Source organism: Balaenoptera physalus (assembly GCF_965194825.1).
Source record: "Balaenoptera physalus genome assembly, chromosome: 1".
Classification (NCBI taxonomy): domain Eukaryota; kingdom Metazoa; phylum Chordata; class Mammalia; order Artiodactyla; family Balaenopteridae; genus Balaenoptera; species Balaenoptera physalus.
This window is the reverse complement of record NC_138882.1, coordinates 23,296,763-23,354,789: the sequence shown is the minus strand read 5'-3', so window position 1 is coordinate 23,354,789 and position 58,027 is coordinate 23,296,763. Positions and strand designations below refer to the sequence as shown.

At 37.5% G+C, this 58,027-nt stretch overlaps 1 protein-coding gene across 3 annotated transcripts; it reads left to right on the top strand.

Moving 5' to 3' along the window:
* Positions 1-12,060: 12,060 nt before the first annotated feature.
* WDR26 (WD repeat domain 26) lies at positions 12,061-50,277 on the top strand. Of its 3 annotated transcripts, none has more exons than XM_082426732.1 (14): positions 12,061-13,161; positions 15,014-15,113; positions 15,214-15,270; positions 20,917-21,053; positions 23,408-23,505; positions 25,240-25,396; positions 30,617-30,755; positions 36,257-36,397; positions 40,132-40,251; positions 42,127-42,272; positions 42,585-42,663; positions 42,938-43,067; positions 46,685-46,870; positions 49,559-50,277. In XM_082426732.1, exons 1-14 carry the CDS (start codon positions 12,740-12,742, stop codon positions 49,582-49,584), a joined length of 1,938 nt encoding a protein of 645 aa, XP_082282858.1. In that variant the 5' UTR covers positions 12,061-12,739; the 3' UTR covers positions 49,585-50,277. The 3 variants fall into 3 exon arrangements, with proteins under 3 accessions (XP_082282858.1, XP_082282857.1, XP_082282859.1); XM_082426731.1 differs by having other exon boundaries at positions 15,214-15,318; XM_082426733.1 differs by lacking the exons at positions 42,938-43,067; positions 49,559-50,277 and having other exon boundaries at positions 15,214-15,318; positions 46,685-46,864.
* Positions 50,278-58,027: the final 7,750 nt, after the last annotated feature.

Below are 58,027 nucleotides of genomic sequence, written 5' to 3'. Positions count from 1 at the left end.
AGCTGTAAGAAAAGAATAAAATAATGCCATTTGCACCAACATGGATGGACCTAGAGGTTATCATACTAAGTGAAGTAAGTCAGACAAATACCATATGATATCACTTATATGTGCAATCTAAGAAAAATCATATAAATGAACTTATTTACAAAACAGAAATAGACTCAGACATAGAAAACAAACTTATGATTATCAAAGGGGAAAGGGTGTAGGAGAGGGATAAATTAGGAGTTTGGGATTAGCAGATACAAACTACTATATATAAAAGAGATAAGCAACAAGGTCCTACTGTATAGCACAAGGAAACATATTCAATATACTGTAATAAACCATAGTGGAAAAGAATCTGAAAAAGAATATATATGTGTATACACACACACACACACACACACACACACACACACACACACATATGTATGTATAACTGAATCACTTTGCTGTATACCAGAAACTAACACAACATTGTAAATCAACTATACTTCAATTCTAAAAAAATGGGCAGACAAACTGAATAGACCTTTTTCCAAAGAAGACATACAGATGGCCAACAGACATATGAAAAGATGTTCGACATCACTAATCATCAGGGAAATGCAAATCAAAACCACAATGAGTTATCACCTTATACCTGTCAGAATGGCTACAATCAAAAAGACAACAAATAACAGGTGCTGGCAAGGATGTGGAGAAAAAGGAACGCTTGTGCACTCTTGGTGGGAATGTAAATTGGTGCAGCCACTATGGAAGATGGTATGGAAGTTCCTCAAAAAACTAAAAATAGAACTACCATGTGATCCAGCAATTCCACTTCTGGGTATATATCCAAAGAGAACAAAAACACTAATTTGAAAAGACACATTCACCACAATATTCATAGCAGCATTATTCACAATAGCCAAGGTATGGCAGCAACCTAAGTGTCCATCAACAGATGAATAGATAAAGAAGATGTGATATTGAGATAGATAGATAGATAGATAGATAGATAGATAGATAGATAGATAGATAGATAGATATACACAATGGAATACTACTCAGCCATAAAAAAGAAGGAAATTTTGCCATTTGCAACAACATGGATAGACCTGGAGGGTATCATGCTTAGTGAAATAAGTCAGACAGAGAAAGACAAATATTGTATGTTATCACTTACACATGGAATCTAAAAAATAAAACAAACTAGTGAATATAACAGAAAAGAAACAGACTCATATATAAAGAATAAACTGCTGGTTACCAGTGTGGAGAGGGAAAAGGGGGAGGGGCAAGACAGGGTTAATGAATTAAGAGGTACAAACTACTGTGTATAAAATAAATAAGCTACAAAGGAATATAGCACAGTGAATATAGCCAACGTTTTATAACTATAAAAGGAGTGTAATCTATAAAAGTTTTGTATCACTGTGTTGTATACCTGAAACTAATATAATATTGTAAATCAACTATACCTCAAATTTTTAAAAGATATATGCACCCCTATGTTCATTGCAGCATTACTTACAATAGGCAAAATATGGAAACAACCTAAGTGTCCATCAATGGATGAATGAATCAAAAAGATGTAATACATGTATACAACGGAATACTACCCAGCCACAAAAAAGAATGAGGTGTTGCCATTTGTGACAACATGGATAAACCCTGAGGGTTTTATGCTAAGTAAAATAAGTCAGAAGGAAAAAGACAAATACTGTATTATTTCACTCATATGGAGAATATTTAAAAAACAAAACCAAAAAACCCACAAATGGAGAAATAAAACACATCAAAAACAAACTCATAGATACAGAGAACAGATAGGTGGTCACCAAAGGGGAAGTGGGCTAGGGGGTGCATGAAAGGAGTGAAGAGGGTCAATTGTATGGTGACAGACGGTAACTGGACTTTTGGGGTGAATCACTTTGTAATGTATACAGATGTTGAATTGTACTGTTGTACACCTGAAACTTATATAATTTTTTTAAATCCAATACATAGGAACCCAGCAATTCCACTCCTGGGTATATATCAAAAAAAACCCAAAAAACACTAACTTGAGAAGATACATGCACTCCAATGTTCATAGAAGCATCATCAAGTAATGTGGATGGACTTGGAGGGCATTATGGTAAGTGACATAAGTCAGACAGAGGAAGACAAATACTATATGATATCACTTATATGTGGAATCTAAAAAATACAACAAACTAGTGAATAAAACAAAAAAGAAGCAGACTGATAGATATAGAGAACAAACTAGTGGCTACCAGTGGGGAGAGGGGAGGGGGAGGGGCAAGGTAGGGGTAGGGAATTTTTAAAAGGGGTTACTATGGTATATGAAAGCATGTGTGTGAAACTCTTGAAAATTGTAAAGCACTATAGAATTTAAAGAATCTTTCATTCAATTTAAAAAATCCAATACATAAGAATAAATCTAGTAAAAGATGTACAAGATCTACCCAGAAAATCAAAAAACATTACTAGGAAAAATTAAAGACCTATATAAATGGAGAAATATGCCATAGTCCTAGACACAAAGATTCAATATTACAAAGATATTTGTTCTCCCCAAATCAATCTACAGATTTTACTTACTTCCAGTCAAAATCTCAGAAATTTTTTTGTGTAAACTGACAAGATGATTCTATTTTTCTACGAAATGCAAAGGGCCAAGAATAGCCAAGACAATCTTGAAGAAGAAAAACAGTTGATAGATTCACACTACCAGATGGCAAAACTTATTATAAAATTATAGCAATTAAGTCAGCATGGTATTAGCACAAACTTTTGTCAATTAAAGCATAAAGATACACAAATAGACCAACAAAACAAAGAGAGTTGAGAAACAGACCCACACATGTACAGTCCTCTAGTTTAGGATAATGATAGCACTTCAGGACAGAGGAGAAAGGAATCTTTTCAACATGGTGCTAGATCAGGAATTCCTTGGCAGTCCTGTGATTAGGACTCCGCACTCTCACTGCGGAGGACCAGAGTTTGATCTCTGGTCGGGGAAGTAAGATCCCGCATGCCCCGCGGCATGGCCAAATAAATAAACAATAATCAAAAAAACGGTGCTAGATCATCTGGGTAGCCACATGGGAAAACAAATTAACGGGGGCTTCCCTGGTGGCACAGTGGTTAAGAATCTGCCTGCCAATGCAGGGGACACAGATCCGAGCCCTGGTCCGGGAAGATCCCACATGCCGCGGAGCAACTAAGCCCACACGCCACAACTACTGAAGCCTGCGTGCCTAGAGCCCATGCTCCGCAACAAGAGAAGCCACTACAATGAGAAGCCCCCGTACTGCAACAAAGTGTAGCCCCCACTCACCGCAACTAGAGGAAGCCCGTGTGCAGCAACGGAGACCCAATGCAGCCAAAAATAAATAAATAAATGAAATTAAAACAAACAAACAAACAAATTAACGTTGACCCCTATCTCACACCCGTCACAAACTTAAATTCTAGAAGGAGTGTAGACATAATTTGGAAAAGCAAAACATTGAAACTTCCAGAGGATAACTTAGGAGAATATCGTCATGCCCTTGAGGCCAGGGGATGACTTCTAAAGCAGGACACGAAAAGCACAAATCATAAAGGGAACAATTGATGAATTGGATTTCATTAAGAACTTCTGCTCATTAAGACACCATTAAGAGAGTGAGGGCAAACCACACAGTGGGAGAAGAAATATGCAGTATATACATTCAACAAAGGACTCGTATTCAGAGTATATAAAGAATTCCACAAATCAATAAGAAAAATGAAACACAATTTTAAAAGGGAGAGAGAGGAGCAAAAGATTTTTAAAAGGCACTTCATTGAAGAGAATGTACACATGGCTCCAAAAAAATATTTTAAAAGGACTTAGCGCCATCAGTCATCAGAGAAATGCAAATTAAAACTACAGTAGGGTACTACTGGGGTTCTGGTAAAGTTCTATTCCATAGGTGGTGGTTTCATAGGAAAAACTTCACTGAGTTGTACATAAGGATTTGTGCACGCCTCTCTGTATATTATACTTCAATTAAAATGTTTCCTTAAAAAAAGTGAGATTTTAGAAATATGTCAACCAAATGCAACGCGTGGATCCTGTTTGGACCTTGCTTCACACAAGCCAACCATTAAAAAAGAATATGTGAGACAGCTGGGGGAATGTGAAGACTAACTGCATATTTGATGATAATTAAGGGATTACTAAGTTTTTTAGGTATGATGACGGCATTGTGGCAATGTTTTCAAAAAGAGTTCTTATCTTTTAGCACTACATACTGAAGTATAAATACATATATTATAAATAAAATAATAGCTTGGATTTACTTCAAAATAATCAGAAGAGGGAGGATGGATGAAATGGGAATCTCTGTACTATTCTAGCTTTGTGTATGTTTAAAATCTTGCATAATAAAACCTTTTTTTTTTTTAAAGCTATGGCATAGCCAAGGTTTTATGCTTTGGGGCTATTTATGACTCCTCTCTTCTACCCCTCTGCAACCTAACCAAGTAATACTATGTAGTGACGATGGAAACCAGAAACATTGAACCCTTAGGCTACAGGGACCTCAGAAGTCATCTAGGCCATTTCCTCGTTGCCAAGCAGAGTATCTGAAACAGAGGAGAGCCCACACCACGTCTGCTGCACAGACTGGCATAGGAGACATAGTGTGACTACTCTCAGAGAAGCAGTTAAAAAAGAAACTTTACTAGGGACCTGGATATGGCAGAGCAATCATTTACCCACATTCTTTGGGGCACATGCCAATGTAAGGTCTCTAAGCAGATTGGCTGCCCTCGCTACAAGAGTAAACTCTCAACAGAAGCTCTGGTAGCCTCCCCAAGCTGGCCCTTCCTGTCCTACCACTGGATGCTATGCATATGCTGTCTGACCTCATCTCAGTTAAGATATCTATCTTCCTTTGCCAGCTGACCTGGCTGGAGCTGTTAAAGGAGTAAAGCAATGAAGTATGAATTCCTGTATAAATCAAGGCTGGTTCTTTCTTATTCCAGGATCCTAGACTAGTACAGGTTTACACGGTTTAGAAACCCTCACTAGATAGATACAAGTAGTTGCAAAAACAAGCTGGCTGAGGCCTACTGACTTAATGTGTCTCCCAAGAAGCCCTCCCGGTTTGGAGCTTTCCCGCTTGGAAAGGAAATTAAACTCATTCATTCCTTCTGGCCCTCATTCACTATTTTAAGATGAAGTCGTTTAAATGGATAAACAAATCTCCAGGTTACACCTAGTTTTAGTGTGCTATCCCTTCTAGGCAAAACGCTGCATTTCAACAAGGACTTATTGGAGAAATGAACTCTATCCTTGATAAGGAGCTTTCAGGCACTCTCAGTGGTAGCTTCTGGAGGGAGGAAAACCTTTTACTGGCCCTCACGTACTCACTTATCTACCACTAATTAGGCCGATGAGACGACTAGGGCTTCAAAGGTGAGGGACCAAGTTTTCATGTACACAAAAAGGGCAAAGTTGAAAAATCAATTTATAGGACTTGTTTATTTCTTCTTTTGGCCCCTTTAAACAAAGGAGACTTTTCAGACTGATACCAAGTTTTCTGTACCTCAGTTTACCAACTGTAAAATGGGGGTAATAATAGTACATACCTCATAAGGTTGATGAGAAGGCTAAAATAGTACAATGTATGTAAAGCACTTAAAACAAAGGCTGGTTAGTGTTAACTCTTCGTATTTTTTGATTATTACGGAAGCCCTGCCGTGGACACGTGCCATCACAGGAAAGGAAGGATAAGAATGGAAAGAGTGGACACTAGGAAACAAAAGGAAAAGAGCGGTGTTGTTGAAACTCTGTGGCTAAACCTTATAAACACACCTATTTCTAGCTATTTTTATAACATATGTCAGTAATTCAGGGATAGAGAAAAAGATACTCCGAGATAAAGGGTCAGAGGTATAGCAAGAAAGTGGACATCCTTGTATTTCAGATATGTATATAGAAAGGGTACTCTTATGTGAAGATACAAACCCCATTAGTATTAAAAGGGACCAGCAAGTCCCAAAACCCTGTTGGTCTTGATTTAGCCAAGGACCGCTCCACAAGCCACAAAAAGAAGCCAAGAGCTACTGTTTTGCTCTTTTGTTGTCAATGACTGGCATTCACGAGTTCATTAAGCTTTTTTTTTTTTTTCCTTATTTATTTTTTGGCTGCCTTGGGTCTTCGTTGCTGCGCGCGGGCTTTCTCTAGTTGCGACGAGCGGGGGCTACTCTTCGCCGCGGTGCGCGGGCTTCTCATTGCAGTGGCTTTTCTCCTTGCAGAGCCCGGGCTCTAGGCGCGCGGGCTTCAGTAGTTCCGAGGCATGTGGGATCTTCCCGGTCCAGGAGTCGAAGATGCGTGCCTTGGCAGGCACATTCTTAACCACTGTGCCACCAGGGAAGTCCCTCTTTTCTTTTCAACTTTATGAATAATCACCTACTACAGTCTTTAACATTTTTAATTTTTAAAAGTCTAGTCATTAGACCATTACTTCTATATGGGCTGTGTATACCTAATCAGAACACATATTTTCTCATAATAATTAGCATTTGTTTGTTAACAATCATAATTGTGTTTTCCCATTGATTATTATTTACTATTATCATAGTGCCAGAGGGATGAACCGCATATAGGAAGCTGAGAAGGAAGACCGCCCAAAGGGCCTGCTATCCTCTGTCCACGGACTCTAGGGGCTATTAATTATTTATCTACTTCTCAAAGTTAATAAATAGGAATGTCTTTTTGCCCTTTATTCCCCAGATGAATTTAACCAAATGAGAGATGGGGGTGTGTGTGTGTGTGCAGAATCTGCAGTCAGAGAATATAGGAGGTGCAGGTAATGGGAAAGAAGGAGATGTTTAAAAAGCAAATATATTTAATGTCATCAACTATACACAACACTGCTTCGTCTGGCATTTTTTATTATGATTAATTTTCATGAATATTTTGATTGGTTTTGAGTGTACTTTTAAGAACATGAGTGCTTTAAAAACATGATACTTATTAATACCAAAAAAAGCAAAATCCAAATAACCCTTATTGACACTTTAAAAATACTTACATATAGTTAGAAAATGCAAACACTGCAGAAAAGTATCAAATGGAAAAATAGGAACCTCCCTCCTCAACCACCCCAGTCCTTCCACCCAAAGGTAAACCACTGTTTTATGCTCTTCTATGCTACCAGAAAAAAATGTATGTGTATATATTCATTTATTTACCCAAATGAATTACATTATGCACACTTCCGTTATAGGCATTTTTTACTTTATATATCTTGATACTGTTTCCATATCAGCACATTGTGATGACCACATTCTTTTTGCTCCTACAAACAGTGCTTCAGTGAATATCTCTGAACACACAGTAAACATCTTTGCACACCCATCTTAGTGTTACATGCGTTTTGTTACAGTCAGGGCAGCAAGAACAAGCTACTCCAAGCAGTCTATCCCAGCTGTGTGGTGGGAGAAGAACAATCTAGTTTGCTTGGAGAAAAGGACGGTATTCAGCTTAGAGGACAGTGAATACTTCCACCTATTCACTTCTGAATGTAAGGCTCCTGTCTCTGCACTTAGATCCACCCAGTGTGCCACCCCTTCTCCACTCACAGGAGGATACTAGATTCTTGTGGCATGAGTGGAATGTTTGTAGAAGGGGGAAAATAAGCAAGCGCTGGAGAGACATGTATGGAACAGTGGGTAAAACTGCCAGGTAACTGTGCCCTTCGCTCTACTACATAGGTATTGGAAACTCCCCGTTCATGGAAGACCAATATAAAGACAATATTCAGATTTGTCTGGCTAGAGGTACACAGGAACACAGCTGAGTGGCAGAGTTGGGGTTAATAAGTGACTAGGGTCCACAGCTCAGATATATGAGTAATTACAAAATCTTCTTATATCTTTGAACTTCATTGCCTCAAATCCTTTTTGAAATGATGGAGGATTTAAGTTATATTTTGAAACCTTTCAAGATAGTCTTTTCCCAACGATCTGTTATATTTGATATCTCATTTGACTCACAGATCAATTCTCTGAGGCAGGTAGGCCGGTGCCATTATCCCCACTTCATTCATGAAATGAGTGCAGGGCAGCAAAGTTAAATGACTTGCCCAATGTCAATCAGCTGACTAAGTGTTCTGACTTCAAGAATAGTGCTCTTTCCTGAATTCTCCCAAGTTCACCCAAATCCAACAAGTCCAGCTTCCCAATTTTAGAACCCCAAACAAAGAAAAGCTAGGAATGAAGCTAGAAATGTAAACACAAATGTCCCTCTCCAGGGATACCTGAGATTCTGAAAACTACCTCTTCAAATAGAAATTTAATAAATTGAATAATATTGATGTTGCTAAGTACCAGGTTGAGACACCGAACTTAAAACTTGACAGAAGAACAACAGTCTCTTCTAGTTTTTTTACAAAGTCTTTTGTGAAAATTTGGTTTCACATTTTATTATAAACACCTATACTATCTCAGCTTTTTTTTATCTAGTAGCTTCTAATTTTTACAGCAAAGACACTGCCGTGGACAGAACTTGTGATTTGTCATTTAGATATCTAACACCAATTTCCTGAGTTGCCTTTTTGTCAGTCAGGAATGTCCTAGATGAGTGTTTTGGAAACTTTTTTGAGAATGGTCTACAGAAGAGATATATTTTACTTTGTAAAGCATAGATATATATCTGTCATTGAAACAGAACTTCCACAAAATAATAATGACCTTTCCTATGGGTGACTGACTTGGATGTTTTCTACTCTTATTCACTTTTCCATTTCATTTTATTAAATTGTAATCATGACCAATACACTGATTTCATGAATCACCCACAATCTAAAAGCACTGGCTTAGACGAACAATACACAGATCCTACCTCAAAGAATTTATACTCTAGTTGGGAGATGCATATGTACATAACTCACAGATATCTTGTAGTTGGAAAGTCTTTAGACATCAATTAGTTCAACTATCTACTCTGTAATATCCCTGAAAGCCTTTGCTTGAATATCTCTAGGACAATAAGTTGCCTCTTATTTGGAACCTAGCACAGGCTTGGTCATATAAAGACTTGTTAAAAGAGCACAGAAACAAGATAAATGAATCAAATACCTGAATATACATTCAATTTTTTTTTTCCCTAAAAGACAGCTTGGACCTTTATTCATAAATGCATCTCAGTTTTTTCCAGGATGAGGGTGAAAAGGGGAAGGCAAATCAGGGGGACAGCAATCTAGAAAGGCTCCTCTCTGATGACTTGAAGAAGGGGTTTTAGCAAGTTAAAAAACATTGCAAGCAGACTTCAATATTGAAAGGCTAAATAAATGATACTCAGAAGGAGGGCAAGGAGGCTGGAAGTCAGGAAAGGCTCCCCCGAGAAGGTGAGAAAGGAGCCAAGTCTTGGATCAGAAGGATGGAGAGAAGGTAGGAGGTATGGTCAGACTCAGAGGAAATGAGCCCAGCACATTTGGGGGACAGCAGTGAAGGGTTCAGAAAGGGGGTAGTAAAAGACAAAGTCAAAGAGAAAGATTGAGGTCAATCTACAGAGAGCAAGATAAACTCTGGATTGTATTCTCTAGGTAATACGGTGTTACTGAACGTTTCTGAGTGTATGTAGAGTGGTATTTCAGAATTATTCATCTGCAATGGACTTGAAACCTGGCTCTAAAAAAATCCAGAGTTCAGACAACAGAGTCTCCAGCTGTATTTTAGTTTAGAGAAAAATGTGTGCACACGTGGACTTCATAAATTCAGAATTCTAGTAACAGCAGTCTCGGTCTCATAAAACATAGACAAGCTGGGGTATATACATTGAGTATAGACACCAGTTGAGACCAGTTTCTTTTGCCTTTCATCCTTTACTTTTGTTCATGAAGTGTAAGCCGTGTCTGTGGCTACCACTAAGTCATTGTTTCCTTTATGAAAGCTACAGGCTTTATTCAGAAGCTTGTCCTCAGTACTGCTATGGGCCTCATAAATTATTACAAATGACTCTGCAAAATTTAATTTTGTATAAACAATAACAACGCTTTTAATAAGAAGGCTAAAGTTAACATACAAACAGGGATCTCTGAAGTGTTAACTACCTAGTAATTCAGGCTCCGCTGGATACGGTGGCAGTGCCCTATGAAACTTAGCTAGAACTCAGGTCTCTCTCAGGTGAATAATAAAATTGAATGTGAATCACCTTAAAATTACACCACCACCTGGAAGCATATTTAAGAGATGAGACTAAAAGCTAAATCTCTGTCAGATCTTGCAATGGTCTTCCTCTCCCGTCCTCTAGCCTGCGGATCAATAAAGCTCAGGATTCTTTAATAATTTCTCATAAGCATTATTTTTTAAATTATTTTTCTAAATTTGAAAAGTAACCAAAGACCTCAAAGTTACTTTGAGCTATAAAATTTGAAATTTCAGAGCTATAAGATGCATTAGGGACTTCCCTGGCGGTCCAGTGGTTGGGACTTCGCCTTCCAATGCAGTGGGTACGGGTTCGATCCCTGGTCGGGGAGCTAAGATCCCACATGCCTCGAGGCCAAAAAAACCCACAAAACATAAAACAGAAGCAATATCGTAACAAATTCAGTAAAGACTTTGAAAATGGTCCACATCAAAAAAAAAATCTTTAAAAAAGTGGTTGAGAATCTGCCTGCCAATGCAGGGGACACGGGTTCGAGCCCTGGTCTGGGAAGATCCCACATGCCGCGGAGCAACTGGGCCCGTGAGCCACAACTACTGAGCCTGCGCGTCTGGAGCCTGTGCTCCGCAACAAGGGAGGCCGCGATAGTGAGAGGCCCGCGCACCGCAATGAAGAGTGGCCCCCGCTCGCCGCAACTAGAGAAAGCCCTCGCACAGAAACGAAGACCCAACACAAGTAAAAATAAATAAATAAATAAATTTATAACATTAAAAAAAAAAAGAATGGAATAATACATACAGCGATATTTAAAAAAAAAAAAAGATGCATTAATTGAGTCCATGTTTTTGCACAGGAAAACTTCTTCAGAGAAAGATTGTTTAAATTTCTGAGAAAATGTCTGTACATATCCGTGTATATGCTATCAACCACACACCGGTAAATAATTGTTTGGGGTAATGGAGACTATTCACCAATGATCAAGATTCAGCCCAGCTCTTCCTTGCCGCATTTCTACAGCCACATAAACGAGTAAATTACAGCGACGCCGAAGCCTCACAGTTCACCTAAACATTTCAAGCCTGGATCTCAAGTTGAGTATGAATTCTCCTTAAGGTGCATGTTTTGGAGGCAACTGCTCGGTCTGTATTACTGCTGCCTAAACTGGGCAGTGACTCAAGAGGCAGCTGGAAGGAGGTGCTGGGCAATAGCTAAAAAAGAGTGAAAGCCCCTCAGCAAAGTCCGGCCTCGCTACACCCACAGTCTTTTTCTGACTCCTTGTCCCCATCAGATATTGCTCTTATCCATTATCCCACCTTCCCGGGGTGAAGCACAGAGTCTCCTAGGCTCATCATCTCAAACCTCCTGGGATGGCCCGGGCACGACAACTGTGTGTGGCACTTGGCTGTGGAAATTCGAGTTTTTCACACTCAAACGAAGAGCTGGTCAGTCCTGGTTACCATTAAGTGAGTCGACAAGGACTGCCACAGCCCTGTGCCTGGGAGTTCTCGTGACAAAACCTCGCCACCTGCTCGACCCCATCCTCGGCCGGGGATGGAAATCTGCAGTCCCTCCGCACGCCTGGCGTTTCTAGGTCACCCTGGGGTCCACATGCACACGCGCACGCGATCGCCGCCCTCCTGTGCACGCCCGGCTTCGGAGGGACGGAACAAACTTACTTCTCGCCGACGCAGCCCAGCCAGGGCGCTGGGGGCGAGACCTAGCCGGCCAGGCCCGAACTCCGGGGTGGATCGGGTCGGGTCGGGTCGGGGTCGGGGTCGGCCCCCGCCGGCCCGCCGGCCTCCCTCCCCTCGCGCCCAGCCGGCCCCCGGCGCACGTGCCGGGTGACAGGCCCCCTATAGGTTCCATACCTGCCACCGGAAGTGAGTGAGGAGGGCAGTATAGGCATTTCCTGTGACGCGAGCGCCTGGACTCCATTAGGCAGCAGCTGGGGGAAGAATCAACACACCAGGGAGCAGAGCGGAGCGGACCCGAGGACAGAGGCGGCAGCTGCCTCCGCTGCCGCCCGCCGCCGCCGCCGCCACCGCCGGGGCTCAGCCCAGCGGCGGGCCCCACGCCCCCGCAGCCGCCCCGCGGCGCCCCCCGGCCCGACCCCCGGGCCGCGCACCCCGAGCTGCCTCCGGGAGGGGGGGGGGAAAGGGCCCGGATCCTCCTTCTCCCCCTCCTCCTCTCCCTCCTCCTCCCCCTCTTCTCACCCCTTACCCTGACCCCCTCCCCGCCTCCCCGGCCCCCCCTCACCCCGACCCTCTCCCCGGCCCCCGCCTCCCCTCCCCCGCCTCGCCCCACCGGCTTCCCACCACGGCCTCTCTCGGCGAGGAAACTCTGGCCTCCGCTTCCTCCTCCTCCGACTCGGACACCGGCGGAGCCTCCCCGCCCCCGCGGAAGAAACCCCGAGCCTCGGCGGCGGAGGGAGCAGGAGAGCCCGGGGCTTCGGCAGGCAGAGCAGGCCTCTCCCCTCCGTCCTCGTCGTCCTCGTCCTCGTCGTCGTCGTCCTCCTCCTCCTCCTCCGTGGTGGTAGTGGTGGGACTCCCCCCGGCTGCCCCTTCCGCCGCCGCTGCCGTCCCCCACCGAAGTAGCGGCCACAGCCTGGTCAGCGGCAGCATCATGCAGGCCAACGGGGCAGGAGGAGGAGGAGGAGGCGGCGGCGGCGGCGGTGGAGGAGGAGGGGGCGGCGGGGGCCAGGGACAGACCCAGGAACTCGCCTGCCTGTCGGCCCAGAACGGGGAGTCGTCCCCTTCGTCGTCGTCGTCCGCGGGGGACCTGGCCCACGCCAATGGGCTCCTGCCTTCCGCCCCCTCCGCCGCCAGCAACAATAGCAACAGCCTGAATGTCAATAACGGGGTCTCCGGCGGGGCCGCCGCCGCAGCCTCCGCCACCGTTGCAGCTGCCTCCGCCACCACCGCCGCCTCCTCTTCCTTGGCCACCCCAGAACTGGGCAGCAGCCTCAAGAAGAAGAAGCGGCTCTCCCAGTCAGATGAGGATGTCATTAGGCTAATAGGACAGCACTTGAATGGCTTAGGGCTCAAGTAAGTATCCCTTCCAGGCAGCTGGTGTGGACGGACCGAGGGACGGAAGCTGGCGGGAGGGGAGGGCGGGGGGTGGCTGGAAAGAGCTCAGGCAAAGAGAGAATTACTGCTGGGCCCAGGACACAGGAGGACGCAGCTCAGACAGGCTGACCGGGGAGGAGGAGCCGACCTGCAGCGAAATAAGGGGAAATCAATCAGTCTGACAAATTGTGTGGTTGGGGGTTGGGCAGGGGGCGTAGAAACCAAAAGAGTCACCCCTCCCCATACACCTTCAGAGCGTAATTGTCTGTCAATAAAGACAGATGCGGGAGTGTGTCTCTGTGTGTGTTGGGGGAGGGGTGGATTAGAGCTGGTGGAAATAATGAACCTTGGAGGATTTGTTTTTCAAGGGTACCTCAGAGGCATCTTTGTGGGACACCTCCCCCCCCCCCGCCCCCAGCCATGACAGACAACCCAGGCAAACTACCAATCAGGAAAGACAATCACTTACAAGTGTTTATGGGAACTGAGGGGCTGGGATAATTTGGAAGGAGGCTGCTGAATAAACCTGATGGGAATAATGGAGTAAGTTACCATGTTGATGTCATTTAAAGGCCCTTGTGTGTGTACAAGAGGCCTGCCACTAACTTGTCTGAAATCCCACTGTAATACCAAGAAGGCGACTGCCTCTGAAAAAGGGACATCTGATCTGGTGAATCATTTATTTTCAAATACAATTTAGATGACCTTGTGTACCTAAAGTAGGGTGAAGGTAGACGACCTTGGCCCCAAACCCCCGTTTAGTATACACACAAAGGAAAACCAAGGGGGGTGGAAAGTAGGGTTGGTGGGAGTGCCGTGGAGCTTGATGGAGGATGAAGCAGAACCAGAGAGGAGAAGACTAGAGAACAACATGCAACAGTCAGTGTCCAGCTTCAAAGCATAGATTAAAATAAGCTCTTAGTATTTTTTGGATTTATAGATTTGTTCTGGGGAGAGGGAGAAAGAGCACTTTTTAAAAGTGACATAAGTATTTTGATTCTCAGGCAGATTATTGCACTGTTTTTGCTGAAAAATAAATGGAGCTGAATAAGAAAGCATTGAAACATACACAAATATGTAAGACTGATAAAGATTCTTAGATATCAAAATATCTGATGGAAGAAACCACATGTGGTGAATCGTTTAAGCTCTGAAAGAAATATATCGAAGGAAGATTTCACTTTGTTCCCTAAGGAAAAGCATTTCCTAAATGCTAACAGAACATATTACTGAGACAAGAAGCAAGCTGACAGCAGCAGGAGGAAATAACTCGTGACTGTTTGGAACCTACACCATAGTAAATTTGCTATTTTTAGTATAGAGAGAAAGCGAATGATTTTTTGATGCTGGATTTATTTCAATTTTAAAGATTGACCTATTAGAATTTCTTTGCAAACATAATATCTGAATGTAAGGCTCTTCCCTAATACAGGTCATCTCCATCACCTTGTATGTAACTAACAGTTTTTATCTTTCCAAATGTAGTAACGTGGTTAGTTTGTAGATCATGGTTTTTCACTTTTTTTAACCGGTTGGTTAGAACACATTTTTAGAAATTTTATACTTCATTAAAGGCATTAAATGCAAAAGGAGGAAGAATTTATTTTGATTCTGGTTTCAAGAACGTTTTTGACTTGACTAGATGTAAACCTAGGTGGCAGTTTAAAAATCAAGTTTGTTTAGCCAAGCACATCAAAGCTATCTATTTCTTTTTCCTTCATCATGAGGTTAGCTTAAGAACTTTTGCAACTGTTGTCATAGACAGTAGTTTATTTGGAAGAGTAAACCCTAAAGTTGGTCAGGTCTTTTTTACACTGTATCTCTCCTGCAGCCAGACTGTTGATCTCCTCATGCAAGAGTCAGGATGTCGTTTAGAACATCCTTCTGCTACCAAATTCCGAAATCATGTCATGGAAGGAGACTGGGATAAGGTAAAGTAGGGCATATAGAGCTGTGTAACTGCTGCTGAAATTGTATATTTGATGTGCATTTTGTGACATTTCTGTTTTTCTCTTATACCAATTTTTGCAGGCAGAAAATGACCTGAATGAACTAAAGCCTTTAGTGCATTCTCCTCATGCTATTGTGGTAAGAGGCGCACTTGAAATCTCTCAAACGTTGTTGGGAATAATTGTGGTAAATACACTTTTGTTCTTAGTTTCACATTTATGCTTATTTTAGTAGGTTATTGATAACTCTAGGCTTCTGCCTCTTATAAAAGATAAGGCCTTAACTTTCAAATAATTAAATTTGTAAACTAAGATGAGTGTTGATGTTTTAAAGTTTGAGTTTTATATTTTTAAAATCATGTTTAGTAAATGTGTCCTTTGAACCTTTGAGTTTATAAATTAAGCTTTTGCTAAATTATGTTGAAAGATCTTTATGCTTTTGGTACTATTAATAGGAGTTTAATATTTATAGAATCAGGAATAAAGTATACTTTTATTATTTAAAATACTGAATGTGCTGGTAAAGAAAACATGTTTGGGCGTATATATATCCATATAGCCTTAAGTAGCTGACACATTAATTATCTTTTTTTAAAACAAATCTTTGGGAATTGTAGTTAATTCAAACCAGCTCCATTGGTGTGCTCACCGTTTTCCATTCTTGCATTCCAGTTGTGTGAATTGACAGTGTCCAAGTTTGTGTAATAGATATCACTCTGGTGGAGGTTTAGTATGCAAATTTGACCATTGGGCTCTGCTTACTGGCCTTATTTCCTGACAAGATCAGTTTAGTTGTTTAATCTGTTAGCCTCTTTCATAAATCTTAATGAATCTTTTTACTAATAGGCTTTAATTCTTCAGTAGATGTTGGTGAGGGAGAGGAGGGGATGAGTTTTTCCTAAGTCCTTGTGATTGGAAACCATGAAGAATCAGCTGCTGGCTGCTGGCTTTTTAACTTCTAGCTGATTCATTTGTTGTCAAAAGCAGTTTCCTGTCTGGTGGGGGAGGCAAAGAAGGCAAATAGGAAGTGAAGTAGGGAAATCAGCTGTTTGTTAAATATTAGTAAATGCCTGTTACATTTTGATTTTTTTTTTAATTGGGTCAAACATTAATCTTTCTGCCTTTGTCTATAGACCTAATAGACTCTCCTGTTTCTGTTTTGGGGTTTTTTTAAAAAAAATCTTAATTACAAGAGTTTTTAAATTCTTAATATAATTGTTTACAAAAATATCCTAGAGAATGGACTTCAGGTGAATTAAAGGAGCAACCAATATGAACAAATATGGATTCAGTTAAATTGACGCTCTAGTGTTTTGTGGGTTTTTTTTTTCCGTAAATACTTAAAATACTAAAATTTATAACTTACTATCAGGCATCTGATTCAATAGTAACTCATGGAATAATCAATTCCATGGTAAATTTTTAAAATGAAAACACAGAAGTTAAACATCTATATTCAAAAGGATTGCAAATTTTCTAGTAATTAAATTTTCCCCAATCCATATGTTTCGGGTTTTTTAAAAAAAAAAACAATACCTAAGTAAATTTTTATTGGGCAGTTTTTCGTAAATTGTTAGCCCTGACAGAATGGAAGGTGACCCTAATATAAAGACAATTACAAAGCCAAAATAAGAATTGGGTTTCCTTTCCCACTGGACAAGTTAACACTGCTTATATGGTGACAGTAGAGAAGTTGCCCGTGGACTATTTTAAAGTAAGTGTGTGATTTCTTGGAGGATCATTATCCTTTTTTAAGCTTCATCCAAATTATATCTGTAATTTAGCAGTAAAAATTATTAATTAGGCACACTTTTTTTCTTATTTGTTTATAGTAACTTGAGACTTCTGTATTGGATTTAGATTATAACTATCTCATTAGAAATCGTCATTAGAAGCAACATGTAAACTGAATAGAGGTAGTTGTAGATAATAAGGAGGAATCCTTTCTTTTTACAGCCTGTTCAGTATGTAAAACATTCTAGGATCTTATAAGAGATGAAGATTAAATCTCTGGCTGAGCCTCACACCATCAAACTGTTTAGGTATTTATACACAGAAAGGGGTTCCAACTTTATCTCACTTTAAACATTAATGAATCAATTGCTTTTAAAGATTCAGGTCAGCATTTTTTCACCTAATTGTGTTTAGATTTACTCCTCTCCCCCACTCCATCTCCAGAAGATAATCTAATGTAAGCGTAAATTTGTAATAATACCTTAGAAGAAAACTATTTGGCTTTTGTTTACCATAATTATTTTAATTGTATGCCCAGACACATTTGATAACTTAGTCTAGACTAAAATTGTTATTTTCTTTTTTAAACCTGAATGTTTCTATTGACCCAATCCACTCCCCCCCTTCAACCCCCATATTTTTAAATGGTTTCTAGTCAAAATGATACTAGGAATAGCAGAATTTTTTCTGGAGTTTCTGGAAGCTGAGCTTATGAATCAACATATTTTAGTTTGGGTTCAGATATTCTTAGCCATGTCTGGGGAATTTGGGTGGGTATTGGAGATCAATAACAAAACTTTTATATGTCTAAAAATGTTTGATTCTTATTTTAATAGAATAGAAACATGCTTAACAAAAGTGTTCAAATATTAACTTGATCTACAAAAATTTACTAGTATATTTTAAATAGGGAGGAGTTTTGAAAGCCATGGTTTAAATATAACTCATTTCCCCTTTCCTCTGAGTCATGATTTAATTGATATAACTTGGTTATAACCTTATCTCAGAGTTAGTCAGAACCACTGCTAAGTTAGCTAGGAGCTAACTGCCCTTGATAACCAGACTTCCTGTGTATCATAACTTTCTGAGTTTCAGAGCTTTACATTGAGTTCAGTATAATTATATGGGAGGAAACAGTAAATCCAAATACTGGGTAGGGTGATGGGGGACAACAGCTGGATTTACCACGTGCACTGTCTTTCAAACTACCCTACCTAGTCACTTACCAGTTTCAAGTTTTTATCAGATGGTAAAAGAGAAAAAATTAGTGCTAGGCCCAAAGATGCTGAAGAATTATCAGAGATCAGGAATAATCTCTTACAGAGGTCTAGTTAGGAGTTGGGGAAAGATACCAAGGAGAGTTTATTATCTCAACCTGTTTTCTTTTTTTCTTCATTTAAGAAGCTCATGATCTTTTAAAAAAAACCATAGTAAAGCCCTGTCCCCACCTCAGCAAACTTCAGTTTTGCCTGATTCTTTAAATTTTTTCAGTACATAATTAACATCTTTTGTGACAGATGTTCATTTTCTTGAAACTGTATTTACATTTTTGTGCTTTAAATTTGGGGAAGTAAAATATAGCTTTACTTTCTCCATCTTTATCATATGTGTCAAATACTTGAATTGAACTGATTTTTAGGAGAATAAACAGTTTCTCAACCAAATCTCTAGCTATTCTTGGCCAGTAGCTTATTAGTTGCCATGCACACTACCAGGAATTGGTATCTGTTTGAGGGTATTCTTTGTCTTAATCTGGATAAAATGACTCATAGGGAAATGTTCTTGCGCTGCTTTTATAGCATTCCCTGTATATACAGAAATATGTGTGTATATTGGCTTCTCTCAAAGTTTTACTCTGCCTTCCTCTTCTCTCCTGCCCTGCCTCTGCTCCATAGAAAGAGAGTAACATGTTCTAGTAGGATCTTGATGGGAAAGTAAGGGGGAAATAGGAAATAGCAACTGGGGCACTGTCCCTACACACATTGGAATGGGGAAGGGGGCGTGCATAGGACTTAATGATTGATACCCCCAAAGTTAAGACTTGCCCTGAATTAAAACAGACAGAATTTTCCCCCAGATTCCCAATTATTAAGAAAATTCAGTGAAGAAATTAAATACACGTGCTTCCAATGGCATTTAAACAAAAAAATTCTGCAACTAAATGATACTCAAGTTTGATTCAAAAATCCTAGGTAAAGTGAAACTCTTAACATTATATTGATAAATGGAAGTATATGAACTTTTCATTTCATAAAGAGTTGGAAGTTTTTTCAGAAGATAATATGGTGTGAGAATATCCATAATAACTTTGAATGTTTGATTTTTAGATTTTGTTCTATTTAGTCTTTTGTTTTTGGTTTTTGTCACCTGATGGACTTTAAAGTATTTTTTTATTTGACATCTAGAGGTTAACGTTAGGTTACACGTGCAGTTAACGTGTTTTCAGGGCATCTCGGTAACCTATTTCCAAAACATTCATTAGTAAATCTAACTTTACGTGTAAAATTTGGTAAGTGTAATTTTTCTAGAGTTATAGGAGCTTACCTCATAGTTTGAAATTTTTTCTATTCTTTAGCTATCGATTTAAGATTAGATTATTACCAAACATAAGCAATGTATCTTGTAAAAGATGTATTTAAATGTATGCCTAACTTACATGGGAGGGTTTGTTTGGTTTACTTTCTCTAGAAACCATTTTTATAAGCTTGTAGGTTATGCCTGCCTTCCCAATACTCCCTAAAAGAAAATCTTACAGAGCAATTCGTTATACTCTTAATTTTGTGAATAAACAATAATTTCTCCACACCATTTTTGACAGCGGTTTATTTTTAATGTCTTTTAAAGTAAGCACCTTAATGAAGAAGAAAAGGCTGTCATTTGGGGTTTTCTTTTAAATGGATTTGAAATCTTTACCTCTATGTTCCTTGGAATCTCTAAGTATGATTAACATTTCCTGTCTACTAAATTTTCTACCTGCATCAGTTGACTTGCTCAAGCGCTACAAGTAGCAGATTTGATAAATGAGTCCCTCCAAGCAGTGGTCTTTAATTAGGTTTAAGGTTTAAAAGAAATTGCAGGCTTAATATTCGTAAAAGCTCTTTTGTCTAGCAAAAAGCTGCTAAAACCGTGATGATCACTTTCAAGTCAAAAGTAAAGTAACAGAGTAAAGGAACATTAAAAGTATTAAAGCTAAACACATTTCAGAAAAAAACTAAATGTGAAAGGTCTTCACAATAAGCTGGAAATGGTTTGTCCTTTTGGGGGAAAAGAGTTGATAATAATTGTGCTTCATAGTGAAATGCATCAGTGATCAGATAGTTACCAATACACAAAGACCTCTGAATTCAGCCTTCGATTGTTCAACCTTCTGTGGCATCCCTTTATTGCCACCTAGAGACAGTGAGTCCATCAAGCTCATGCTTGTCCACTTCAGTCATAGGAAACTCAGTACTTTGCACACCAGCCTCTAATCCAGTTGCTGGACAGCTCTTCTTACCTTTGATAAGCCAAAATATGACACTTTGTAACTCTGACCCAGTGGCTCCAGTTCTGCTTTCTGGTCTACTTAGTCCTTCTTTCACATTGTGGCTTTTAAGTAATTCCTCCATTAACTGGTTTTTCTGCTGTCTTTTTAAAACTTGTTGCATGAAACCCCCCAACAGCCATTATAGAAGTCAGACTTTTTAAAAAGCAAATTTAGAATACTTGGAATAGTTCTAACTTTTCACACAAGAAGTAAAATTCTAGGTGAATGTTTTGAGGGTAGAATTAATTTTCTCCCATGTTGATGCCTTGGTCACTAATGATCTTTTCTAATTTGAGATTATTTGTTCAAAGCAGACTTTTATGAATATGTGAAATGGAGCAATAGGGTCACATTTAATCTGCTGTGACCCTATTAAATCAAAATATTTTGAGTCTTTTTAAAGCTTTATAAAAATTACTTTTAAAGGGCATAGTAGAATGGTTTCTACTGTTCTGTTTAGGCACAAACATTTTCTGAAACTTCCATCAACTTTTTTCCCCTGACTGCTGCTTTCTGTCATGTCAGAGGATGAAGTTCTTGCTGCTGCAGCAGAAGTACCTGGAGTACCTGGAGGATGGCAAGGTCCTGGAGGCACTTCAAGTCCTGCGCTGTGAATTGACGCCCCTGAAATACAACACAGAGCGCATTCATGTTCTTAGTGGGTAAGAAAGCTCAGTGCTCTGGTCCAGGTTGAGGAAGGAGCTATTTTTATCAAGGTTACCATTCCAAAGTTGCATTTCTTTTAATATTTTCCCAAGATGTGAGTATTGCTAAATTCTTGGGTAATATTTGTCTGGGTAATTTCACTTATGTGTGTACAAACTATTTTTGTCATCCTAGGAAGCTTTCCATATTGGAATAGAGAGATGCTTAAGTGGGTGAAGGGAGAAGAAATATGTATTAACAGTGAAATGCCATTTCATGATCTTCTATAAAAGCCCTGTAGCATAATCTTCTATTAAAAAAACAATAAGCAATAAAGTTTCTAGTGTTGATGCATACAGACCTTTTTTTTAAACATATACTTGTCATGTACCAGGTCCTTGCTAAGCATTTCATAGACACAATCTCATTTTATCCTCGTGTCGATCCCTTAAATGTTAGAGTGCCCAAACCCTTGGTTTTGGACCTCCCTCTCTTCTCTGTTTACACATGCTTCCTAGGTGATCTCATTCTATACTATGCCTTCACATACCACCTACATGCCAGTGGCTCTTAAACTTACCCTCTCATCTGAACTCCCAGTGTATATACCTGATAGCCTACTTGACAGTCTCCATTTGGATGTCTAAACAGTATCTCAAAGTTACGTGTTGAGAACAAAAATGCTGAATTCCCATTATCCCTCCCCCCACTCAACCCGCACAGACCTGCTCCTCCTCTCGTTTTCCTCATCTTAGTAAATGGGGAGACCTTCTACCCACGTCTTCCAACAAAACACGTAAGCCTCATCCTTGTATTTTTATCTTTTAACTGTGACAAGTATTGTTCACGTAAGGAAATGGCCCAGAGATGACAAGGTGTCGAATTGACGTGGTTTCTTCCTCTTAGTCCAGTGTCCTTTGAGTTATACCACATGACTTCCCATAAACAGACACGCGTTTGAAACCTTAGGGTGTAATGTGTATTTTCAAAAGGGAGCAGAGCAACCATGGGTAACTTTTGCAAAATTCTAAAAGTAAACAATTTTTCGTAAAATTGATAATAACTCCTCAAAAGTTATTTTAGAAGCCAAATTTTTGCGTTGTCCAACTTCTTTTATAGGGTTTTGTGAGTGTAATTACTTATACTATTAAAAAGTAAGTTCTCATCAGCTAAGGCACTATTTATTTAGTAAATAGCAAGAGAACAAGTAGTTCTGCTGTTGGGTAAGAGGCTATTAAATTATTTAGATGCTAAATGTAATATGCAAAATGCAATATGCAATTAAGAAAAGGAGGTGGTGATACTAAAGTTAACTGAGAGGTTTCTGATACTTACATGATCATTTATCAATCTCCACCTATATACCAAGTAGTAGACCAAGTACTTCATATACTCCATCTTATTTAATCCTCACTACCCTACTTAATACCCTTTTTACAAATGAGAAGAACAGATTGTCTGAGACCAGAGTACCAGGCGAAATAGCAGGAGAGTTACTTGCCAGGTCTAATCTCCAGGTTTGAATAATTCTTTCACTTCTTTTACTTTTAAAGCCTGTTCTTCTGAGAAGAGCCAGAACCAGGTCAGGGTCACACTTCCAGCAGGGGGCCCTCATGTATTCTCCAGAATCCATGAATTTAGCATTTATGCCTCCTTCGGCACATAGAGTGAGTAATAAAACAGTTCCCAAATGTTCTGCTTTGGGATCTCAGTACCTTTCACAAGATGACACAAGGATGATTATCCAATTATACCATTTCTTGAGTGGCATTTATGAAAAACTTTTGAAGGTATGTTGTTTTTGTTTAGTTAACTGAGTATGAATATCTTTGAAGGGTTTTTTTTTTTGAGTTTCATTTTGTTTATTGAGGAGCAGTTAGGTTAGCATACTGGTTAAGAGCAAGTTCTGCAGCTGCAATGCCTGGGTTCATTTTCTGCTTTGCTGCTTAACCCTAAGCCAGTTACTTAAGCTTTCTGTGTCTTGGTTTCCTCATTTATAAAAATAGAATAATAGTGTTTACTTCATACAGGATTGTTATGAACATAAAATGAACTAATATATGTTGAGCGCTTAGTTAAGAACAGAGCCTGGCACCCAATAAGAGCTACATATGTATAATGAATCATAACAGTAAATATAAAGATGCATTCTATTAATAGATAGCATAACGATAATATTATCTACTATTCTATTATTGTTATATTCAGGTGCCAGGTTGTATTAATGAATTGGGTCCACTGTAGAAATTTCTTCTTGATTTATATTTCTTAGTAAGAACTAGATATCCAAAGTATAATCAGTATTTTTCAATTATGTCTTATCCAGAGAAGAGGGTTTGATATTTGGTGCTTTCTCTTGTCATATTTTTAGGTATCTGATGTGTAGCCATGCAGAAGACCTACGTGCAAAAGCGGAATGGGAAGGCAAAGGAACAGCTTCACGATCCAAACTGTTGGACAAACTTCAGAGTAAGAGTCTTAATTTTTGATGTTTCTGTATTTTCTCTTAGAAATGATATTACAAATCAGTTAGGAAGACTTGTGTCTAGACATACTCTTATCAAGTGGTTATGTAAGAGGAGTGAGGGGGAATCCATTAAGAGGCCCTTTATTTATTTATTTTTTTGATAAGTCTTTATTTTTTTTTTAAACATCTTTATTGGAGTATAATTGCTTTACATTGTTATGTTAGTTTCTGCTTTATAACAAAGTGAATCAGCTATACGTATACTTATATCCCCATATCCCCTCTCTCTTGCGTCTCCCTCCCACCCTCCCTATCCCACCCCTCTAGGTGGTCACAAAGCACCGAGCTGATCTCCCTGTGCTATGCGGCTGCTTCCCACTAGCTGTCTAGTTTACATTTGGTAGTGTATATATGTCAGTGTAAGAGGCCCTTTGAACCAGAGACTTCAAATTCCGCCATGGAGTCTAAGAAGCTTAACTTCAGGAGTCAGTGACAGGATGCTGGTCCCAGAGCAAGTCTCCTTTCATTGCTTTTATGCAGTGATGCTCCACTTAAGATTCTGTTTGGGGGAGAAGTGCTGTGGTTAGAGAAAAAAACATGTAAACCACAGCTTTAAGCCACAAGTGTTTTAGATAGAGGGAGACCTCGTTTTATTGCTCTTCACTTTATTGCGCTTCGCAGATAACTGCAGTTTTTACAAATTAAAGGTTTGTGGCAACCCTGAGTTGTCAAATGATGGTTAGCATTTTTTAGCAATAAAGTATTTTTTAATTAAGGCTTGTACATTTTTTTAGACATAATGCTGTTGCACACTTAACACACTACAATGTAGTGTAAACACAGCTTTTATATGCACTGGGAAACCAAAAAACTTTTTGTGACTCGCTTTGTTGTGATGTTCCCTTTATTGCGGTGGTCTAGAACTGAACCCACAGTACCTCCGAGGTATGCCTGTTTTTTGTTGATTTCAACAGTAAGGCACAGATTTCTTTAGGTAAAATGTTTTACCCTCCCTCCAAATATTTTATATAACTTCCAAATTAGAGTAGGGGTTTCATTTTTGCCACATCTTTATAATAAAAGACCCTCTTTCCCTCTCTGGTTAGACCATATTCTGTGTTTTCATGTTGAGGTGGGAGTGGAGATCCTAAGAATCGGAAGACCATGTGGTTGTGGAGGTGTAAGCCTTGAAGGATTGGAATAGATTGGTATCTATAATCAAAACTGCAGTTATATTCCCTGAATTTTCACAGTATCCTTGGCATTAGAAGCAATTTGGTGGGACCTGGAACTTGACTTGTTCCAACATTTTGGCCCACTCTTTGTTAAGTGGGTATTTTTCCTACACTTGCAGTGATGCTTCGTCTCCCTGTGGGACACAGTTATCTCTAGGTTTTCTTTTTGTCATCACTGCCCTTGTATTTTTTGCTGAGTAGTAGTTGTTGTTGTTGTTGTTGTTGTTGTTGGGTTTTGTTGTTCTAGGAAATCCACATGCAAATTAAAGCCCTCCTGCCCAAGTGTATTCCATTCTAGTGGCAGCCTAGCTGTAGGTGCTGACAGATACTCGTGAAGCTTACATGTTATATCACCCAGAACTGCTCTATTTAAAGGACACGATATTATTACAGTAAGGGCAAGTACAGCAGAAGATGAGTCAGATGTCCTAAATAAAAGTAAACTTTTGTTTATTTAATTTTAATTTTTATTTCTCTTTTTAAAAATATCTTCTATTAAAGCCTATTTACCACCATCAGTGATGCTTCCTCCACGGCGTTTACAGACTCTCCTGCGGCAGGCGGTGGAACTACAAAGGGATCGGTGCCTATATCACAATACGAAACTTGATAATAATCTAGATTCTGTGTCTCTGCTTATAGATCACGTTTGTAGTAGGTAAGAGAAAAACTTCTTACATTCTAAAGTAGGCTAACCTTTTATGGTCTCACTTATGAACTTTATTAAAATGGTTTTTTAGAGTTTTATCCTGTCACCATAAAACAATTCATGTTTGCTTTAGCATTCACAAGTACAGCTAGAACTCTAGAAGTTGACAATTAAGAGAAATTTGTATATGTTTATATAGGAAACCAGTCCTTGAGAACTGAAGCTGGAAAGCCTGTTTTGCCTTTATTTGCCTGTGGGTTTGGTTGGACATTTTCTGTATCTGGCCATTTTTTTAAGGGTTTGTAAGTGATATTGTATAAGAATGCCAGTGATTGAAGTGTTTACTGTCCTTGGATGCCAGAGATCACTTAGTGATTTTTTTTCTTTTCCTGGACATTATGGCTGTTTTAACTATGGCCCAAATTATTTTCTGCTTGTAAAGGTCATGGAAATACTTTTTTCATAATGAAAGTTCTGCTTTTTAGTTGAAAGTGACCTTTCAACTAGAAATGTTTAGAGCAACAGGTATTAACTTTCTGGCTTGGGTTTTGTTATCATACCTACCCATCTACATAATTTAACTTTGAAGAATTTGGGCTTCACTTTCGATGTTAGGAGTGTTTTGCGTAAAAAAGTCCCTACTATTTGAACAATGATCTCCAAATTTCAGCAGAGCTTTAATTTTTAAGATACTGAAAAACAAATTGTGAAATCTTTCAAACTCCAGGAAGAAAATTATTTGGGTCTGGTGAACCAGACATAACAGCTGCAGTGCACATGCTCAGTTTCTTTTGTCAAATATCCTCAGAGAACTACTCTAAATAACTGAACTACTGAAAATAACATGCATAGGAAGAACAAAAGTGTATAAGTATGAGAGCTTTGGAAAAACAAGGAATTTCTGAATAACCATAAAACTCATATATGTGTGCATATATGCACTACGATTTAAGATCATCTTTTACTTGGGCATAAACTACTTTCAAATGTAGTTGAATTCTCACTTCACCCTCCCCCATTGCAATTTAAAAAATAGTAATAATTGAACTATTGGCCATAAATTACTTAAGTCTTAGTTATCTTAAAGTGTTGGATAATTACTTTGGTGCACTTAAAGAAAGTGATTAGAGATCTTTTTTCCTTTATCCCTTGTTATTCTTTAACATTGTTCTTTGATTTGCTTATGAGAATTTTTAAGTCTTTTCATTTAAGTTGAATAGAGGTAGGAGGAGATAATAGATTAAAAGGCTATCTGGTTTCATATTTGACAGCTCCTTTAGGGAATTTGAGATTAATGTTAAAATTAAGGCGATTGTGAACCCGAATTTTTTTTGGTTCATGAATTTATTGCTGGTGGAATACATTGAAAGGTATATATGGTAGACTTCATGGTTCAAGAGGTGTCAGTAAGTTGAGAGCTTGCCTTCCTGTTTGGAAACTGCAATGTTATGAGCACATGACCTACATTTTTCTTAAGTGCTTTAATTTCTATACCAGTACCTGTGAAAGTAAATGATGGACAGTATTTAGTCTGACTTTTTCCAACCCTCAGATCAGGGATCAAACTCCTATAAACCTGCATAGAAAGCACTCTGAAGTTTTACATAGGAATGAAAGAGTTCTTGCTCCTCAGAAATAACCATTGATGATTGGAAGGTCTTCCCTATAGTCTTCTAAAAACAAAACAAAACTTTGATTCTGTGCTCTTCCTGGTTATTACTGCCCACGCCCCCCTGCCGCCTCCGTAGAGCTAACTTCTTAAAATAGTTGCCTTCCTTACTAATTCTTCACCCTTCAGATTTCTGTAGTATTAGGGTTTATGCAGCCAACACAGCACCAGAACTGTTCCTGATGTTGGTAAAGAACAACATCTTTATTAAATCCAATGGCTACTTTCCAACCTACATCTTAGCATTTCTATAGCATTTGACTGCTCTGCCTTGAAGCTTTTCCTTTGACTTCCAAAACGTTCCAGACTCGGTTTTACTCCTGGCTACTCCTCAGGCTCCTCCTCTTTCCCTGTCCCTTTAATAAGTTTGTGTTCCAGAACTGTGTTTCTTTTCTCACCCTACTCTTCCTGTTTAGGTTATGCTTACATGATCCTAATGACCCCTAGGTCTGGGCTAGAGCTACAGAACTATCTCCTAAGCCTTAGACCTTAATACAACAATGCGGATATTACTCAAGCACCGTAAGTGCAACATCTCAAACAAGAATTTCCCTCTCCTCTCACCTATCCCTGCAAAGTCTGTTTTTCCTATTGAATTCTCTCTCTCAGTGAAAGGCTTCCATCTACCCAGTTTCTCCAAGGAGTCAGCCTTGACTTTTCACTCTGGGGAGACACTAAGTGGGGAGATAGTGCCTGACATCTAAGTCAGTATATATATAGTCTTTAGAGTGAGTTGTGCCCTTTATTGATGAACTGGGAAAATAGAACCTAAATTTTATGTAATTGCTGGTGTTCCTGACTCATCTGAAAGTCTTAAAATTAAAGTTGATATTTTTTATTGTTTGTTTTACGCCCTTTTAGAAACTACATTTTAGCACTGAAACTAGAAAACTGTATTTTCGGAATTAAATCTTAGCATTTAAATCTAAATACCAGCCTTCTTTAATCTCTGGGGAATAAAGAATTGATTATGAAAATGTGAACTGTAACTTTTTTTTTATCTTGATCAGCACTGAAGAAATTTCATTAGATTGTATATTATTTATATTTTTCACAATTCATGCATACATATTTTTGGTGAAATTTGATCAGTAAGGAACAGGAATTTTCTTGTTAAATAATTCTGTGGGGTTTTTTCCACCAGCAAACAGTGGAAGAATGTTTCCACAGATAGCTGCTTATAAGTATTATTTTTTAGTAAAGGATCATAAAATATTTATAGTGTTAAGATTTATAAAATGTTACAGTTTAGCTTGATTAAAATGCTACTTTTTTTTCAGTTTGATTTGGGAAGGTACTGATAGTTTTAACAAATCTTAAAATTTTAAATTTACTTGAAAACAAAGACATGTAAACTCTATCACTTTATATACTCTAAAATTAGCCTTTTAATAAACTAGGGGTTGTTAATTAGTCTTTTTAAAAGATTATTTAAGTAATAATAAAATAATGACAATTTAAATACCGCCTTGACATTCAGATACAACTGACGGTCAGTAATCTGGCTGCCGTGCACCCTGTAATTCTGATTATGAATCATTCCTTCCTTAAGGACATTTTGCTGCTCTGATTTTAGATATATCTTCATTCATGATCAACTTTAGCCATTTGAATTATTGTGTATTTTATGCCTAGATATAAAGTGTTTCTCACTGAATAAATATTGACTATTACCCATAGGAGGGGGAAAAATCATTTTTGATTTAGAAGTACTTATTTGATTGAAATTTTATCCAGCAGTGTCTTGAAAAATATGATACGAAAAATGATATTTGGAAAGAAAACTGACCCTGGAGTCAGCCATAGGTTTAAATCCTAGTTCAGTTATTTATCAGTTTGATATCTGTTAAGTTACTTGCTCTCCTTGAGCCTCCTGAAAATGGGGCTATTACTTACCTTGCAAGGGAGTTTTGAGAATTAACACTACTGTATGTAAAGGATGTAGCGCAGTCCTTGGCATCTAGTAGGTGCTTAATAAATGTAAACTGGAATTGACTATGTTTCAGTTCAGATATAGGCTAATATTTTAATATTAAAGCAATTTATAGTTAGAAAGTCTAAAAGTTTAAAGCAGTCTCCAAGTAGCCAACTGCTAAGGTACATTACCGTGTGTGCCAGATAAAGAACGTTAACTTAATCTGCTTTTAAATACATATTGCCGATCAGGCTGGTGAATTGACAGAATATGTTTTTAAATTATAGATTGGTTGGGGGAAAAAAATAGAGAAGACCATTTTTTAAAACAGACTTAAAAGTTTACCCATTAATGTTTAAGTAACTTTTTTACAATACAGATCTGTACTGTCCCAACAGTAGCCATTAATTACATGTAGCCATTTAAATGTAAAGTAAAAGTCATTCAAATTAAAATTAAATGAAAAAAATCTAAGTTCCTCAAGTGTGCTAGCCACCTTTCAAGTGCTCAGTAGCCACATACAGGTAGGGTTATCAGATTGGACAGTACAGTTATATAACATTGGTATTATCACAGAAAGCTCTATTGGACAGTCCTGATGTAAAGGATAGAATGGTTTTTAAAAGTGAGTGCTTAATGAGAATAGTCATTCTTAGGATAACATTGTCGTCTTTCACTTAGGAAAGTTAACATAGAATTCTTTACCCTTAATGTATAAAAACTGCAACTTACAAAGTACTGGCTAAGCGTCAGACTCAGTCTAAACGCTTTACATTCATTATCTCATCCTTGTAAAAGGAATTCTATAACACAAGTACCCTTGTCTGTCTTTATTTTATGGCTGGAAAAATTGAGATTTAGAGAGATTAAATAAGTTTCCCAGAATCACAGCTGGTAAGTGGCCAGGATTTGAACCTAAGGCTCTCAGACTCTACTGCTCCCATTCTTAAGGCGTTACTCTTGACCACTACAGCCTCTACCATGTATTGCACTTCTCCTGTGCTGTCCCCAAAATAATACTAGTAATCACTTTTGAATAGCTGTTACATTCCAGCAATTTCAGATGTGTTTCTCATCCTTACAGGAACCCTAAAAACCTCGTTAGGTATATATTCATCTCATTTTATAGATGAGAGAACTGAGACTCAGAGGAGTTAAATGACTTGGCAAAGATACTAAAGCCTGTGACCCAAAATTGTCTGGCTACAGTGCCTGTGCTGTTTGTTATGCCAAGTTGCTTTTATATAAATGAAAATGTACATTATTTCTTCTAGAACAACCTGATGCCAGCCCACTTATACAGACAAACATGAAGCCCTGATTGTTAATTTGTATTTATATGAATTGACTTAATCAGACCAAAACTTCTCTTTAATCTTGAGGGCGGGGGGAAAGGATAAATTGTAAATTGAAGCAGACTTTAGGTTACGGATTTCCCCTAAGATTGCCTTGACTAATGTTATAATATTTTCTTTTTCAATATAACCAATATAAATGTGATTCTTAGGATTTACAAGTGCATTCATATCTTATTTTGAAAGTTTTTGGTCTTCAAAGAAGTTTCATCAGTTGTTTAACCTTTTTCATTATTATTACTCTTAATCTATTTTAAAAGAATAATTATTTGTGGACTTATTTGTTTTAGGAGGCAATTCCCATGTTATACTCAGCAGATACTTACGGAGCATTGTAATGAAGTGTGGTTCTGTAAATTCTCTAACGATGGCACTAAACTAGCAACAGGATCAAAAGATACGACAGTTATCATATGGCAAGTTGATCCGGTATGTACTCCAGTATGAGTGTTTAGATTGCAAAAAGTAGTTTTTAATCTAATTGATTGAGTACATATTTTCAAAGTATGTGTATATAAATAGCATTCTTTTCCAAGAGCATTTTTTGTCATCTTTGTCATGTCTTATCTCTTTCTATGTTGTTTAGGTAATATATACAGATTAATATTATCAAAATTGTTGAGCGTTATGTGCTAGGATTGTACTTAGTCTGTGTGTGCATTATCTAGTTTTATCCTCTGAATAACGCTGTGAGATTCTAATACCTCCTGTTTTCAGATGAGGAAACCAAGATAAAAAATGCCCAGGCCCTCACAGCTTATAAATGGCAGAGTTAGACTTAAATCCAGGAATACTTTTACTCCAGACCTACTGCTCTTAATGTCTCTGCCAGTTTGTTATCTTTGTTAATACTTGATTTACAGATTAATACAATGTCCATTCTGTCACAGGTTAGAAAAGACTCGTTACCATTTTGCCTTCTGAAACCCTTCATTATCTTCTGTAATTCGTGGAACCTCTGTTAAACATCCCCCCCTATCTCTTTCCACCCCCCCCCACCTCCGATGATGCATATGAAAAGTATTGTATTCTGGATTTTAAATTCTAAGTTCTCTCTAAAATTAGATTTGTCTTTGTTTATAACCAGGTGACCTACAGATTTGTAGAAATAAGTATTTCCATTTCTTTCAGCCAATTAAACATCGAGCAATCAAGGAAGCACATGACTTCAAATAGTTTAGGGAGATGTATTTGGTATAGGGGTCATTCACCTAAAATCAGAAATTATAAATAATCTTATTTTAAAATTTAGAATTAGAATATGATATTAGCCTACAATAAAGTTTTGAACTCCTATGTTGAAAAAATAGAGAAAGGGGGCCAGAGAAGGAAATATTTTAAAAAGAAGAGAATCAAATTTGAGAGCATACATCAATTCTTGTGTACCTGCAATATGCTATGAATGAAGAAAGGCAAATAAGATCTACTCTTTGCCTTAAATCAGGCATTCTTTCCCTTTTATTGTACCATGTACTCCTCTGGCAGTCTAAACCCTGCGGACCCCTTCCTCAGAATAATGTTTTTAAATGCATAAACCAAAACACATAGGAAGCCCAAGTATATATTATATATTAATTACAAAGGAAACCCAATTATATTGAAATATAGTTATCAAAATAGTACAAAAACAGATACAGTATAGTAATAATGCTGCTTTTTTATTAACATATTAAGTAACAAATTCTAGCAGCAGATCTGATAGCTACAAGAATTTTGAAGTAGTGACAAGCATAAATAATATTTTGAGATATCTGCAACAACTATAATATGATGTGAAGATATTTGAGATTTCCATTATTAACAGTCACCTAATACGATCTAATATAATACTTGATACTAACTTGCTTGTTAACTGCCTGCATTCAAGATTGAAGGAAATACTGAACTTCAGTCTGTGGTTAGTGAAAATAAAGGTGTGTATTTTCAAGTACAAGGACTGCTGCTTCTATCCCTGGATGACTCCTTTAGATCTCAGGTTAAGAACCTCTGTGAAAGGAATGCACAGTTTAGAAAGGGAAATTAAATACATTGAAATAAGAATCATACAATATATGTAAAGTATTGTGAAAGCACAGAGTAGCTTCACAGGTTAGGAGTACCTCATTTGAGGCTTGCTGTGCATAGCACAGGTGGAGACAGGAAAAGGAAGAGAGGGACCTTCCCTTCCTTTCTCCCCACCCCCAAGTAAGAGAATAGGATGACTAAGGCAAAGCATGGGAAAAATGACTAGAAAAATAGGTTGGGATCCAATCATAGCCTTTGAATACTATTATGAGGAGTATTTTCGTTCAGTAGTTATTTGCAAGATGTCTGAAAAGAAAGCAACAATATCAAAACTTTTTTTATTATGTTTTTTCTTCTAGCAGCAGTGTGTTAAGAGTCCCTTTTGTTTAGCAAGTATTTATTGAGCACCTGCTGTGTGCCAGGCCTTTTGATAGAGAGAAGTCACACTGGGCTCCTGATAATACAGTGTACTGGAACTGGGAAGCAAGGGAAAGTTAAGACAAGTTAAGTCTTGGGTGAAGGAGAAGTAAATAATTTTTTAGGCAAAACCAGTTACACCTGGTCCTTGGGTGAAAGATAATGTGGCTGGACATTTGGGCAAAGAGATTTTGTAGACTAGGAGATGAGGTTAATGAAGTAAGTAGCAACCAGATCGAGGAGGATCTTGTATACTGAGGAGTTCAGACTTCTATGCCAATGTTTCCCAAAGTGTTTCTGTGAGAATACTGCTTATGCAAGATGTTAATAGGTGTTAATGTGTAAAGGGCTTTTATGGCCAGATTAGCTTGGGAAATGCAGAGTTAATGCTTACATTCATAGACTTTGGTATCATGATATTTTATTATGTCAAATACTATTTGAAAAACTTGTTAAGAAAATTGGTGCTCTTTTGGAATATGTGTTTTGTGTGTGTACTTCTAATGGATAGAAAAAAGAATGTATAGAGAACCTTAAGATTTCAACTGATGTGATTCCAATGCCTAGTTTCCTTTAACAGGTTTTCTTACCTTTGCCCCCAAAAAGGAATTTTACCCATTCCCCTGCCCAAAATCCAAGCAAAGTTAAGTGGGTTCCATGAACACGGTATTACCACTTGGAATATCTTACTATAGAGATATTGTACTTTGGAAGATACAATATTAATATTCTCATTTGTTTTCAAATTCTTCTTTTACAGCAGCGGTCCCCAGCCTTTTTGGCACCAGGGACCGGTTTCGTGGAAGACAGTTTTTCCACGGGGTGGGGGTGGTGGGGGGAGGATGGTTCAGGCGGTAATGCGAGCAATGGGGAGCGGCAGGTGAAGCTTCGCTGGCTCGCCCGCCGCTCGCCTCCTGCTGTGCGGCCCGGTTCCTAACAGGCTGCTGACCAGTGTCGGTCCGGGGGTTGGGGACCCCTGTTTTACAGGGTTGTATTTTTTAATTAATGTGCATGAAACAAGTTAGTTTTTGGGTTTTTTTTTTTTATTGGAGTGTAATCGCTTTACCATGTTGTGTTAGTTTCTCCTGTACAGCGAAGTGAATCAGCTATATGTATACATATATCCCCTTCCTCTTGGACCTCCCTCCCATCCCCTGCCCCATCCCACCCATCTAGGTCATCACGGAGCAACAAGCTGAGCTCCCTGTGCTATACTGCATGTTCCCGCTAGCTATCTGTTCTACACATGGTAGTGTATTTATGTCAAACATAATCTCCCATTGCATCCCACCCTCTCCTTCCCCACTGTGTCCACACGTCCATTCTCTACGTCTGCGTCTCTATTCCTGCCCTGGAAATAGGTTCGTCTGTACTATTTTTCTAGATTTCACATATATGTGTTAATATACAATATTCGTTTTTCTGACTTACTTCACTTTGTATGACAGACTCTAGGTCCAGCCACATTTCTACAAATGACCCAATTTCATTCCTTTTTATGGCTGAGTAATATTCCATTGTATTATATGTACCACATCTTTATCCATTCATCTGTCGATGGACATTTAGTTTTTGAGTTAAATACTTCTGTAGTAGTAGTAGTTTGTCATTAGTTTAGAAGCAAATCTTTGTGTAGAACTAAAGCACCACTATGAATGAAAGTTTGTTCCTAGAAGATCTTGAACTAGTCCAAAAGACTTGACTTGCTTATTAAATTATGCAAGCCACTTTGACCTAATGATACTGTGATCTAATACTCCATACCTATTGTCATCTTCCCGAAGAAGAATCAGAAGTAATTACATTGTGAACTGTTGAATTTTGTCAAACAAATTGCCAGTCTTGTTTTAGCAAGCTAGTTCCAGACCCATTTCTAACTGCCTGTGGGTCATCACCATTGGAATTTCCCCCAGGCTCAAAACAGGTCTCCGTAAGTCTTCAGTCTAGCCAGATTCCTGCTTCCTCTGTTCACTGCCCGTATCCATCCTTAGCCCCTCACACAGAAACTTAGAGGTTGTCTTTGAACATTTCTTGTCTCATCCTGTCATGTCAGTTTTACGCCCCATGTATGTTTTGATGTGACCTCCTTCAGTCCTGACCATGCTAGTTTAGGGCCTCATTTTTGCCTTAACTGTGTGGCTGCTGTGCTGGCCATTAGCGGTGTCCTTATCCTGTGTCTCTTCGCTCTGAGTCATCTTCCACACTGTTGTATGAGTTCTGCTCCTAAAACCAAGTATAGTATATATTCCCAAGCTGAAAAATCGTAAGTGGCTCTTCACTCACAGGATAAAATTTAACCCTTTAGCCTAAAATAATGATGTCAGGTTTTCCAGTCTTGTCACTGGCCACTTCAATGTTTGCACTATATATAGTTCATCCTGTAAAGCTTCAGAGTCGGGCACCTCAGGTTCAAATCCCTGGTGGTACCTGGTAATCAACAAAGGCAAGTTTGTAACCTTTCAGAACCTTCAGTTCCTTCCCTGAAATATGGGGGAGGAGAATTAATACTTAACCTTTTAGATGTATGAGGTTTGAATGAGATAGTGTTTGTGGATAGTGCTATTACTGATCAGCACTAAATAAGTGATAGCTCTGCTGGTGGGAATGTAAAACGGTTCAGACACTTGGAAAACAGTTTGGCAGCTCCTCAAAATGTTTAGCACAGAGTTGGCATATGACCCAGCAATTCTACTCCTACATATAGACCCAAGAGAAATAAAGACAGGTCTGCACAGAAACTCCTACATAGTTGTAGCAACATTATTCATAATCGCCAAAAAGTGGAAACAATCCAAATGTTGCAAAATACGGTGTAATCGTAAAATGGAATATTACTCAGCAGCTAAAAGGCATACAATACTGTTATATTGCACAACATGGATGAACCCTGAAAACATCATGCTAAGTGAAAGAAACCAATTACAAAAGACTTAGATGTTGTATGATTTCATTTATATGGAATGTCCAGAACAGGCAAATCCATAGAGTAAGTCGGGATGCCGGTGCTGGAGGGAGGGAGAATGGGGAATAACTGCTAATGAGTATGGGGGTTCTTTTTGGGGTGATGAAAATGTTCTCAAGTTAGATAGTAGTGATGGTTGCACAATCTGTGAATATACTAAAAGCCACTGAATCATATACTTTAAAAAGGGTGAATTTTATGGTAAGTTATATCTCACTAAAACTGTCTTAAAAAGGAGGGGGTTAGTTTCAAGGTCAGTTTCCTTGAAAGCCTCATAAGGACAAAGTCTGTGTCATCTTTATTTCCATCTAGCACACAATGCCCTTGTGTGTAGTAGACGCTTAACAGATACTGCAGCATGAACGAGTCTTTATGAAGCAAGCTGTTAGAGCTTCAGTTGGGGGGGAAATTGGTGAAATCTGTGGAAATGTCCACAGATTAAATTATATTATCAAAGTGCATCTTTGCAGCTGTTTAAGTTCTTGTGCCCAAAAACCAGGGACTTTAGGAATTGGAGTTAACTAAGTTGTCTTGTTTTCCCTCCTAGGATACACACCTGCTAAAACTGCTTAAAACTTTAGAAGGACATGCTTACGGTGTTTCTTATATTGCATGGAGTCCAGATGACAACTATCTTGTTGCTTGTGGCCCAGATGACTGCTCTGAGCTTTGGCTTTGGAATGTACAAGTAAGCAAATTTCATCCTTGGTTTAGTCTTCAAAGTATAGTCACACTGCATGTATTCATTATAACTTTATTCGTGATCTGTAGACCAGCATCATTCAACCTAAATTACCATGATGTATCTCTTGTAAAAGATAATTCATCAAATGGAACCCAGGTGTCCAGATTTATACTAAATTTAAATATTATGTTGAGCATAGTAGCATTTTTGAAAGAATGATCAGTAGGTATTTTTAGGGATGTAGTACTTTGTAATGTATAATTTGTACTATTTCTGTAGTACTTTATACCTCAAAAAGACTTTACAGTTGTTTTACAGTTGCACAGTTGTACACGAAACTTATCTTTCAAGTGTGAAAACATCGACATTATACCAAATTTTCCATTCTGATGGCAATTGCACCATCTCCTTGCCTATATTTAATGTTCCAATCTCGTTTAGTAAATTTAAATTATGTTTTCAGTACTTATTATTAAGGGTTTTATTACGGATTCTAAATGAAAACTTGAACACTTTATCTAGGGTCCCATTTTAGAAAAATTCAGCACTAAGTTCACTCCATTATCTACAGACTCTTATTTTGGAAACCTTGTAGTTATCATTTAAAATTATTTTTTAAACTTCTATAAGGTGACTGGTTAGGTGATTTTGCGGGGGGAGGGTTGTTTTGGGTTTTTTTTGTTTTGTTTTTTTAATAACAGACATTTCTGGGTTTTTTTTTTTCTTTTTTTTTTTGCCGCGCTGTGCGGCATGCGGGATCTTAGTTCCCTGACTAGGGATCGAACCCCTGCCCCCTGCAGTGGAAGCACTGAATCTTAACCACTGGACCACCAGGGAAGTCCTGTTCTTTGGTTTTTTAACCTCTAGGCAAGGGAATAGTTCAGGCTGTGGGTTTGGGTGTAAAAGTGTAAGTTGATGGGGTATGGTTTTGAGTTTGAGGACCTATAAGTAAGTTGATTTTTATCAAGAGAGTGAAGATAGAGCTCCATAGAAATGACTCAAACAATAAGATGGTATAGAGGACAGATGAATACTAAGATGTACCTGAAGATGATGTGCCATAAATCTAATTCTACAGTAAGATTTCTATTTCAACCCAGCTTTTTATTAAGAAAATTTCCAAACACTGAGAAAGGTTGCGAGATGAGCACAGTGATGACAGGGATGGCCTGTGTGCCGGCCACCCTGGATTCAACAGGTGTTGCTGACATCTTGTTACATACTGTGTGTACACACATACATGCGTGCATACAGACGTACGTACTTATATCTATATATCCATACCCAAAACATCTGGAAGTAAATTAAGATGATATTTTACTCCTTAATACTTAAGCACGTATCGCCTAAAACATAACATTCTCCTACGTAATCAAATGCCATTATCTTATCTAAGAACATTAACTTTAATTCTCTAATGTCTAATATTCATTTCATAATTTAAAAATCCTCAGTTGTTCCCAAAATGTCTTTATGCCATTTTTATCAAACCGGTGTTGAATCAGTGTTGTATTTCTGATTGGGCTTGGGGGGTGGCAAAGCACAGAATAGATTGGATGGCTTCTCAATTAAACAGGCTTGAAGTGAATCTGACCTAAAAGACAATTTTTTTTCCATTAAAGTTTTTTTTCCCCCCTCAAAGGGAGGAGAGGTACATAGTCATAATCCTATAATAGAGACTCAATTTATAGTGCCTGTGTAGTCTTCCTTTGAGTCAATTTTGAATTTCTGGACAGTTAAAACTATGTTCTAGCTTAACTGTTTTACTGTGCATTACGTTACATAGACTTGTTCTAAAAGAGTGGTCCTTTTAAGTCAGTTTTCAGATTGCTCCTTTGTGTTCTTAGGTAGATTCCTAATTACAGGTTTCCCCTGCTACCTGAAAGTAGAGTATTCCTGTGGAATGTTTTCATAAGCTGAAATGGCGTAAAGCAGCGGTCCCCAACCTTTTTGGCACCAGGGGACCGGTTTCATGGAAGACAGTTTTTCCACGGACTGGGGCGGGTAGGGGAAGGGGATGGTTCAGGCGGTAATGCGAGCCACGGGGAGCAGCAGACAAAGCTTCCCTCGCTCTCCCGCCGCTCCCCTCCTGCTGTGCGGCCCCGTTCCTAACAGGCCAGGGACCGGTACTTGTGCGCAGCCCAGGGTTGGGGACCCCTGGCGTAAAGTGGAGAAGCAGTTACCTTAGGACACATCTTACTAATGGATGCACAAAGTAAATCAAGATAAAGCACAGATGCTTACATAGTTCAAAGCCATGGCAGCTTGATGCTGAGATGCTGAGAGTAGTTCCTGGGAAGGAGCTTAGCGATGCCACTCTCACTCTTCAGGGTGTGTGCTGCCTCTGTGACAACTCATTGCAAAACACTGAACACTATTTTCGCTTTTCACGGACTTTTTTTGTAAAAGCAAAAATCCTCTTCAGATGTCTTTTGGTTAGCAAAAACAGGTAAAAATGTAGGTCTTCATAAAAGCCACTTGGCGGAAAGTGAACTTTCGAAAAGCAGGGGATACCTGTAATGGCCTCATACACTCACGGTCCTGAGCATAACAGAAAAAGACCATTTCTGCCTTCAGAACTTAGTGTATTAACACATTTGTGAATAGAAAATGCTGAGGATTTAGCTGTTGCACGTGTATTTGTGTTTCTAAACTTTTATTTTTTTACCTGTTTATATCGAGCAACCCCAAAAAATAGTGACTTGAGAGCAGTTAACAATATGGGGGAAGGATTTAAGATGGCCAATTTTTTTTTTTCTTTTTCAGTGTAAGGAAGACATTCTGATTTTTGTGCCCTCTTTGCTTTTATTACTTGGCCCCATTTCCTGATCATGCACCTTTTTTTTTTTACTTTTGATTACCCATTTATCACAGGAAAATTATGCCCATGTACTTTTTATTATACCAAGGGCAGCTATTATCTCTCAGATCCTGTTTCTAATCCATGAACAAAACGGAATCAAGACTAAATTAAATGGTATGTGTCTACCTTCTAAGTTGGATAACTTAGAAAAAATAACAGGAGGATATCTGAGGGTTGTAACCAACTAAATAGTCTTGCTTAGTTGGGAATGCTTTAAAATGACTGTGCTAAAACAGTACAAAAGTTCTTCATTCTTTTCTGTTACTTTTAACTGAAATAAAGTCGTATATCAGAAAAATAATTTTTGTTTTTCTCTTCCCATTTTCCCTACTACATTTTGAGCATCTTGAATATGAAGTTTAACATAATTTAGTTTGCCTACACTCTTGGCCTAGTTTAAGGGCATAGTTTTTCTGCCTATTAATCATGTTCTTAAGGAGTTCCTAATTGCATGAACTGCAATTTTAGAATAAAATTTATAAAGAACTGTGAACTAAGGAGAAGTGGAAACTCAGAAGGAATAGGTATGTAGTACTGGGCATTTCATTATCTTACTTGGGAAAAATTACATGTTTTAATTTATGAATGTAATTGATTTAAGACAAGAGTTCTGTTGGAGTTTATCTCATATCTCTTCTTTGGATCACATACGCCAGGCATTGTTTGACTCCTGAGTTTTCCTTCAAGTCCTTAATTTCTCTTCTGAGTGCTATAGTCTCTTTCTATGAGGGCAATTTAAACAGTTTATTTCTCTAATCAGAAGTATTAAACTAACCAGATATCCCAGTTACTATCTTTTTTTTTTTTTTTTCTTTGTACATTTCCTTTAGAAGAGTATCTTGAAGATCTCATCCACAGTTTTATTTCCTTGTAGACGGGAGAGCTAAGGACAAAAATGAGCCAGTCTCATGAAGACAGTTTAACAAGTGTGGCTTGGAATCCAGATGGGAAACGCTTTGTGACTGGAGGTCAGCGTGGGCAGTTCTATCAGTGTGTGAGTATTTAGTGCCCTCTTTCAAATGTTTGCTTATTTAAAAGCGGACTTTGTTTTGTAAAAATAAAGAATTCATTTGACTTGATATCTTTTATAAAATATACTATATGAAGACCTACTTTGCCATCTTTCTAGAAAAGCACTGTCCAATAGAACTTTCTGTGGATTTCTTTTTTTTTTTTTAACCATTTCAAGTGCTTTACGAAATATAGGCTTTGAGTTTAGTAAAACATTAAAAAAATTGTCCTACTAAACATTTTGTTCTTATAAATAAGTTTCTAATGTATAGGGACAAAAAGGTTTAGTATTTAATTTCTTTGGGGTTTTTTAGCCCTTTGGATTTTTTTGTATCCAAAAAAAAAATGCTGAATTTCATGAGGAGACTGTCTTTAAATATTTGAGGAATAAAAGTGATGATGAGTGTTACCAGGAAACTTTGTGGGCTTTATTTGAGGTATCTTCTAATCATTACCTGCCCTGTTAATCTTGGAGTGTTGGGATAATAAAAAATTAATAGGTAAAAAGTCTTATGACAAGGTAAACTGTGATACAAATCCCGTGTCATTACTCTGTATCTAGATTCCACATCTCATATCACTACCTAGCATGGTTCTAGTAGGCCCTTCTAGATTTTTAAAACTAAAATAAGATAATAAATCCCATCAAATCATTCAGTGTAGGTCATTTATCATAAAGACTTTTATGTAGCCACTATAGATTATCAGTTTCACTAAGCTGGCTGCTAGACTCGTGGAATCTAGTGTCATGTTATCTCAGCATGGTTGTAAGCCATTTCTTTCTTTTTTTGTTTGTTTTTTTTCCAGGTGTCCCAACACTGTTTATTGATATACCCATGATTTTCCAATTCTTTTAAAAAGTTATTTCAAGTGGTCAATACCATTGTAATATACTAATTTAAGCATTTTATTTCTGGACTTTCTCTCCATGGGCTAATACTGTACTGCATTGATTGATTGATCTAATTGACATATAACATTATATTAGTTTCAAGTATACAACATAATGATTCAGTATTTGTATGTATTACACAATGATTACCATAATAAGTTTAGCTAACATCCATCACCATACATAGTTACAAAAAATTTTTTTTGTTATGATGAGGATTTTTAATATTTACTTTTAGCAGCTTTCACATATGCAATACAGTATTATTAACTATAGTCACCATGCTGTACATTTTAGCATTTAAGCCATTAGTTCTTAATTCCCTGTGTTCAAGACGCGTATATGTTTCTGCTGACTTTGCCATCCCATACAGTGTTTAAACCTTCAGGATACAGGACTTTGGTAGTTCCCTAATCTGTAAAATGGGAATGGGAATGCCTCTCAGAACTTTGAATGTTCAATAAGATAATGATCCTAAGAGCTTTGCTCAGCACGTTACAAATTTGGTGACTTTTTAAAAAATGTCATAACAGATTTCTAAGTCCTATAAAGTTATAATTAATGTTTTAGTAATCGTTTTCCATATCACAACTTGTGAATATTATAGGACAAGTCCCAGTATAGTGAATTTTAAAGGAATGTTTGAATTCTTTTCCAAAAGTTGTGAGACCTTAAAACTTAAGGATTCTTTCTTTCTTTGTATTTATTGTAGTTATCTATGCATGGTAGGTTATTGAAGGGAAGGTAGATTTACTAAGATTCTCCCCTTCCCCCTTAGGTATTGTTGTAATGAAATTTGACCTATATTCAAATTCTGATGATTAAAAACACTTATGGAACAATTAGGTTGAGATCAGTCTCAGGAAAAGACAAACATTACAAAAAGATATGCTAAGAGATTCTTTTAGTTTTGTTTGCTTTCTGAGTGCTGTTCAGTAATGGAGTTAATAGTAATTTTCTCCTCAGGATTTAGATGGTAATCTCCTTGACTCCTGGGAAGGGGTGAGAGTGCAATGCCTTTGGTGCTTGAGTGACGGGAAGACTGTTTTGGCATCAGATACACACCAGCGAATTCGGGGATATAACTTCGAGGACCTTACAGATAGGAACATGTAACTATATTTTGTATCCATTAAACAACAGTTATCTGATTTATATTAAAATAAAAGTGTAGTGGAACTTGCTTCTTCAGAAGAAGAGTTTTTATTATGTTTTTGGTTTTGGTTTGATTGGTAATTTGGGTGGATAGTCAGGTGGTACTTAGTAATTATTAACTCAGATTCTTTTTCTTTATTGAAATATTGTATATAATAGTGATTACAGACAAAATTTGTGATATTTAAGCTAGAACATTTTGTATTTTGATAATTTGAATGTCTTGATTCTTAGTATGTTTCTTTTGACAAATTATTTTTTGGTTACAGAGTACAAGAAGATCATCCCATTATGTCTTTTACTATTTCAAAGAATGGCCGATTAGCTTTGTTAAATGTAGCAACTCAGGTGAGTTTATTAACATAATTCTCAGAAAAATTTAGCTTAGTTAAAGTTTATTGTGATTTTTAGTATATATAAACAAGTATTTCTGTGAATTCTTAAATTTTACTGCATGAGTTTGATCCTTAAGTTTGTAGAGTCAACTAGAAATTTTTCAGTTGGCATTTCGCATAAATAGAAAATGAAAATGTTCATCAGGCAAAGGGATAGTCACAGGTAACTTTTTAAAATTCTTTTGAGTTGGGTTAGAATAAATACCTAAATTCTCTTTTGCTTACAGGGAGTTCATTTATGGGACTTGCAAGACAGAGTTTTAGTAAGAAAGTATCAAGGTGTTACACAAGGGTTTTATACAATTCATTCATGTTTTGGAGGCCATAATGAAGACTTCATCGCTAGTGGCAGTGAAGGTAAATTGTGTCTCTGTTGGTTCACATATATTGATGGACTGAAAGTTCTATAATTCTCTCAACTTGTGAACATAGTCATGTCTCCAAACAAATTCAAGATGTTAAATCAAAAATTGTATGAGCTGTTTATCCAGTGCACTGTTAATTTCCTTTTCTTGGAATGATTTGAGTCCTCCTGTTGTCACAAATTAATAGTGCCTATTTTGGCTGTGTGGAGGTGTGTTTGGTGCATGTGTCAAATCAAGATTTAGTTAAATCTTTATTCTCTCTTATGTTGACTTTTTTTTAATAGATTTATTTTATTTATTTGTTTATTTTTTGGCGTTGGGTCTTCGTTGCTGCGCACGGGCTTTCTCTAGTTGCAGCTAGTGGGGGCTCCTCTTCATTGCAGTGCATGGGCTTCTCGTTGTGTTGGCTTCTCTTGTTGTGGAGCACAGGCTCTAGGCGTGTGGGCTCAGTAGTTGCGGCGCACGGGCTTAGTTGCTCCGTGGCATGTGGGATCTTCCTGGACCAGGGCTCGAACCCGTGTCCCCTGCATTGACAGGCGGATTCTTAACCACTGCGCCACCAGGGAAGCCCCGACTTTTTTTTCATGAGACTGATGGTTTTCACATGTTAGTAGTATCTTAAAGATCAAGGTTAATTATGTTTTACCTGATCTTGGACAAAATTGACTATAGTTAGATCTTCAGTGTTTCTTTAGTGACCAAAGAAAATAATTTAGGGTTCTTATGGTCTCAGAGAAGCTGAAATTATAGAATTGTGTCTACTACCTTTTTGAATAAACTTATTCTCTGGTCTGATAACATCGGTATTGCAGGCAGGCATGTGCCTAAACTAGTCAGTCTGATTTAAAATAGAAATTGTTTAAAATATGCAAGCACAAATAAGTGAGGCAGTATTAAAAGTTGGTATACGTTTTAAGGTGATAGAAACATAAATAATGGCAAATTATTGAAAATTTTCATTCAACACATTTTCTTGAGTAGCCACTATACTGTTCTAGTACTATAGAAGCAAATTATTTAAGTCATTTTTTTAAAAAACTGAATCTAGTTTTCCAAGGTAGACCAAGGAACTGGATTATGTTGGTAAACACCTGGTAATGTTCAATTACTGTGTAAGATGTTTCTATTATCCCTTTCTTGACAAAAAACTGATCTCAGTAGCTAAGAGGGTCACAAAGTGACACATGAGTTTTTCCTTTGTGTATAAGGTGTATTTAAGGATTAAGACAAAGAGACATATAGGGATTTAGATTTTAACATGAAGCATATGGATTTATCTTTTCTTTCTTTTCCCCACAAAAATCAGTCAGATAAGATTGAGAAGAGTGGTTTGCTGGGTAACGATTGGGAGTTCACTTCTTTCCCCGTCAGAAAATCTTTTTTATCTGTTAGTTTAATCATGTTATTTTTTTCTAGGTTCTCCATTGGCTTCTAATTTGATACGACCTTAAACATATTAAGCCTTCTGCCTGCTTTTTAGCTCTTCCTACCCAAAGATCTCTTTCCCCTTGCTCTATTTAATCCTGCTCCTGGTGGGTTTTTTGCCTCTTAATTATGCCTCACAATCCCCTATAGCTCTTTCTAAAAACACTATGTAACCTAGAAGTGCTTTAAAAATATGTGTTGCTACCATTATCCCTAGTGATGCCAATCTTTTTTTTTTTAAGCCCAAACTAACTTTAGAATTAAGCCTGATGAATAATGTAATTAAGCCACACATTATATTCTGCTTAGGGATAAAATGAAACATAACTATGATGGAAAGAGATTAGCATTCTCATGATTCAGGTGGTTTAGAATGGTTCTAAAAGTGTTTTCAACACCAACTGGATATAGCAACTATATTATCTCCCAAGATGACCACAGTAATCCATTTGTCATTTATTGTCAAATATATTCCAAGAACCTTCCAAATCCCCAAATATATGAATGTCAGTATAAAATAGAGCAATTAGGAAACCTTTCCCCCTAAAAGTTATGCCATTACTCCAGCCTTTTCATTGTGCTGGAAATATATAGAAAAACTTATTTTTTACCTCTGCATAGGCACTGGATTCCCTAAACTGGTACAGTAAGCAGAGCTTGATCATAAAGCCTGTCATTCTGACCTTGACTACTTCACATCTTAATTTTTGCTGATTGTTCAGCAAATATCCTCCTCGGGTATGTGTTCACAAATCCAAATGTAGGCAGATTTCAGTTGCATTCACACTTTTCAAGCCTGTAATCTTTCTTTGTGGACTTGCTCTGTCCAAGGGGAAACATAGCTAGTCTGGGCTTTTTTTTTTTTTTCCTTTTGCTAATTTTATTTTATTGCAAGAAAATTATTTTCAGAAATGATTGAACAATAAGTACCCTCTAGGAAAGATAAATTCAGTACTTCAGTGAGTGCCTTTTAGCTTTTGCTTCACATACTCAAAAAAATGTTCAGAAACAGTTCCAACTTTTTATCTTTATAAGTTGAAACCAGGGCATGTTTTTTTTTTACCACAAGTTTATTACCTTTTCACCACTCTGAAGTTTCCTCAGTTGGCAGCACATCCACTGAAAGGTCCCACATTGATCACATAGTTGATTGACAGATCTTCAGATAGGACGCTTTTCTAATTTACCCTGGGATTCTACCTTCTGCTGAAAAGCCATCACTTCTATTTCGTTAACTCTTTGTGGTAATACATGGTGTTTACTACGTGCTAGACTCTGTTCAGAACACTTCTTCATGTACAGACTTACTTTATCCTCATAACATGATGAGGTAAGTACAGATCCCCATTTACAGAGGAGTTGCAAAGAGTGGGTAATGTGCCCAAAGTTACACGGCTGGTCAGTGATGCAGAGAGCGTGTGGACTGGGTAGTCTGACTCTACAGCCCGTACTCTGAACTTCTACTCTGTACTAGTCCGTTGTTTTGTTTTGCTTTGTTTGTTTTTGAAGATTAGTTTATCACAAAGTTGTCAGGGTTTTTGTTTTTTATGGTCACTTCATGAGATTACAAATAGACTACTACAAAGTCATATTATTATGCTGTCTAGCCTCACAAGTAAACTCTTGAGCAGGGCCTCCTGGATTTCAACCCCAGTTTCACCATTTACCGGCTGTTAACCATGAGCAGATTGCTTAAACTTGCAGTTCTTCAGTCGCCATCCATAAAGGGGATAAGCATAGTGCCCACCTCATGATGGTGGTGAAGATTAAATAGCATACTTAGTACATTATAAGCACTCAATATTTAGCTATTATAATTGCTATATTTGAATTTGGATACATTGCTTTTCTGTCACCTCTCATTTCCATAGAATCTGTCTCTATCCTAGATTTGTTTATATTCAAAGATCTTGACTGTGATTATATATTATGTATTACAGAATATTACAGATAGATTTTGTGGTGACTTGCAAGCTAGTCAGTCATCTGTAACAGGGAAAAATGTATTTTATTAAAATGGCTTTTTTCAAAAGGTAATTTGTTAAATTATTCATTGTTTTTGTTGTCCTTTCAAGTTCTAATAAGTTATACGTTCTATGTGTAATGAGCAGTAAATTTAAAATCAGTTGGTTTTGTTAATATGTAACAACTCCCTGACTTTTCTCTGAATTACTGTTTATTCAGATCACAAGGTTTACATCTGGCACAAACGTAGTGAACTGCCAATCGCGGAGCTGACGGGGCACACACGTACCGTAAACTGTGTGAGCTGGAACCCACAGATCCCATCCATGATGGCCAGCGCCTCAGATGACGGCACCGTTAGAATATGGGGACCAGCGCCTTTTATAGACCACCAGAATATTGAAGGTAACCATCACACAGTATCCCTGTGTTTTCTCCAGATGAAACGTTGCCCTGCTTATCATAAAGTTGTAGCATTTTTAAGTGGCACTTTATTTAAAGTGTAGGATACAATCGATTTTTTCCCCTCATTTAGAGATTGTACACTATATCTCACTCCGCAGAAGTTTAATTAATCTAAGACACAGCAGTATTTTTTTTGTTTGTTTTATTGGTGACAGTGGGGAGAATAAGCTGGGATGTGCCACCTCATTTACATCCAGTTAGTATTGCCACTTTCAAAATTTTATTGAAAATCTTGCTTCATCAAGCAAGAAGTATTTTATACTTTCATACCCATGAAAAATAGCTAGTATATGAAATTTGAACAACTTTAGAATGATCTTGATTATGGTTTTACCCTTAAAAATAAATATCTGTTAATACCAATAGAGAAAAAGAAGGGAACTAAAATTTATCATGTACCTATGTGCCAGGCAGCCTGTTAGGCCCTTTATATACACTGTCTTGTGTAACATCTTCATAGCCCTGTAAGAGAAGTAGAGAAGTGTTTTTATCCTCATTTCTGTGGATGTAAAAACTGAAGCATGGCAAGACTAGTTAACTTGTTGAGAGCTGCCAGGTCTTCAGATCTAGGTCTGAAAGGTTTTTTCCACTACTTTCAGATACTTGAAGAAAGCCCAAAGCCTAAAAGCTTAACAGTTAAGGACATAGCTTAATTGAGCAAGATATTGGTACTAGAGAGAGGAGATAACGAGAGCAAAAATATTTAGTTTGCTTAGAAAGAAGTAATTTACCTAGAAACAGATAAACAGATTTTTTTGTACACAGTGTCCCACCTAAATGTTTTAGTAAGAAAGATGACCAACCGTTCTCAGTTAAGTTATTATTAGAGGAGGAGGGTTGTCAGGGTAGCATGTGTGGTTTAAAAGCATATTTTCTTGTGCTTTTGTCTTTGTGGTACAAACTGTAAAAGACTTGACCAGATCTCACTGGTCGGTGAGGATGTACAGCCAAAGATGAGAGTAAAAAGCATGAAGAGCACACAGGTCAAAAACTTTGAGAATTACTGTTCAGTTATTCAGAACCTTCAAGGACCTTTTTGTATTTGTACATCACTACATGACATTCCAACATTCCTCTGTGAAATCAGCTAAAACCAAAAATCTTGTTCATCTCCTACTGTTCGTTGTTGTCCTTCTTTAGGTTTCAAGCCCCACTCTCTTAGATGTTTTAGAGATGTATAACTGAGATTATATGTGCTTTTCAAATTTTAGTAGTCATTTTGGAAGTTATTTCTTCAAATAAACATATTTGATTTGAAGAAGCAGGAAAACATTAGGTATATAGTAACAGATTTACCTTGTAGGTGGATTTATTTTAGACATACCTTTAAGGGTATGTTTATGCTTCCACTACTGTGAAACAAAAGTTACACTGCTATTTGGTAACTTAACTATTGTGGATACTCATTATTGTGGGTGAGCCAAACTTGGCCCAATTGTAAGAACTGGGTCTAATTCAGCAATTTTCAGTTGTGCTTTGCAACATAGGTATAGCCCTAAAATTTCATTTATACCTAAAATAGGAAAACAGCTTCTGTATAACTAGAAATTTGGTTAATGCCTTTTATGCAGGCATCTTCTGGGTTCTTTTTCCACCCCTTGAAAACTTTTTTTTCTAATTAATACCTGTTTGGAATAGACGTTTTAGAAAAATACAGATGAAGCTAAGGAAATGACATTCAAAAATCATGATACCCTAAGATACTATAAGTCATTCAAGTTAAAATATTTTACTTAATTTCAAAAAGAATTGCTGACCTTTTATTATAACAGTAAAGTTCCATACTGCATTTTTTTTTTTGAGGACTGTATAAAATAGAATAGGATCGAGTACTAATGCATGCTACAACATGGATGAACTTTGAAAACAATATGCTAAGTGAAACAAGCCAGACACAAAAGAGCACCTACTGTGGTTCCATTTATATGCAATGGTCCGGAATAGGCTAATCCATAGGGAAAGTAGGCTAGTAGTTGTCTAGGATTGGGGGTGAGGGTTTGCTTACACCTGCTAATGGGGATGAAAGTATTCTAAAATTGATGGTCATGATGGTTGTACAATCCTGTGAATACACTAATACCTATTGAATCGTCCACTTTAAATGGATGCATTGTAGAGTGTGTGAATTTGTATCGGTAGAGCTGTTGACACATTACCCCTCCCCCCCACACACAGAAGAGTAGGGTGATATTGCAGAATTTCAAACTGAGCCACTGAAAGGAGAATTAAATACATAGTTATAATGCACAGTTTACCTTGGGGTGCCAGATCTTCTTTATTCTCTTCTATTGTAAACTACCATAAAGATTTTTCTATTCTGCATAAGTATTTCAAGGTTCATTTTTAAAGTATGAGATTCCAATATGATTATTCTCTTGGATTCACCAATATTCAAAATAATCCTGAGTTTAGACTGTAATATATAGCCTAAGATGTGATGTGGACACAGTTTTAACAATAATGATGAAAGTATCAAGAATTTGCCTTGATGTGATTGTTTTCTAATGTTACGATATTTTGTAATGTCATGATGCTGATTTTAAAACTTTCTAACTGGTAACTTTTTTCTCCCCCTCCCCTCTTCTTCCTCTTTTCCCCCAATACACATTTCATCTTGTCTTCATTCAGAGGAATGCAGTAGCATGGATAGTTGATGGCGAATTTGGAGCAGACGACTTCTGTTTAACTTAAAATTAGTCGTATTTTAATGGCTTGGGATTTGGTGCAAACAAACATGATTGATAGCTGGACAGACATGCTCGTCATGAAAAAAGAACCATTTCTGAAGCCCGACTGGGGCCAAACATTTACACCTTGCTTCATAGTAACCAGTTGAGATGAAGCACGTCGTTAGAACGTTGTTGGACACCATGTTGAATTATCCCCCCATCGGTTGTGAAGAACTGTGCTACATTCAGGCTTACCCATTGAACTCAGTATATATAATTTTCTCCCTCCTGCCTTTTGTCGGGCAGGATCCATTCTTGTTGCTCTTCTGTGTAATGAAGTTTAAATGCTTGTTTGGAAAACTTTATTTAACAGTTTAGAAGGCTTGATAGAAAGAGTGCATTAGTCTGAAGAGTATACATTGGATAGGAAAGAATTTCCTTCTTTTGTTTCTCCAAATCTTTCCGCCTTATTTAGCTTGAGATCTTTGCAGCTTGGTTCATGGATTCTAGCCTTGCCCGTTGCGCAGTATATACTGATCCAGATGATAAACCAGTGAACTATGTCAAAAGCACTCTCAATATTACATTTGACAAAAAGTTTTGTACTTTTCACATGGCTTGTTGCCCCGTAAAAGGGTTAACAGCACAATTTTTTAAAAATAAATTAAGAAGTATTTATAGGATTAAAGTGACTTCATTTGTATACATTTGGAATCTAAACCAGCTTAAAAAGAGTTTCCTCTATGACTTAGATACGCAGTATAACTGATGCTCTTCTGGAATACCACATGAGACCTGGTCAGAAACAGTGCTTGGAAGGACATCACACAGGAAGTTCAGGGTAGCGCTTTGAAGATTTTCCCCCTTTTGTTTTATTCCCGAAGGAACATCAGTACCTGATCTTCAAGAAATTCAAGATTCATAACGAGAATTTTAAATTTATACCAACATGAGAGATCAGTAGTCAGTTTAGGTTTTCAACAAAGCTTGTTCCAAGTTGTTCTCAACTTGGGGAATCATTTTGGTGTGATCTAGCATGAGAGTAGAAGTCAGCAGATATAACACTTTGGAAATTCATAGTATAATTGAGCTTGTTAGAAGAATTCAGCAGGTTACAGACATACTTAAACTGGGTTTAAAACCTAGGAGTCATTTCTCTAATTGCCCTTAATATTTTGACATATAGGGATACGTAAATTTAAAGAATATTTCTTCTCAGTTTTTCAGATATTGCCATACTGAACCTCATTCTAAACTGGTGCTGTGGATAGTCTCCCTCTCCCCTCCCCTTTTAGTTTAAGGAAGGGTTTCCTTCATGGAAAAGCACTTTTAATTTTGAGAATTTCACGTTTAAAATAAGCCAAAAGCCTGATGTTCACGTTGTGCTTTTAAACCCCGTAACAGCTGAGTACAACATACATAGTCTCCTTTGAAATTCCCTCCCCTCTTTAGGAGAGGATATAAATATGGTGACCATAGCTGTTATGTTGGGAAGAGGAGTGGGAATACCCCCAAAATAAGATTCTGGTGAAGAAAAAGTCTTACACTGTTCCCTTTCGGCCCAGCCAAGTCTATAATATATTATTACCATGAGTAGACTCCTTCAGAATCCACAAAGAAGAGAAAGGCTTGGATGTTAGGAGTTCTTCCATCGGGGGATGGGTGGGTAGGGGAAGGTAGCAGGGAGAAATGGTAAAGTCAGGGAAGGGGAGAAGAAAGAAAAACACAATTGGCCTTAAAATAGCTCGGATTCTCCCAGAAGCTCATAGTAAGAGAAAATGACAGACAGATCGTGGTCAGCAGATTATTTTATCAAATTGGTAATGTAAAAGATTTCTTTAAGCTCCATTTTGCAGAGACCACCACTTAGAGAATCAAGAATTCCTGTTTTGATACTTCTAAGTTAAAATAACTATATGTTACAGTTTATCTGGTACTTCATTTTTCTTAACTAAAATTACTTTTTACTTTAAGCTTGAATAAAATCTTCATTGGTAACTGTATATAATTAAGTGGCAACTTCTCTTTACCTCAGTACAGTTAAATCCATTCATATTTTAAGTGATTCATGTATACCCTGAAGCCGTTAATACACCCCAGTCTCTATGGTAACATCACTAACAAAATGTGGGCATAGAAACTCCACAGCTGTTTACAAATTTGGTTACAGTGTGCTACGGTACATTTGTAACATTCACGGAGATTTGTGCCCATTCAGGGGCAATTTGGCGCTCAGAGTCTACTATACTTCACCCAGCCACCCCTAGATCTGAGTTTTCAGAGTGCTTCTGAAGTACAGTTAAAAACACTTTAAAAAAGTGGAGTAAAAGTGAGGCACATTTTACAAGAACATAACTCCATTAAAACGGAGTAACAACTATGCAAAGGTTTCTATAGCAGCTAGGTGAGTTTGTGTTCCAAGTCTGTCTTAACTGGCAGCTTCCTATATATACTGGTACTTTACTGTGCCAATTTGCTGTAAACGTCTACTTCATGCATGTGCCATGCAGCGACTGTGCTAGAAAGGTAAAATAAATGAAGATACCTAGGATTTTATGGTACAAAGAACCTGATAGCAGGATGGTCTAACTCATAGCTCTTAACTGAAAACTTCTGACAGTGCTGTAGTCTCTATATAGGCTTGAGGTGAGAATATACAGAGTGAGAATACTACCAAGCCAGCTGCAAGATACTAACAAATGTATAAACTGAAAAGTACCAATACTTTTTGCACATAGATCAAAATAGAGTGGAGAATTTTGGCTCCAAAAATCAGGTTAGTAGGCTCATTTCCATGTGCTTAAAAATGTTTTTTTGTTGTTACTATTCATTGATTAAGGGCTAGAGCACGTATGGAATTAAATGTCTTTTTCCTCCAAATAACTGGTTATTAGTAGTACAGTGTTGGATTTGGGGATTCCTAAGACTGGTGTGTGGGTGGTGAATTAGAGTTGGGGAATTAGCCGGGAGGGATGACAAAGCTTCAGTTTGGGTTTCTGTATGTCATTAGTGTTCATTCTAGCTAGCTACATTTCTTTTGCTCTTATTGGCCAGGTAAATGTTATATTTAACCAGGTAAGTAGTCTAAACAGGAAATTTTTTTTTTTGCAAATGCCCCTACACGTTGGCCCATTTCAGTGGGTGGGAGAACAGAAAGGGATTACCTAACTTTAAAAATAAACTTAAGTAATTAAAGTAACTTGCTAATTGAAAGGAAGAAAATCAGTTTTTACCAGTGTTTTCCTAATGTGAAATCACACCAGTAGTAATATGGTCGTTTTTATTATTAGGAGGGCTCTCCCTCCGGGGCGGCATTTCATGACATTAATAGAAAACCCTTTTTTCCCCCACCCCTCCCCACCTTGAAATTTTCTTTTTTAGGATGTTGGTTCCTGCACACAAGAACTGACCCTATCACCTCTGCTCACAGTGGTAAATATAACGTACATGTCTTGAAAGGGAAATATCCATGTCAGTTTCTTTCACAGCAGAAGAATGGCTACTTTTGAATGGGGAGGAAAGAAGACATTTTTCTTAATATCCTTTTTGTCCCATCTCTAAAGTGTATAAATATCTTTATTTCGTTTTAATTTCTCATTTAGATTTTAGCCAACTTCTCTTTCGGGGTGGTTCTCCAAAATATTACTTCCGTTTCAAAAACCATATCGGGTTTAATTTAAACCGCTAACTTTAAAAGAAGAGGTGAATCTGCATTTATACTTAGACACTTTCTAAAAACAGGGTGAACTTAATTGATAATTTTCAGTGTTGTTAAGCTATTGTTATAGTAGCTGCCCTATAGTTGCAAAAACGAAAACTATAAAAACCCATCCCTTATCTACTTAATCCAGATAGCCTGGATTTAATGAAACTAAGAGAATAAAAATGTGTGCGTGTGTGTGTTGTGTGTGTGAAAGAGATTACTTAATTCATAAAAAGTCCTGGAAACAGCTGTTCTGGGTTCTTGTCAGTTTCACTAAAAGTCTCGTGCACATGTGAAGTGCCCTCTCTGAATTTAAGGTTTGGTTAATACTGGTATATTTTTATAAGACTGAAATTGTGTCCCCATCTTTAACTTAAAACATTTTCATCATCAGGGTCAATGTGCTAAAAGCTGAATCGGAACATTTTTAGGCACAGATGGAAAAAAATGTTATTGGCTCCTTGAAAATGTGTGTGTGTGGCGAGGGGAATAGATCCACAAAAGCATGTATGTACTTACAAACCAAGCTGTAGAGATCAAGAAAAGAACTTAAGTGTTGATCTCAAGATTTCTAAATTGTCAAGATTTACATGGCATTGTGGTGGAACTAGTTAAAACTTAGAGCTTTTGATATATAATAACTATTTGCTATGGACTGATTAAATGTTTCAAAGGATTGTGTTCTTAAATATTGGGTTGTTTTTTTTTTTTCAACTGCCTCTCAGATTATATTTAGTAGTTTAAATTTCTTTGCTTTATTATTTCATTAAAGCATAAGAAACTTCAGGTCTCTGATATATTTATTTTCACTTGTTCTACTAATTATTTACAAAACACCCTTTGTTAACTTTTATTTTATAAATGTGTAGTATTTTAAATGTCTTTAAATTTTTGTTCAATTGAATCTACATTAACTTTGATTTGCTTTCCTGGGATTTTTTTTTTTTTTAATACACATTTTCCATGTCAGTGCATAGCACTTAACCAATCGTTTGTATTCCCTTTCAATCCAATAAACAGAATGAATAATTAAGTAATTGTTGCTGTGTTAAATCTCCTAATACCTATTAGCCTGAGTGTCTAACTAGTACTATTTTTACCTAAAACAATTGATTTGCTGAATTTGACATCCATAGATTTACCTGGAGTTTTTTTAGTGGTGTCTAACGGAGCACTGCTTTGCCAGTTGAGATATCTTTTTTTTAAAGAGCTATTGTGTGTAATCGTGGATTAATTTAGAAAACTCTCAGGAACATTTGCATTTTTAAAGGAATCATATGCCACATGTTCAAAAATATTACTGCGTCTGAAATTATGCGTTTAGGCAGTGGATATGCTGACAAGGGGAGAAAATATATTTCCAGTTTGAAATTAAAATTTATTTCATAACAAATATATCGTTATTTAAAGATATCCTTGGAGAAAGCATTCAGTGTATACAAACCTATATAGTACATTTGTATTTATGAAAAAAAGGAAAGGAAAACCAATTGCCCATCAGGGTGAATTATTACAGAAGTAGGCTTTACGATTTTTACTACAAGGAAAAGGAAGTTCAAATGTGAAAAATTAGTACTTGGCAGGCAATCAGTGGAGACTGGCTTAGGATAGTAGATCCACTGATGAGGCAGAGAGAGGTAATGCTTCTACACTACTGCTCACCACCTTAAAGGTACGGTTTGCCACTTCCTCTGATCAACAGGCAAGAGAGAAGTTTTTTCTACTTGGAGTCTTTAAATACAGCTATACTTTGCAGATCTAGCTTAAAGTTTCATGCCAGATCGCAGCACCAGGTATAGAAAATTTCCCAACCTTAATAAATCTTAAGAGAGTTGTATTTTAAAAACACAATTCAATTCCCTTTCATTTAAGCAAAAGAAAAGTTGATGGTCTTCAGTTACATCATTTCATGACTTCTACTTGAAATTTTCTCCAGAAAAACTTAAAACTGTTAAAGAACATTCAACAAACAAAATGACCCCATCATCCTGTCACTACTTCCAAGAATCTTAAGTGTCTGCCATTGGTTCTGTGGCAGGGCTCTTCTCCCTCAAACCTGACGAGCGTGCTTAACATGGGCCTGCCGTATAGGAAACAGTACAATCACGTGATTAACAAAATACTAAATCGGCATGTAATGTAGAGCTAATGATGGGAACAGGGAAGGAGAACAAATTTTCAGCAAGTTTTAATTTCCTTTTCTGATGCGAGGATTAGTGGCTTCTTTGGTCACTATTAAATTGATGCAACTCGAGTCCCTCATACACAATTTAAGACTTTTAACATCTTATTCAAGACATAATTAGCCATGGTGATACGCCATATCTAGAATTCAAATAAATGAATGTGCTAATGTTCTTCATTTAAGTTCTCCTGTGTGGCTTTTTCCTCATTTTGAATATAATTTTAAAATGCAGCTACACATTGAATTGGGAGTTGTATACCAAATAGTTTCCAAATATTGAATAACTTTCCCTCATCCCCCAAATGGAAAAATATCAGTTTGTGGCCTATGAATTCAGAAAAGGGGTCTTGATTTTATTATCAATGAAAAACTTGTTCTAAAAGTTCTTTCACACTATGTGTAAATGGGCTCTTTTTCCCATTAATGGATTTGCACGAAAAAAACTTTTCAGTAAGATTTTTTCTTTTTCCCCTGTTAATGGGTTTGCATGAAAAAAACTTTTCAGTAACATTTTGTTTTCTTGTCCACAAAGAACTGATACTATTCAACTGGTTTGGTTTTAATTTCCTTTTTCTTTCTATGCTTTCTCCTAGTGTTTGTATAAATAACTGGAGTGCTTATTGGGTACCAGGCACTTTATATACATTACTTAAACTTCTATCTCTGTAAGCAAGTATTGCTCACTTTTTTTCAATGATAAACTCAGGCTTAAGGAAACTGAAATACAGTTAATAGATGGTAGTACTGGGATTCAAACCCCCGTTTGATTCCAAAGCCTGTGCTTTTAACTCCTAAATCCAAGGGCATGTGAGACTCAACTGAAGGCTTTTTTAACTTTTAGATTTCGAAGCCACCTTCCAGATCACAAGTCAAATTTGTTAACACGTCAGGTAATTGTATGTTGTCAGCTGACACTGATCCACTTACTGGTGGTTTTTGAAAACCGTGGGACTATGCTATATTATTACTTCAGCAATGAGACCAAGAATTAAAAGCAGGAGCAAGAATGGTAATGAGAGGGACTAACCACAACGCACACACTATTTGGTCGTTGAGTAACACGAGTACAGAACAGGTATTCCTTTGGACTAATATACTGGGTGCTTACTTTAGGCCAGTCTCTATGGGTAAGCCACTCATTCCATTCTCATTTAATTCTCAAGGTACCTCCATGGGGCAAATACTCTAATTTCCATTTTACAAATGAGGGAAGTAGCCTTAAATAAATTAACTGGTATGAAGGAGCTGGGATTCAAAGCCAGGTGCCCCTGAGCTTATGCTATTAGCCACTACACCACATAAACCTCCCTTGGTCTGTAGATGGTCACTTATACCCTAGATTAAAAATTGGCTGTTAAAAACTTGTCAAAGATAGGTAAAACATTTAAGGGCACACTTTACTGATTCTAGTTAACTGTGTAGTTCATAGAAGAAAATGACACTTTTGAAATTATACAGATTTTTCTCCATACAATTAAAGCAACCAATAAAACAGACTCATGAAGTTTCATAGAAGAAAACCCCCACAATAAATTTGAATGTCTTTAAATTGTTTTATAAAGTAGTGGTTTTGGATTTAAATATAAATCCTATCACTTGGAGTGTCACTTTAGACAAATTACTCATCTGTCAGAGTTCCCTCATCTATGAAAGAAGCTAACAGTATCTTCTTAACAGACAGCATTGCGATGGGTGAGAATGCACATAGTAAAACCACAAACGATTTTTTTTAAGAGTTTATGGCAGTCAGCAAAAGCCAGAATACTGGAGGTTCTACACAACAAATGATCGCTATGTCCAATGAAACAGTTTCTTCAACAAATTGCAAGGAAAATAATAGGGAATTTAGTAGATTAAGAGACTTAAGGACATTAACCAAATGAAATGTACAGATCTTTGCTGAATCCCAGTGTGAACACAACACACCAACTATAAACCTTGAGCCAATGGGGGAAATTGGAGCACCCATTGGATATTTAGTACTAAGTAATTACCAATTTATGTATGATGCTGGCACTGTGTGTGTGTGTTTTAAGAACCCTTATCTTACAGAGATATGTGTAAAAATACTACATATGTACTGATGTCTGGTATTGGCTTCAAAATAGTGTGGGAGAGGGACGGTAGTAGGTTATAGATAAAACAAGAATGCCCGTAAGTTTGATTATTGTAACTGGTAAAACAGAAGATTACCAATTGACACGGATTAGTCCTGTTACTGTCTTCCAAAAAGTTAGTATCTTTATACAGAGCTACAGCAGAAGCTAGCCTTGCCCGGCAGGTCACTCTGATACAGTAGATGCAGTGACAGCCAAACTTGTTGCTTTTTGTTGTTGTTGTTGTTGTTGCTTTTTAATTGAGCTGTCAAGTTCAACCCTCACCAGCTTTGCATCCAACCTGTGAAATAGGCTGCTGATCAGATAAAGTGATAAGGTCAGGCTCTAGAACTTGATTCCACGTTACATCCTCTCCTTCAGAGATTATCAATTTGAATGAATTGAGCTGTGAAAACAGACGAAGGATTCAAGCTCCTTCCTTGT

Coding starts and splice junctions, on each gene's coding strand:
- WDR26 (XM_082426731.1), top strand. CDS start 12,740: ATGCAGGCCAACGGGGCAGGAGGAGGAGGAGGAGGCGGCGGCGGCGGC. Junction 21,054..23,407: donor CGCATTCATGTTCTTAGTGG/GTAAGAAAGCTC, acceptor TCATATTTTTAG/GTATCTGATGTGTAGCCATG. Junction 36,398..40,131: donor TTTGGCTTTGGAATGTACAA/GTAAGCAAATTT, acceptor ATTTCCTTGTAG/ACGGGAGAGCTAAGGACAAA.